Below are 72,089 nucleotides of genomic sequence, written 5' to 3'. Positions count from 1 at the left end.
ATTCTGTTCTTTGGGTTTCTCTCTGGGATCATCGACGTCAATACATCAGAAAAGAAACAGTAATTCATTAGACTGAAGCAAGAACTTGACAATCGTTATATGCAGAGCTTATTGAAGTATAAGTAGAAGACAGTGAAGAGCTCAACTCCCACAACATGCAATATAAAATTTAATCACCTTTGAATTTCATCCTCGTCTTCATCCTCAGCCTGGTTATATGTTTTCAAGTACAGGTGTCAGCTTTATGTGATTCTTTTTTATAATCCTAGTGTAGAAGATATAATAGCTGTCATGAGAAGCTGTGTTGGTTGCCACGTCTATTGTATTCCCCTACCACGCGTAGCTCTGCATGCCAAAGCAAGCTCCTTATCATGGCAGCTTAAAACCCTCCATGGAGCCTTAATCTCTCTAAACCAGTTACTAAGCAACCACAAATCGATGTCAAATCATGCGCAAGTTCCAGGCGAGCCCACTGAAACCACCACTTCCCTCGTCGAGACCGCCACCGGTGCCATCCAAGGCTTCCGCCCCATCAAACAAATCCATGAACATCTCTGCGCGTGCGTATTAATCTTCCTTCCCTATTCCGTTTCAATGTTTTTTTTAAAGTTAAATCATTTGTTGTTGTAGATTTCATTTCTACGGCTACGACATGACCCGTCAAGTCGAAGCGCACCATTTCTGCGCACATCAAAACGAAGAAATGCGACAATGTCTCATATATGACACCCCCGAAGCCGATGCAAAGCTCATCGGGTTGGAGTACATGATATCGGAGAATTTGTTTTTGACGTTGCCGGACGAAGAGAAGCCGCTTTGGCATTCGCATTTGTACGAAGTGAAGAGCGGGGTGTTGTTTATGCCGCGAGTTCCGGGGCCGATCGAGAGGCATGGTCTGGACAAAGTTTGCAAGACTTATGGGAAGACCATCCATTTTTGGCAAGTCGATAAAGGTGATAATCTCCCTCTTGGGTTACCTCAATTGATGATGGCTCTCACTAGAGATGGTCAGCTCGATGAAGAACTCGGTCGAGGTAATAATCGAAGTGTGTTTTTTTTTTTTTTATGATTTGGATTTGGGGTATCTGAATGAATAAATGAATGGCAGATGTGGAGAAGCGATTTGGGGTATCATTTGAGAAAGAAAGGGCGAAGAGAGCTGAGTTGACGGGTCCAACACATGGGATTCATCCATTGGCAAATGGTGGTGGGAAAGGGCTGATCCCTAAACTCAGGGAGGTGGATTGTAAGCCTGCTGATTCAGTTCCCCGGGTCTTCGTTTGAATCATCGTATCTTTTGAGTATACCTTTCTTAACAGCAATTACGAGGTGAAACTGATGTGATCAAAGAACAGAATCTACCATTGTCCCTCATGTTTATGTTGTTGTAATTTTGATATTTGTGTGATGTACTGGATATAAATAACATATTTGTTTTTTCTTAATTATTTGTGTATTTTCGATATATATATTTAATATCAAATCTAATTTGATATATCTGATATTTATTCTACCACATGTTGATATACATCAATAAGTTGAAAATGGTTGAAATAAATGTAACTAGACTTCTTCTAAACACTTAATTAAAGTTAACGGAAAGATATTATCTCTTTTGAATAATTTTGTGTTGAGATTTTAATTTGGATTTAATTTTTATGGGATGAAAATACTAACATAAATAAAATGATATCCTGATTTCTTACAAATATCCTTTCCCATAGATGAAGACTTTGTTATTAAATTTAATATTTTAATATAGTTTATTGGTATTTCATTTGAAATTTAGGATATAATTATTTTATATTCTAAATGTCCATTGTTTTTGCCACTTATCAGAAATTTTACGTAATAATGAGGGTTAAAGAGCTTAAAAGAGAATGATCAAATACGTAATAATGAGGGTTAAAGAGCTTAAAAGAGAATGATCAAAATCTCAAAAGTTATAAATATTAAGAGCGAATTTGACATTACACCTTTGTTATTTTATAAATTACCAACTGAATTGAAATCTTATTGATTGATGGATGATATCAATTTAATCATTTAAGATATATATATTAATAATTAGGTTTAAATAAAATAAAATATATTTAATATTAACCATTTAAGATTTTATTTTCTTATTGAATATTCATTTCATTTAAAAAAAAAGTAGAAATAAAACTGAACAAAAATCTCTTAAAGACAAAGAACAACAAAGTCCCATACCTAGTTACATTGAACAGAGAAAGTGATTGAGAACTTTAATCCCATACCAAACGAAGGTCGTGAGGCTAGTAAACTTAAATTTTATGAGGGAGAAAAGAACTTGTTTTCTTGAATTGGGTCTCGAACAAAAAAAAGACGTCAATACATTACCACGATCTTCTCAACTAATGAGATAGTCAATCATCAATTATGATGCAATGATTCTTTGCTCTCGTGGTAATGAAAAATATGTTTTACCTAAATAAACGATGCCTAGAAAAATTTGAGTTCAGTTGATGGGGGTTGGGGGTGTATATATAGATTATAGCTGTCAATAGAAGCGATGTTCATTGCCACGTCTATGGTATCCCTTTCCACGCGTAACTCTGCATGCACCAGCAACACTCTCAATCTTCGATCACGGCAGCTTAAAACCCTCCGCCGATCCTTAAATCCCAAACCGCTAATTAGCCAACCAAAAAATTAAACCATGTATCACCCTCAAGTTCCAGGCGAGCCCACCCAAACCACCACTTCCCTCGTCGAGACCGCCACCGGCGCCATCCAAAGCTTCCGCCCTATCAAACAAATCCATCAACACCTCTGCGCGTAATTCCCCCTTCTAATCTTCATTTCCTGTTATGTTTCAATGTTTGTTTAAGTTGATATCACTTTTTTATCGTTACAGCAAAATCTGCATTTAATTACGCTTTTGCGATGTTACATTACGATTTAAAATGTAGCTAAAAGAAAAGAACAGCGTTTTAGCGACGTTGATGCATAAAAAAACGTTGCTAATTCCGGCTAGTTAGCACCAATGTTTGTTTAAACTCCACCAGATCCGTTGGTCGGTCTGACTGACTGATCTGAGTACTAGTCCAGAAAGAAATAGTTAAAATTCTAAATTTTGTTGTAGATTTCATTTCTATGGCTACGACATGACCCGTCAAGTGCAAGCGCACCATTTCTGCGCACATCAAAACGAAGAAATGCGACAATGTCTCATATACGACAACCCCGAAGCCGATGCAAAGCTCATCGGATTGGAGTACATCATATCGGAGAATTTGTTTTTGACGTTGCCGGACGAAGAGAAGCCGCTTTGGCATTCACATTTGTACGAAGTGAAGAGTGGGGTGTTGTTTATGCCGCGAGTTCCGGGGCCGATCGAGAGGCAAGATCTGGAAAAAGTTTGCAAGACTTATGGGAAGACCATCCATTTTTGGCAAATCGATAAAGGTGATAATCTCCCTCTTGGGTTACCTCAATTGATGATGACTCTCACTAGAGATGGTCAGCTTGATGATGAACTTGCTCGAGGTAAGTACACCGAACCCATCAGTCTAGCTCCGGACCTCCGGTTAAATACAAACAATTGAAATGGAAATAATAATGATGCAGCTGTAGAGAAGCGATTTGGGGTATCATTTGAGAAAGAAAGGGCGAAGCGAGCTGACATGGCGGGTCCGACACATGGCATTCATCCATTGGCCAATGGTGGTGGGAAAGGGCTGATCACCAAACTCAGGGAGCTCCATTGCAACCGTACTGATCCTTCATTTGCATCATCACAGCTTTAATATAGTAATCTTTTTAGCAGTAATGCACCTTTCGTTCTCTACAACAGTGACAAGCCAAGCACTACTGTAATAAAACTACACAATCTACTTTTGTATCTTATGTTATATATGATGCTTTTTTTTCAAGTATTTGTCTTTAATCTTCATATTATATATATGTTTATTAAATCGATGTAGTATAATCAACAAACCTTACTTGTAAGTAAGGCGCAGGTGTTGGGTGCAAGTATGACGGACATTTTTGGACTATTTTTAAACTCCAAGCAAAACAATAAAATGAGCTTTTTTAAGAAAATACCTTTTAGGTCCTTTAAAAATTAAATTTTTTTTGGGCAAAGGTTAAATTTTTTTTGAACCCACTAAAAATTATAAAACAATATTTTAAACATTTTTTAGTCTGGGTCCTGAGCGGTACGATCTGGATGTTTACTCTATTAATTGATTAATTATTAATTATTGCTATAAAATTTAAAATAATTACATTTTAGATTAATTATCAAGTGAAGCCGGTGAGTGCCCATAGTTCGTTTGCTTTTCCCGGACCCATCTGTATTAAGTTTGAATTCATTCGTATCATGAGGTTTCCAAGAGACCGGAGTTAAGGTAGGAAAAGGAACACGATGAATTACAGAAGAATAAGAAACAAATTTCCCTTTTCTTTGGTTCCAGTTAACCAAAATTCCTAAATAGCAAATGCGAACACTGCATACCAAAGGAGAAAAGTTCATTCCTTAGACTTAGAGAACAGGTTAACAGTAAGCCAATTTGTTCAACAGGGCTAAGGTCTCAATTTATAATGAATTGAATTAGACAACACAATATTGAAGAATGTGGGAGATCTTTTCAAGGACTATAAAGTACCACAGACAAAGTTCCTCCAACAAAAAAATGTCTACTTCTAAGAAAGGTCCTCGTTGGAAGAGTGCAATGCCCACATTTAAAAATTATAATAATCGGGGGGAGTTTGGCTTTCCATATTGACTTCCAAAGGACATTAGGATTCAGGGTTCTAGTATCAATACCAACAACAAGATCATAAGCACTAGCCAAAGAAAAGTTCCCATCACTAGTGCACCCCAACATAAGGGATCAGACTATTGGGCAAAGGGGGGTACTTGATAATACCAATCAAAACTCGGGGTAAATTCAAAGAGGGACATGAAGGCCTTTAATCTTCCCACTTATCCCACACTTGTTTAAAAATCATGAGTTCCTCTTCCCTTAAGAATGGTCCCTGGAGCAATTCTCTCAAAGGTCCCATGCCCGACCAGTTATCCATCCAAAAGTTCACAGAATGACCATCCTTTATCACACATCTGAATCCAAAAGCTAGGAGTGAACTAATACTCCGGAGGGATTTTCAGGTCAGTGAAACATTTGAAGCTGATAAAGAATTCCTAGGATCCTGGACATATTTTGCCATGAGCAACTTAACCCAAATACTATCCTTCTCGTATATGAGTATCCATCTCAATTTCATAATAAGAGCTTGATTTTTAAATTTGGCAACCGAAATGCTTAAAACACCCAGGGCTTTGGGACAAGATATACCCTTCCAATTAACGAAATAGATTTTTCTTACCCTTATTGACTACCCCACAAAAATACTCTGTTAAGTTTATCTAGTAGTTTGAAAATGCTCGTTGGGAGTATCCTGATTTGTATAAAGTAGTTAGGAATAAAAGCCATAGTAGATTGCAGAAGAACCAACCTACCAACTAGGGAAAGGAGGTTTGCCTTCTAGGCTTTCAATTTGTTTTGGATCTTATCCATAGTGAAGTTAAAATCTCTTCAAGAAGACCGCCCAAGAAGGATTGAAAATCCCAGATATTTTCCAATGTCCGAGGATTCTTGGATCCCTAAGAAATTAACTATCAGAGCCTTTATTCATGGCAAACAATTGGAAAGAAAACTATTTTAGATTTTTGAAATTTAATACACTAACCAGATTCCCTCATAAATAGATTCAAGGTCCGCCTTATAGACTCTATCATTCTTGAATAAGTTTCCCCAAAGAGGATGATGTCGTCATCGAATAAAAGACGGGAGAAGCTTTGGCCGCTCCTCGACGCTCATATCAGTTGCCATTCTTTTTGATCAATTGCATGAAGAAATTGGAGATGAAGAAATTCCATGCACAAGATAAACAAGTAGGGAGAGAGATGATCTCCTTGTCTAATTCCACGAGAAGGATTGATCGTTAAAAAAATGAAATTCAAAGTTGGGTATCTTTTTGGAAATTATACGTAGATTATTTATCCAAATTTTATTCTAATAGAAGTTTTGATTTAGAATATAGGATTGAATATAGGTTTTTAAGCTAACCCGATTCCAAATTTCATGGGTCAGACAATTCAATTTGAATATAGGTTTTTGACTTGACCCCATTCATTATTTAAAATTTTAAAAAATACATAAAAATAATTTTGCATTAATATTTATATATTTTATAATTAAATTTAAATAAAATATTTATTTTTTATTTTTTAAAACTGTGATATCGGCTTATTTGGCGAGCTGAGCTAACTAAGCCTAGACTTGGAATTTCTTTTTGGAATCGAATTTAAGCTGGACCAGTTCTGTAACACCCCTAACCCGAATCCATCACCGGAACAGGGTCATGGAGCATTACCAAAGTTTACAAATTAATTATCAGGCATTTCATTTCATCTAGCATTCATATTAGAAACCAATCAAAATCATACATATTGTTCCTTAAATGAACCCTCAAGGCCCAAATTAAGCATTAGAAACAAATAGGGACTAAGTCGAAAACTCAGAAAAATTTTCAGAAATATTTAAAATTTTCAACACTGCAGGGGTCACATGGCCGTGTAGCCAGGCCATATGACTCACATGGTTTGGAGACACGCTCGTGTCTCAAGCCGTGTGGGCATTCGAAATAAGGACACATGGTTGTGTCTCGGCCTGTGTCCGTGCTCATGTGAGTATACTGACTTGGGTCACACGACCAAGTCATACACCCGTGTGCTAGGCCGTGTGAGCATTCTGTTTTGTGCAAATTTTTGATACAGGGGACACGGCCGTGTGCCACACACGGTTGAGACATACGTCCGTGTTTCTGCCCATGTGGACGAAAATAGGCCATTTTACAAGCCATAATTAGACATTCAAAACAAGTCAAAATAAGTGGCTAAACTCAACAAATTACATATAGGCCATCATTAAACAAAATACCTATACATGCCATTATAACTAAAATCAAAACATTCAAAAGTACCGATAGAACCGATGGATAGTGTGATACAACTTCTACAAGCTTCCAACCCAATCGAATTCCGATAATCTGAAAAGTAAAGGAAAACAAATACATAAGCTATGAATGCTTAGTAAGCTCGTATAAACTTTAATCATAATACTTCTTTTCAAATATGAAATTTATACATATAAAAAATAATCCAATATTGATACCACAATACTCATGAAGTTATATTTAACAACTCACTAAGCGAATATGTAACACCCCTTACCCGTATTCAACACTGGAATAGGGTAAGAGGCATTACTAGAACGCATACACTTGTAAACGTATTTAACCGAGTTATAAAACTTCATCTAAATTAAAACTTTCAAATTATTAACATGCTTTTAAAATTCTTCATAATATATCCTCAAAATATTATATTCATAATAAATAGGACCTACAAGACACGATACATATTCATGCGGTTTACAAGTCTTAATAATTCAATGCTTCATTTCCATTTCATTCAATTCACAAATTTCTCATGTTTACAATTCAAATCATTAAGTTTAATTTTAATACGTATTTACCATTTAACTCAACCTTTATCGATTGTACCATTCATATACACATTTATGAAATTCTCAATTTTGCAATGAAAATATCAATTTAGCTTAAATAACAACATCAATTCAACTCATCATCCTAGTATAAATTCACTACCACTATCCATTTACTATAATTCTTTTGGGCCCATTTGTCACTTACCATCCTTAATCAAAGTAGGGAACGGTTACGGAAAATTGAGTACTTCACTTCCACTTTGCCATAGTATAACTATGGTCTTGCGTATGATCACTTAGCATTTTCCGAAGCCATAGCCCTGCCATGGTCTTACACGGATCACATTTATCACTTGTCACTGATCAGATAAGTGTAGCTAAAGCTACCACTTATCACTTGTAACCGATCAGATAAGTGTAGCTAAACTACCACTTATCACTTGTCACTGATCAGAAGTACTCAAATCCGACGTTCCGCTCAATTTGATCATTTATTCGGTTTTCGCATTGTTATTTTATTCTCAATTCATCAACAAATATATCTCATCATACAATATATAATTCATGAAATTAACATGTAATCATTAAATTTCAACCATATAAACTTAATATTTTATTACCTTTCTACACTCGTTTCCTATGCATATCACACAAGATATAAACATATCATTCGACCATAGTCGCAGGCTAGTGTATTTAAACATAACTCTTTTTGGAACTAATCACATGATAAACCATTTCACTAGAGATTACATAATTTAAACCTTAATACCTTTTTTTTTATGATCACAAGCATATTTCCAATTAGGCAGTTACCATTTCAATGCATAACTTATAAATTTAACGTGGCATAATTCAACCACTACTTGGCCAAAGTCTAAGCATGTACACCAAATATGTTGGCCAAATACACATATAGCATAAGCATTATAAGCATGGATGAGCACAACATTTATTCATGTATCACGCTTATCAACATGTGTTAATTCATAAACCATTCATGACATTACTTCATGTCAAATCATATACCGAATATACCATACATACATACTATGAAACTTTATTTTCACACATGAGCTTAAACCATGACCAGTAATGCACAAATATAAGCATCATTTCTATTTCATCGTTTATCAATTATAATCAAGCATATGACCAATTATACACAAATCATTCATATATTTTCCCAAGTTTCCTCCTTCTCCTCTCCATTTCACATCCTTAATGTGTATAACACATTTAAACAACATTTTCCATACTATCACTATTTTCCTGTATGTAAATTCAAGTTGTCTATCTGAGTCAAAATCACTAATTTATTTATATCTCAAGATACAGAGCTCCAAATTAAGATCTGTTAATTTTCCCTAAAACTAGATTCACATATTTTCTTACCATAAAATTTTTAGAATTTTGGTTTATCCAAATAGTACAGTTTATTCTTTAAAGTTTCCCTATTTCACTGCTCGACAGTTCTGACCTCTCTTCACTAAAAATTAATTACCTTATTGTACAAATTTTGGATATTGTTTCCGTTTGTTTCTCTTGAAAATAGATTCACTGAGGATTCTAAAAATGTAAAATTTATCCCATAATTATTTTTTTACAATTTTGACAATTTTCCAAAGTTAGAATAGGGGATTCCAAACTCATTCTGACTCTATCTAACTAAACTTCAAATATCTCAAAATATATAACTCTTTTGCTTTCTCTGTTTCTTTTATGTGAAAATAGACTCATTCAGCTTCAATTTCATATATTATTAAGCCTCTAATTAAATTTCCACCATTTTTGGTGAATTTTCAAAGTCACACAGCTGTTGCTATCTAAACTATTTTATTGCTAAATGTACTCTTTCATAATTTCACTTTTTCTCACTTTTCTTTTTATCGATCAAGGTCAATTTCTCGTCTTTCTTGATTTATAAAAATACATTTAAATTATTTAACACTCGCATTATTCAATTTAGTTCAAAAATCACTATTTGGAAAAATTATATTTTTGCCCCTAAACTTTTCATTAATTCCTATTTTGTCCCTAGGCTCGAAAAATGAAATTCATGGAATTCAATCCCCTTTTCAAGCCTAAATGAAATTCATATGTATTTATAACAGTTCATAGATTTCACAAAAATTAGAATTTTCCTTTGAATTTTACAAGTTTACCATTTAGTCCCTAAATCTCAATTTCACTCAAAATCACTTTGTAAAAGTTGTTTATTTACTAACAACCTTTCATTTTCTACCATAAATTTTCAATTTTCAGCATGTTCATCCATGACACAATTTCCATACCTTGATAATTTTTCAAATAAATCCTCAAAATAAAGAGAACATGTTATCTCGATCTCAAAAATATAAAAATTATTAAAACAAGACATGATTACTTACCAATTTATGCCAAGAAAGTCTCTTCTCTCTCTCCTAGGGTTTCCATGTAAATTTTGGGGAAGAAGATGATAGAAAAGATGATATGTCCATGTAATTAATTATCATCTTTTAATTTCCCCAAATTCAATTGAGTCCTTTTCTTTTTCTCAAATTCCATGGATGATTCATCTATAAAAATCTACCATCTTTTGATTGATAGTCTATTTACCATATAAGGACCTCTAGTTTTGAATTTCATAACTATTTAACCCTTCTAGCTTCTAGAATTCAATTTCTACATTTTATACAAATAGGTCCTTTCCTTAATTAATCACTAAATCGATAAAATTTTCATATCAGTATTTTCATGCAACCTTCCTATCATAATGCAACCCATGTCATAATTTTAAAATAATTTTTTTCCTCGTCAGATTTGTGGTCCCAAAACCACTGTTCTGACTAGACCCAAAATCGGGCTGTTACAGAATAAATCTACAGTTTCACCTATACATATTATTCCAAGCATAGTAGGATTTTAAACAACTTTAACTCTTCCAAAATTTCTTTATTTTCATTTCTGTTTCTTTATTTTCCACACTCATTCCATATACATAACACACCAGTCATAAGCATATCATTCAACTATAGCTACTAGCTAGTGCATTTAAACATAGACCTTTTTTCGAATTAATCACATGATAACTCATTTCATAAGAAATTGCATAACTTAAACATTACCACTCTTTCATGAGCACAAGCATATTTCCATTTGAGCACTTACCATTTCAATACATCTTATAATTAAACATATTACCATTCAACCAATAGTTTGACACTTGCCTAAGCATCAAACAATAACACTTGTTAGTGTACTTGAACATATTTCGTATAATTTCAACATCAATAATGTAACAGCCCGATTTTGACCCAAATCGGAACAGTGGTTTCGGGACCACAAATCATAATTAAAAAATATTTTAATATTATTTTCTGTGTTTATTATGTGTGAATTTGATTGTGTGAAATTTCTGTGTTTTAATTTCATCGTTTAAGTGTCCGATTTAATAAAAGGGTTTAATCGCGTAAAATAAAAATTTAAGGGTTAAATCTAAAAGTACCTAAATGTTATTGTCTTTTTAAATGGGAGGATTTATGATGCTATAAGACCAAAAGTTAGATAGTGGGTGGCATTTGACAAGAGTAACCTTAATATATATGTTAGACAAAATTATTAGTAAAAGGTTAATATAGTAATAAGGTAAATATTAACTTTATAATAAAATTAAGTTATGAAAAGATGAATGTGTTCATCTTTTGTTAGCCGAATATTGAAAAGGAAAGAAACATACATGGCTTTTTAAGTTTCGGCACCTCTTTAGCTTGGGTAAGGTATGTTTTCATTTCGATTTTTGATGATTTTTACGTTTTTGTAATCGTTGCTTCGTGTTCTATTTAGCCCATGCTTTAATTTTAGAATTTGAAGGTGATTTTGAGATAAGCCATTGATGAATACTTGAGCTTTATGATAGTTAATGATGAAATATGAAAGATATGTGATAGATTATAATGTTTGTTTTTGAATTTTTGATGAATTTGATTATTTTGGGTTAATTTGTAAGAAAATATTAAATTGAGGGACTAGAATGTGAAATAAATGACATGCAAGGGCCTATTTGAGTCTAGGGAATATTCGGCCAAATTACATTGTGATTAATTTGGAATATTTTGTGTTTTGTGCAATTTGGACTAAATTGTAAAAATGTTAAATATCAGGGGCAAAATGGTAAATTACCCATTTATGTGTTTTTGGACGGAATTGAATGAAATTATGTTTGAATGAGTTAAATTTGAATGTGTATAGATCAAGAATTAAAGAAATCGGACTTGGATCGGGGGAAAAATAAAGTCGTCGATTAATTGTTTCGTTCCGGTTTATCGCTGTTCGAGGTAAGTTTATAAGAAATTAGATGTTAAAATTTCTGAATGAATGTTAATTACATATATGCTGAAATGAAATATGCAATTATATATATATATAGCTAAATGCGTTTTAGTTCGGAAAGTAAAAATAGACGTGAATGCGATTTATCGATATTTGGCACTAAGTGTGCGACTATGGAATAGCTATGGCTATATGAACGGCACTAAGTGTGCGAAATTAAAATAATGATGTTGGATAATGGGCACTAAGTGTGCGAAATTAAAATGGTGATGTTGTATAACAGGCACTAAGTGTGCGATACCGAGAGCAACTTGGTTAGATGAGAAAGAGCACTAATTGTGCAACTTCATTATGGCCTTGATCAATTATTTAGTACATGATAGTACAAGTATACAATGGATGAATAATACTTGATATCAAGGTAATTAGGTTATTTCAATTGTGAAGAGAAAAATTTGTACGAGGTAAATGAGAGTATATGATTATATGAAAGTTTATATTCGGCCAAATGGTAACTATATAGGATTTTATAATTATGTTTTATATACATTTGTTTATGAATGAGTACATTTGGTAAAGATAGGGTATATGAATTGAATATGAGAATAACTATGTTATTGTTTAAAGACCTATTCGGCCAAGCTGAAATTAGTTCATGGTTTCATATTTGATATTTAAGTTTTGCAAGCTCGAATATGTATATATACTGAATATGATTGCATTATTTGATTTTATTATTGAATTGTTAATGTCATTGAATTGTTTAATTTCTTATAACTTACTAAGCTAAGTTAGCTTACAATGTGTTGGATAATTGTTTTGATGTATAGATTTTGGTGATCGCTACGTGTTCGGGATCGTCATTAAGCTCATCACACTATCGATATCTTTTGGTATTTTGCTAAATTTTTGAATTTGGTCGTATGGCATGTATAGACTAGTTGTGGATTTTAGCTTAATTTGATAGTGTGGGTGTATTAAAGCCATGCGAAAATGGCTTAATATCCTGTTTTGTTTGTTTTGGATTGGATTATGAATCATACATGACTTGATAAAAGTTTAGTATTTTATGAGTAATATTTCACATGTGAATATTATGTGTGGTTTATTTGGTTGGTATCAAAGTGAATATATTATATGATCTATAATAAATGTAATTTTAAAAGAAAATATAAAAAATGTTAATGTCTATGTACATGTTTGTGGTTGTTTATTTTGTTTGATAGGTTAAAGAGATTACCAAGAATTATAAAAGTGATATTTGTTTTGTATCTTGGATTAATAAAGTAATGAAATAGAATATGGAATTAGGAAGTGAATTATGTTGAGTATTTGTGAATATGCATGAAAATAGTTATTTCGTTTATATGCCGTTAAAATGGTATATGGTTTGATGTTTAAACATTGGCTTTTGTTTCATAATTTGATTAGTAAAAATAGGTTGTTTTGACGCTTAATGTAATAAAAATAAATCATATACTTATAATAAGACATGAATTTTGGTTGTATAATTAGAACATGTATATTTGTTTTACATTTGGGAATGAATTGATTTGCTTACAGGAGAAGCTAATTACGAATACACGTTAAATTATTTTGGACATTTTTTAAAGAGATGTATGTATAAAATACTTTTATTGTATAATTTAATTTTGGTAAATAATACTTGGCTAATCATAAATTCAGATTATATGGAATTTTATTTGGCTATTATGTGCTTGTATATTCTTTTCGAATGGGTGAATTGACAAATTTAGTAACTCTGTGACTTGATTATTATAACGTAATTAGTTACTCTATTTTATTTAAATAGGCTTGGTCATAATAATATAAAATGCTATTGATTAAATATTTTATGTGAAATGATTGAGTTTGTTTATTTATTTATTATATCTTTTATTATTAATGCTGATTATTAAATTATGATTGAATAAAAATATCAAATCGTGCTATGTTCGGTAATGCCTTATAACCCTAATCTGACGACGAATACGGGTTAGGGGTGTTACAAATAACCTTATTATCTCAACATGTCACACTTGAATTTATTACTCGTCTCAACTTACATAATTTTCATGTATTAACATATCAAGATATTGATATATATACATTTCATGATGCATATCATTCTTTTACTGTTTCTTCATATACATATATCATCTAAGACAACTCCCGATAACTTACCATTCGAAGAATAACTTACGAATAAGAGTATACCATTTTTAGAAGCCCGAAGGTTGCACAAAGACACATAAGTGCTAAACAGAAACCTGTAAGGGTTGAACGAAAGCTTACAAGAGCTGAACGGAAACCCATAAGGGTTAAACAAAAACTCATATGAGTTAAACAGAAGCTCGTGAGAGCTAAACGGAAAGTAAACACGAAAGTTCGCAACAAATGCTGAACCTCGATTTACTTGGGTAATTTGCCGTCAATTCATTATTTGCCTCAGAACGATTGTACTCTGTAACACCCTTAACCCGTATCCATCGCCGGAATAAGTTTTCGAGGCATTACATTTGCACACTTAATATACCTAAATTATGTCTATAACTTTGATTTAACCATATAATCAAATTACATTCATAAAATCATATAAAATTTTACTATTTAACTTTATGCATTTTTCTTTCCAGGTTTATTACCCAAGCTTACCAAATTTGTCATACCATTTTATTAAACTTAGTACCAAAACACCAAATATCATTCATTACAACCAAAATTATATAACATTTTAAAGTGACCATTACAACTCCTATGTACATGCCACTTTCATTTAAGGAAGAAAACATCACCAAATTTTTTTGTGCTAGAGTTGGGATCGTTCGGATGCTGGACTGGGATTTTGGACTCCTATTGACCTGCGCATGGAAACAACCATACGCTGAGTACTTCATACTCAGTTGTATTACCATAATTCAAATAATAATAATAATAATAATAATAATAATAATAATAATAATAATAGAATATAATTATCAAGCATATAACTATCCAATTTTTTCAAATATCAATTCATTCTTAAACTTTCATTAATTAACAATAACAATTTTTTTTAACTATTCTTCAATTTCATTCACATATCATATGTCTCAATTTCAATCACTACATGAACATTAAGTTAATGTCTTTCATTTCCAATCTCAATTTCAATCCACAGTTCAACTTCTTCGCATTTTCAATAGTACAATCAATCAAATTCATTTAATCTTTCCCCATTTCGGTTATTCATACTATTAACAAACCCAAACTTTGACGAATACCCGGATTCCAACCCAAACACACCAGTACAGCATATTGTGCCTAAAATGGTACATAGTACCTGATCAGTATATGAAACATAAGTGCCTGTGTAACACCCCTTACCCGAGACCGTCACCGGAATCTAGTACGAGATGTTATCCAATTTAACTTACCAATTCGGAGCATAAAAAAAATTGCTTTTAAAATTAAATTTACTGTTCATAACAAAACTGTCTACCTGCGTGACTTTCACTAATTTAATTATAACTCGAGTTACAGAACTCAAAATTTAAATCCGTAAATTTTCCCTGAAACTAGACTCATATTAATACTTACCATAAAATTTTCAGATTTTTTTACTTGGCCAATTAGTACAGTTTATTCATTAAAGTATCCCCTGTTTCACAGCTCGACAGATCTGACCTCTCGGCACTAAAAATCAATTATCTCTTTGTACAGAATACATATAAGGTTATCGTTTTTTCTTTTGAAAATAGACTCACTAAGAAATCTACACATATAAATTATGACCCATAATTCTTTCTGTACAATTTATAATGATTTTCTAAAGTCAGAACAGGGACTTCAAAACCATTCTGACCCTGTCTCACTAAAATTCAAATATCTCAAAATACAGAATTCCTTTTCCTACATCGTTTCTTTCATATAAAAATAGACTTGATAAGCTTTAATTCCATATATAATTCACTCTCTAATTCCATTTCTACTATTTATGGTGAATTTTACATTCACGTCACTGCTGCTGTCAAAGAAACTGCTTCTTTGAATTAGTTACCATTTACACATACATAATACCAAAACATAATCTTTACTAACCATTTCAATAGCTAATCTTAGCCATATCATTTGAACATGCTCAAAATGATTAAGACTCTATACATGCCATAGTTCAAACATTTTGAAAAGCACATAATACCGAGATGGCTATGATAGTGTGATACGAGCTCGACGGTCCACTATTCGATCAAGTTCAAATCACTATAAAACAAAGGAAAGAAAGAGATGTGTAAGCTATAAATAGCTTAGTAAGTTACATGTAAACAATAATTACTCATTTAATAATTAACACTTTTAACATATAACTAATCAAAACATTTCTTAGCAATTTCAATCACTTACACATGCACAATCTTACCAATTCACTTGCATATACATTTTCACACTTAACATTTCATATTCACTTTAATTCATTATTAATCCCGTTGAACAGTTTGGAATATACACGGATACGTAGAGATTTAGCACATAAGTGCCACAATCGATATGTAGCCGGCTACCACGATATGTAGCCGGCTACCACTGAAATGTAGCCAAGCTACCACCGATCAATAACACTGAAATGTCCACGGGCCCGCTCACACAAGCCGTCAGTGTCGCAACACATGCTAGATCACCCAACACCGGGACTCAACTGTAACACTTGTAACACTGTAACATCGGTCTCTAGTGACATGTCACTTGTATCCAATTCTATTCCTAAGTTCAACCGAATTTACACTTAACACTTTATTACTTGAATAATTCATGAACAATTTTCCTTCCACATTCAATATTAATTCACATATCAAATATAATTCACAATTTATACAAATATAACTATTATTTACATATAACTTACCTCGGATGCAAAATGACTATTTTTTGTAATTTAGTCGATAACTTTCTCTTTTCCCGATCACTTCCACTATTTCTTCTTTCTTGATCTATATTAACACAATTTAATACATTTTATCAACATTTCATTCAAATACAATTCATACACAACATTTTGGCAAATTTACATTTTTCCCAAACTTTTCAAAATTCCACTTTTGTCCCTAAGCTCGTAAAAATAAAATTCACTAAATTTTTAAATTTCAAACTTCACTAAATCATATTTCATGCTCATAACAGCCCTCAATTTCACAAAATCACAACTTTATGGACACTTTACCATCTTTCACAATTTAGCCCTTTTCAACATTTTCATCAAAATTCATCTAGTAAAACTTGTAATTAACACTTCAAACATTCATTATCTAACATCACTAATCAATTTACAATTATATCATGAATGGGTAAATTTTCAAACTTTAGTTTCATTTAAATTAAATAGTAGAAACATGAAATTCAAGCTTCAATAAGCATAAAAATACGAAAATAATTAAAAACGGGGCAAGAAATCACTTACAATTGAGCTTAGGAAGTTCAAGAACCCTAGCTATGGTGACATGAATTTTTTTGGCAGCAAACGTCTGATTTTAAGAAGATGAACACTTGTTTTCATCTTTATTTTGTCTTTTATTCAATTTGGACAAAAATTCCCTTGACCCATTACTTAGATATTTTTCTAGAAATACCCTTTTGTGTCCATAACACTAATTTATGGTCTAATTGCCACATAAACACTTCCAATTTCATGCAATAATTCAATTAAGTCATTTAATCACTAATTAGACACACTTTGCATTTTTTTCAATTTAGTCCTAAAAATTCAATTAAGCACTAAAGCATTAAAATTTCCTATCCATATTTTCACACAATATTTCAATCAATCAGTAACTAATAAAAATTTATAAAATTAAACTATTTCACTTCGGATTTGTGGTTACGAAACCACTATTCCGATTAGGCCCTATTTCAGGCTATCACAGCCTGAAACGACACACGAGGTGCCTAAAATACAACACATAAAGTGTCTGATATACGACACATAAAGTGCCTGATCGGCAAAGCTGATAAATCCCGTACTCTTCCAAATCCTATGGCATACCAACTATGTCCGACTCAGCCCAACTAGTTAATAGGGTATTCAATATATATATTTCTCAATTCAATTTCAATTAATGTCATTTCAATCACAATATTTCATATTTTCCATTTGATTCAATTTCACATTTCAATCGATATTTAATTCAATTTCGATAAGCAAATTCACTTCCAACATCAGTATCACATATCAATTTCCACTTTCTCAATTCAATTCCAACAAAATCTATATCAATCACCAATTTCAATATTCCAGTTCAATACCACAATAGTTCAATAATTCAAATTAAAGCATTTCAATTTCTATTCAATAATCACATATAATCACAATTCAATCTAATTTTATTCAATTCAATATCAATACTCAATTTCAATAATCATATTCACTTGAAATCAACTCCATTCAAAACAATATTATCATACCAAATTTCTTACCTTATTTATTTACCATGCATTTCAATTAAAACACAATAATTAATAATAATTAGATTTGAATTATAGTAATACAAACCTGAATTTACTCGATTACTCCTCGACAACTTTTCCCTTTCCTTTCGATGCCAATGTTTCGGGTTATTTGCTAGCTACGAAAATTAAAATAATTATACCGTTAATTACAGCACTAATTATAACAAATAATTGAATTTCTATTCAATTTACACCTTATTTTCAATTAGGTCCTAATTAACTCATTCACTTTACTAAATTAATTCATACTTCATTCTTATTCAAATTCCTATCAAATTCAACCTAACTATCAAGTGTTCATAATAAAACCCTAATTTAAAATTTCTTTCAATTTAATCCCTCAATTACAGAACTTATAACTTCTTTTACAATTTAATCCATTTATCAATCCCAACTTGAAATTCATTCAATTAAATCCCTAATTCAACAATTTATCCAACATGAATCATGCTTAAAACCTATTAACTTCCAAGACTTCAACTTAATTTCAACAAAACTTTGTTTTAAAGCTTCTAAAACATCAAAATTAAATAAAATAGACTTAATTGACTTACCTATTAAAGCTTTAAACCTTCAAACCTAGTTTTTCCTTTTATTTTATTTTCTCCTTTCTCCTGCTCTGTTTCGAAATGCTCTCTGCTTCTTTCTCCTTTCTTTTCTTTTCTTTTGTTTTATTTATTTTCTTTATATTATAATAATATAATTTATAATAATTATTTAATTAATAAATATCTTTTAATTATAATACAAGTGTATATACATATTTTACTACATTTGTACAACTTTATCACCCTACATTTGGCACCATTTGATTTATTTATTTTATATTTAATTAATTAATATTTATAAATATCTTTATACTTAAATTTTAAGTAATTATATTTTTATTTTACAATTGTATAAATATATGAATGACACATGTATAATTTTACACCCTACATTTATCTTTTCTTAATTTATTCCATAATACAATAATAAAAATAATAATATAAACAATAATAGTAATTAATAATTATAACAATAAATATATATTTAATAACAAATATATGTATTACAAATGTAAACATATGTATTTTACATTTGTACATTATCATCACCATCCACTTGTCATAATTTCAATTTATTTATCATATAAAAATCTTATAATATAATTATTTTAAATTAATTTAACATAATTTATATCTAAATAATTAATTATATAATTAAAATATAACATAAAAATATAGATTTTATTACATATATGCCGCCTCATTTCTTATTAATGGCTTAATTCTTTTTATTATCTATTAATCTATAATTCAACTTTTACCCCTTATTCAATTTAGTCTTTTTTACTATTTTCTCTAAATTGAGCTAATTTCACTTAATTAAAGCCTAATTAAACATACTACTAGACTCACAAATATTCCTAATAATTATTTACGAACCCACTTTGCTAAGACGGAGGCCCGATAATGTACTTTTTCGATGCCCGTGAATTTTGGGTCATTACATACTCAATCTCGCGTTCCACTAATTTTGAACATTTAATTCAATTTCATAATTTAACCATAATTTTATTTCCAACAATAGATATGAATGAATGCATAATAACATTCATCAAGTTAATAAATAAACATTAAAGTTTCCGTACGAACTTACCTAAATTGAATTGTAATAGTTGTGGGAGTTCAGAGACTATTCTCGCTATTTTTCTTTTTCACGAATATCTATGGAATCTTGATCTAACATATAAAATTACTCAGTCATTAGCATATATTTCAGTTTTAATTCATTTCACAATTTATACCCTTTAATTTTTTGAATTTACACAATTACTCTAGCTTTTACAACTTTTATAATTTAGTCCCTTAACAAGTTAATCTATCAAATAAACTATTTTTTCTCAATTAATAATTTATCCAAATATTCTAGGCTATCATAAAACCCTTAATAAAATAGAAATTTAATACCAAACTCTAATATTTTAACTATTTTATAATTTGATACTAACATCAATATTTAACAAAATCATTTTATAATATTATCATACAACAAAATTAATGCACTAAACCCTCTTGATATTAATAATTTCTTTCAATATATTAATTTAGACAATAAAAAAACTCATTTCATGCAATTTGGTCATTTTGATATTTTTACAAAATTACCCTTAAAATTTTACTTTTATTCAATTTAGTCCCTGAGCCTAAAACATGCAAATTAGTCATTTTAATGTAAAATCATTTCACATCCATAATGTATATAGCATGCTTATATGTAACATTATCTATAATTCCATTATTTACTTATATGTTCATATCAAAGTTGTGCACTTAAGTTATAGTCACTAAATTATTTATATCTTGAGCTACAAAATTATAAGTTAAGATCCGCTTGATTTTTTGAAACTAGACTCAAATATCTTTCTACCATAAAAATTTTAGAATTTATAATTTAGCCAATAAGTATAGTAAAATCTTCAAATTTATCCCTGTTCTACCGTTTGACAGTTCTGATCTTTCTTTATTAAAAATTAATTATCTCTTAGCATGGGGTTTGGATGATGTTTCAGTTTATTTCTCTTGAAAATAGACTCGTTAAGAATTTAAATATATAAATTTAAACCCCTAATTGTTTTTTTACAATTTTTGATGATTTCCCAAAGTCAAAACAGGGGAACCAGAAATCAATCTGACCTTGTCTCACAAAAATTCATATATCTCATAATATGAAATTCTTTTGCTTACAATGTTTTTTCTATGTAAAACTAGACTCAATAGGATTTAATTTAATACTTTAATTAACCTCTAATTCAATTTCTACAATTTTGGGTGAATTTTAAAAGTCAGACTACTGTTGTTGTCCAAAACTGTTTTGGTGTAAAATGTTGATAATCAAGTTTATAACACCCTCCTTTCCTTTCTCTGCAATATTTCCCATCACTTCCTCTTATTTCCCTTCACTAACATATCAAGAACATAGAACCTTATATAAGAAAACTCTACTTTAACATCATTTTCATGCATTTTCAATGATATCAAACTTAAAAATATATTGAAATCTTGATGTTCTTACCTTGTCCTATTGATTTCAATCTTCAACTTGATTTTCTCTCTCCTCCAGCTTCTATTCCTTGAATCTAACTTGATATTCTAGCTCCCCATAGTCTCCTTGTTATTTTTCTCTTTTGGTAGCTATGAAATTTTTTTTGATTTCTAAGTGAAAATATTAATTTTTTGGTAAAATGACCAAATTGTAAAGAAAAGAAAATTTCTCTTTCTTTTCTCTTCTCACGTTGGCAGCATGGAAAGATGAAGAGAATTCATCATCTTTCTAATAAAATATAATTAAAATCAAATCAAAATATTAATAAACTAATATTTATTTATTTATTTAATCTAAAATATCACCAACATCATCATTACTCTTCAAAATTATCTTCCCTTGCTAAATGATCATTTTGCCCCTATGATTCTTCAAAATTCCTCTATTGACTCATCACTTATTTTGGTAAAATTATGATTTAACCCCTCATACTATTTTCCACTTATTCAATTTGGTCCTAATTCATCCATTTTCCTTAGTTTCTAGATCATTCCATCATTAAAATATTTGCACTATTGGTCCTTCAACTTTTTCATATTTACACTTTAACCCCTCAAATTTTGAGTTTTTACTCTTGGGCTACAAAATTTTTCTCAATTTTGCGATTTAGTCCTTTCTTGAATTAATATATCATAATATACTTCCCAATGTTGACATAACTCAAAATTTCACTTTTTATCATTTTATTTCCTTATTTTACTATATCAAGGATAATATTTTACTTTCTTACTGTAGTAATTTTCGGGGTATTACAAGCTTGACACACGAATAACTCTAAATTCTATGATTTGTTCAATAAAATAATCTCCATATATAGAGGTCCTATTTATGTTTATTTTAATATAAGTTTACATGTACTGGCTGAATGAGCTTTAGCTCGATTAATATTGTTTCTATTGCAACAGTAACAAGGATGTAGTTTGAGCACGCTTAATCACGTTTTAACTCCAATTTAATAGTTTATGGGTAAAAGTTAACATTGTAAAAAATGGTTCACATGTCTTTAGTCCATGTATTTTTATTTCTAGGAATTTAATTTTCTACTTTTTAAATTTCAAAATTAAAATAAAAGCTATTAACACTATTAAAATTATATTGTTAAATTTAGGTTCATTACAATGTCCTTTTTAGTTAAATGAGTACCAAGTGAGTATTTTTATTATTTCAAATTGTTACACCAACAATTTCAAAAAAAATTAACAATATTAACAATTGAACCTAAAATATGAAATATGAAAATTAAAGGGACTAAATTTCAAATTTGTGAAGAATCTGAGAGACTTATGGCACATTTTAACCTATTTATATAAATAATTTAAAAGAAAAATTATTTGGTATGCTACTAGTGTGCTTTTAAACTCTACAAGTAAGCTCAGGGGGTTGACAAATGCTTTATAGATACACATGTCAATTTTATAGAAATACTTGTGAAAAAAAAAATTATCAGTATACTAAATACTCACACATAAGTTAATAATAAATCTCAAAAAGATTTTAATAACAGCTTTTATTTAATTGTTTCAACTAAAAATATTAAGTTTTACTAAGCATGATCAAATTACAAATTTATTAATAATTAAGTGATCAAATTATAAAATTATTAATAATTAAATGACTAAATTGTAAATTTACTCATCCCCCGTCTAAACTTTGTTAGGAATTTATAATTTTTTGAATTGGAGGAAAATTTATAATTTTTAATCAATTTATAATTTTTTTTAATTGAAGGAATTAAAGTGTAAACTTAGTAAATAGTTTAGCGAAAAAAAGAAAAACCTCACATCACCCAAGCGCAAAAATACCCCTAAAAATCTTCGTCGGCGCTTCCTCGGCTGTATCCGCTTTTGCTACGGCGGCGCCGTTCGGTAGAATCTCCTCCGAAAAACAAACAACGACAACGAAAGCTACGGTCCTTTTTTCCTTTGGAAACCGCTCCAAAAGCCTAAGCTTTGCTCTTATTTTGCCAAAGGTATGTATAAATTCCAACTCTTTTTTTTTTTTTTTTCCTTTTATCCATTTTATTTATCTTTTATTTGAATTAGGTTTTGTTCAGCTGAGCTTAAGCTGTATTTCAATGGTGAAAGTTAAAGTACTTAGCTCAGTGCTGTTTGAATGTGTAATTAATTTTTGAATAAAGTTATTTTATTAGGCTAGGGATTTAAGGTCTTTCATCCGGCACCTTTTCTGCAAAACCTGTATATGTGTGTGTGTGTGTGTATACACACTACTAACCCTTGATTTGCTGCCAACTTTTCAGCTGATTAACGAAGATGCCGCGGAAACCAGCTAGGCATCATAGATTGTTACCAGTTCGGCCTTTAACTTTCTCACCATTTGCTCGTTGTGTTGCTCGAGTTGCTACTCCTTACCTGGTTAAACATCACATGCACGATGCCATGCAGCAATCTGCTGGTTTGTTTTTTTTTTTTCTTTATTTTGTGTGTGTGCTTAAAGTGATAAATAATTGCTTTTCTGTTGCTGTTATCTGCTTGACTTTTACTGGTATTTTCGATTTTCGCATTCTTATTATTTTCTGGCCTAAACTGTAGGTGATGAATTTAAGGAGAAGTTAAAAAACGTAGACAGACAATCCGAGTCATCTGAGGATGAAGAATTTGATGTAAGTACTTAATTACAGGTATCGTTGATTATAGTATGAAATATATCTAAAGGTTTTTAGTTAATTTGTCCCTTTTCTTTCTCCTTCTATCTTTAAAAGGGAGTTGTCCAAGCAGATTTTGCATTCTTTGACCCAAAACCAGATGATTTTCATGGTGTGAAAACATTGCTGCAATCCTACCTTGATAACAAGCAATGGGATTTGAGCGGTTTTGTAGACTTGATACTGGGACAAGCCACCGTTGGAACTGTTGTTAAATTAGAGGATGATGAAGACAATGGAGTTTTTTCTATAATTACTGCCCTTAACTTGGGGAGATACAAGGTAAGAAAGTTATTCTTTTGATCTGAATGGCTGTTAACTGTTCTTTGTTGAACTGTTTCCTATTTGCAAGATTAATTTACTGACCCTAACTTGAAATTGATATACTAGAAGGTAATCCATACTGTTGATCTGCTAAATATTGCACCATCCTGGTTTTGCTATTGTTGGAATAGATTAAATAGTTACCTTGTACTTGATTGTATAGAATCTTAGTTAAAATCCCATAGAGAGAATAATGGACTAAGTTAAATGACCAATATCATTCGATGTGATAGATCAGGTAGTAGACAACTATGTTGGGTCTTTCTTTTCATTTTTCATGAAGTGACTGCATCTGAGGCATATTTGGATATAGGTACAAGAATATGATCTTCTAAGTTCCTTTCAAATACATGGAAATCTTGAAAAAAATTTGAACATACCCATTTTTTACCCTTGTCGTAATCCAACACTCACAGCTGAGTCTAGGTAACACAAACAAACAGAACTTTTAAATGAATCTTTCTTGTTGTACTGGTGGTTGATGCTTACCTAAAGGCTAAATATCTTTTATTCCTTCTTGAACTGTGGGTTCTTCAATAAAGTTTATCTGTTGAGGTGCTATTTCTTGTGTCAACATGCGAAACCCTTATATACCAAATGGTGTGGCTAAAATGTTGTGAATGTTGTTGTTTGCTAGGATCACAAATGTATTACAGAGCTCAAGGAGTTCCTTCTTAACATATGCCATGAGAAAGATAAAATAGGAAACTTGAGATCACTTTTGGGAGATGAAGCACAGAAAGTGGGTCTCCTGGTTTCCCAATGTGTCGTGAACCTTCCTCCTGAACTCTTGCCGCCTCTTTATGATGCACTCTTTGATGAAATTTCATGGGCTACCGAAGATGAGGTTAGATTTTGAGTAATGTGTTATACTTAATAAAAAGTATTATCTTCTTTATCTACCAAAAGCACTTATCATTGGTAGTAAACTTATATATATATATATGTTCTTGTTTCACTTTTTGAAGCCCACAGAGGAGTTGCGTAATTGCTTCCGGTTCAAATTTTACGTAGTAGTAAGCAAATTTTACAAGGTATAAGATCTTTCTTGTGCTGCTTTTACTTTTCATGTGAGCATATTTTGATTATTCTTTCCCTGACTTTCGAGCTGAATCTACAGCACAAGAATGCAAATCAGAAAAGGTCTTCAAGCACTGACAAAGATGAGGCTTTCGTATATATTAAGCCTGAAGATGAGATTTTGCATAAGGTATTGATTCTTTGATCCATGTAATATGTAATGCCATATGTTTTACGTGTCTATTGGTTTGTTTTCGTTTTTACATTTTAATGATTTCCTTTTAAAACACATTTCAGCTGAGCATGTGGTCCTTCCTTTTTCCATTGCAAACTCAACAGGTTGCAACTCATGAGGTTAGTAGAACTCAACATCAATTTTATCATCATCGATCCGTTTTAGTTCATCTCTAAATTCTGTTTTTGAGATCTAAAATTTTGATAGTTCATTAACTTGTCTTTACCGTTCTTTTTCAGACCAATGGGGTATAATTACCTTTGTATTCTTGTTTTTGATTAATAACTATAATTATCTTCCAACGGTCGGATCTTTTTTGCAGCTAAAAAATTACCAGCTAACAGGGATTGTTATGGCTGTCAGAGCAGAAGACATTTCCTCATTCCGACAACAATTGCATGCTTTGATAAATGAATCTTGAATCTCGTTGAAAGAATGCAAAATTTTTGACACCTCAAGTACTGTATTTCTAACTTAAACGATTTTGCACGAGTTTGCTGTTCCGATAAATGTTGAAGATGCAACCCGATAATGGAGGAGTTGCAGGAAGGTAAGAATCAAGACTCCAATTTGCAAGCATAGCGAACACTCGGATCTGATTTAGGTGACATTTTTGTTGGAATGAATTTTGTTGTGATATAAAAGCTTCTTCTTCTTTTTTTATTTATTTATTTAACTTTAAATACTTATGTTTGTGACTTAAGGTCCTTCAAGGACCCTTTAAATATCTTAGGGCTGGGCACGGTGGATTTCCTTAAATTCGATCTTGATTCAACTTGAACTCGATTTTTCAAAAAAGAAAAAAAATCCGATTCTAATGGATTGGGTCGGATGTTGGATTTGGGTTTTCTTTTTTGTCATCCCTACTTATAACCCGGTTGAGCATTATTAATAACATGTAAAATTATGAATTATATAGTTTCCAAATGAAATGAGTCACTCCTATGGATTGGCGTTATTAGTAACATGTAATTTCCAAATGAAATGAGACTCGTAAACTAACATATGCCGTTTTATATTTTCTATATAAGGTTAGTTTTAAAAAGTGAACATTCTCATAATATTTATTTTCATAACAGTTTCATTTGTGTTAAGATATTTGTTATGAAGAGATGATTGTTATATACTGATAATAACATGTTATTATAAAGAGATAATTGTTGTAGGCTTACCAAAAAAAGTAAGAATCAAATCAATAAAATTAAAAGGCGTATAACATGAGCATGTATTATTGTATGTATATTTTATTTTACATTTTTCACATGATTAATTATAATATTCATAAATTTAATAATATCAATTAATCAATATGAGTTCATTTATAAGTTTATTATATATTATTAACACATTAAATATAAATTTTATTTTATTTAAAATGAAAAAATAAAGAATTAAACAAGAAAAGAAAAGTAGTTAAAGGGTTTTAGCATTCCAATACCAAAGTTGGCAGTGAGTTAAGAAAAGTAATTAAAAAGCCAAATAAAGAGGAATCCCCCAAAGTTAAATGTATTATTTGTAGCAATAATCATTGGTGAAAGTCGGTGAACATTGAACCCAGAAATAGATCATCATAATACTATGCTTAACGTGTTCACATTTTTAATCCAAAACACTATTAAATTTAAAATATGAAAAAAAAAACAATCTTTAAAGAAATTCAATGTAATGGAGAAATCAAGAGATTCATTTGCCTTAAGAGGATTATTCGTAAAAGAATTGCATTATATTGTATACCTAATTGTGTTGAATTTAAAAGGATTGAAGGTTCACATTGATTTTAGAGGAAAACTTGTTCATTAATTTATGTACTTAATTTGTTCATAGGGTTCATGCAAATTTATTGTTTTTTAGTTTGTAATTAAATTTTCAAGGAAAATGTCTTAATAAGAAGAGAATGATCTAGATTCTGTGAAAAAATAAAATTATAATTTGATGAATAATTTAAAACTAAATAATATATTATATTGATAACAAATTACTCTTTGGAGGAAACCCAAACTATATACTTTCACATCCATCTTATTTTTGCTCTTAATATATATAGGAGGCAGTGTAAATAGTAACTATATATTCTTAATTGAACTTATAATGACAGTGATAGAGTATAACCAAGTTCATTGTTTCTTTAGGACGTGGGGCTTTTCTTTAATATATATAGTAGGGTGCTCGTGAGCGCAGTTGGGTCTAAATATAATATTAATATATTTTATGTTTGCTTAAATTTGATCCGGCTTAAAATTTTGTTCAAATTCGTCCATATTTACAAAAGATTATACCAAGTTAATTTTGGTCCCGTTTATATTATTTTTTGATTTTTTTTAAAAATATTTTTTTTATATTATTTTTATATTTAGTAATTTTATACAATTTTTATTTATAGAAATTTTTTATATAGTCATCTTAACATTATTCTAATGTTTACATTAGGTTTAATTTTTTGATATGTTCTAAATTACGTAATATATAAAAAATAACATAAAATAAAATATTATAAATTTAAAACGTGTCGGGTTAGGTTCGGGCCTTAAATGTTCAAGCCCGAACCCAACCCATATTTTAAACGAACTTAGTTTTTTTGCATAAGCTCAGTTTTCGGACCTAATATTTTTATCTAGACCCTCTCAAATTTCGGACGAACTTTCAAACCTCAACAGATAATCTCAACCATATATACACACAAATATACTGGTGAAGATACAATGGTAAAGTTATAATGAGACAATTTACCCAAATGCATTAGCATTAAAATTATATTTTAACGCAATAAAAACATAAACAATTATATATAATACCATATTGCAAGGCATTTGATAATTTGTTACTAAATATGACTTATAAACAATTATTATTTTCCTTTTATGAATTATCTATGGTTTAAATTAATCACTTTTATTGGTGGGTCGGATTAAATTAAATTAATATTAATATGTTTACAATATGTACAATCACATTACCTGATATTGTGCAATTCATCTTTTCTTTTCTTCAATCATTTTCATGTGTCCAAAAATTAAAAGGTTCATGAATGTTAGGAATTAATTATAAATAAAAAAGTATTTAATTGTGGACTGAACTCTCTTGATTTGACCTATAATTAAGCTATTAATTTATAAAAAAAAGTAACAATTAGTGGGTTTAAATTTGAGTCACAAAATACACAAATTAAAATAAATAAATAAATTCTAAAGTGGGGGCTAAGCTATTATGAGTTTCCAATTTGAAGGGTGAGATACGATTTCCCAACTCAACTTGCCCACGCCTAGAGAGAGATGACAGCGGATCGGAGCAGTGGGGTTTTGCCTGCCCCATTCCCATTCCATATTTCCTTAAATATTAATTTATTAGCTTCGAATTTCATAAAAAAAAAATTCAAGACTTTGGTCTCACTTGATATGTCATAGTTTATATATATATATATATATATATATATATATATACTTTTATTAATATAAATAATGTTTTTTTATTTTGTAATGATATTATTAATTATTTTTAAATATAATTATGCTAAGGTAAATTTTATTATATATTTTAAATTAAAATATAAAGGGTATTTTGATAATAATCCCGACATAAGGCGGTGGATTTTTAAAACTTATTTGAAATTGATTAGATTAAGTTGAATTTCTTTTACCATCCAACATATATGTATAATGAGTATAATTATATTGATAAATACAACCCGTATTATTACTAAAACATTAAAGTTACAAAAAAATTAAAATTAATTTTACATATTCATCTAATTTTGTATTATTTACATTTGCTTAATTCCATTGTATATTATGTTGTACAGCATTCATGATGAAATATTACATTATACCAAAATTTAAAGATGCTTTAAGTTTTCCACTATATATTTAAAGTAAAATTATGGAAATAAAAGGATCTCTCTCCTTCCATTGACTTAATTTATTCATAAAAATAGGTGATATTGAATTATAATGATTTAATTTTAAAAATTATAATCAAGTTGTGATGGTATATATAAATTAAGATGAAAGACACATTTGTCTATCATTGCTTGTTCTTCAGTTCACTCTCCATCTCATTTCTCTTTTAAATTTCTTTCATTGTTTCCTTTTTCCTTTTGCATTTCTAAGCTCCAACACATTCTTTCCACTCAATTCTACTACAAAGCAAAACCTTTGCTTTTTCCAGAAAAAAAAAATTCCTGGGTTTTGTTTCTTGATAGAAAAGAAACTTTCTTATTTTTCCTACATTCTTCCTTTCGTTTTTTAATGGCTGAGGGACTACGAACAGCAGAACAACAGTGGAATTCGTATCCTTTTGGGATTGAAGTGCAAAGAAATGAACTGAATTCCGCATCAGAAAAAGTGGGGAATTGTTTTTTTAATCCAAATTGGGATAATTTAATGGTTCAAAGTGGTTCCTTTGACTCCTCATTGAGTTCCATGGTGTCGTCTTCTTCAGCAATATCAAATGCTGAAACTGTTCTTCCTGGTTATGAACACAATATGGTGATCAGAAAATTGATTGGAAGATTAGGAAACGATTATAATTATAGTAGTTTTACTTCATCACAGCCTTTGATCAAATCCAACAATGCTAACACTCCATTGAATATAATCCCAAAGCTCAATCTTCCATTTTCTTCCGACCCTGGATTTTCTGAAAGAGCTCCTAGATTTTCCAGCTTCAATGGTGAACTTGGATTTAATAGGAATGAATTTCAAGCTAATATTCCAGATTCCAAGCGAGGATCTTTATTAGTTTCTGAAAATATCCCACGCCAAAACAATGTCAATTCCCGGAAAAGGAAATCAATTCCGAGTGGAAAAGCAGAGGAAACCCCATCAATGGCAGCTGCTGATAGCAAGGTAATGTAAATTCAGTCACTGCAAATTACTGGGAATTGTTTAAAATTTTCAATTTCTTATATAGCCACAAAATTCCAGATTGTTGCTGGTGCAAAAAGAAGCAAGAAAGATAGAGCTGATGAAGAACACCATGGCAATGGTGAAAAACATAATAAGGTGAAATCAAAAGCAGCAATGGCACCAATGGAGTATGTCCATGTGAGGGCAAGAAGGGGTCAAGCTACTGATGGTCATAGCCTTGCTGAAAGAGTATGAAATCAAAACCTTAAAACAACAAAATCTAAATTGCCATTTTTGTGTTTCTTTTGCCTATTTTTCGTGTATTTTTCCAGGTTCGAAGAGAGAAAATAAGTGAAAGGATGAAACTTTTACAGGATCTTGTTCCAGGCTGCAACAAGGTAACATATGTGTTCGATACTATGTCCGAATTGGCATTCAACACGGGTTACTAAATTGAGATCAAAATTTGTTGCAGGTGACTGGTAAAGCACTTATGCTTGATGAAATTATTAACTACGTGCAGTCGTTGCAGCGTCAAGTCGAGGTAAACCGGAAATTCGGACCGTCTCCGATGTTGGTTTTCGGTTTTGGTTTACATAGTTATAAGATCATACTCAACCTATATATGTTTCTGCAGTTTCTATCTATGAAGTTCGCTACTTTGAATCCAAGAATGGATATTAACATGGAATCTATTGTACCAATGGATGTAAGTTAATGTTAATCTCCATTGTTCATTGTTTACGGTATCTCATCCGAACTTTCGAGTGAAGATCTTGAATCCGTTGTGCGTTGCAGATGTTTCGATGTTGCGGATCGTTGCCGAGTACCATGTTTTCGATCGATTCTTCTGCATCTGCATTTGGTTTTGGATATGAACACCAGCAAAGGGTGCCTATGCACAATGGTGAATACGATAATGCTGAGACTCGATTCTTCGAGAATTCCCCAAATTCGGGATTGCGAAAAACTAGGGACCCCATTGATGATCTTACTGATGCTAACTCTCGGGTAATCAATGGAATTAGTTGTTCAATTAGTTTCTTAATTCCCATTTCATATTTTTAAAGTTCACATTGTGTCTTTCAGGTTGGATTATTTTGGGATGATGATGATCTACATAGCATTGTTCAAATGGGATTTGGCCAAAATCAGCCACAAAGCTACCAAGGTATGGTCGGACATAGGTCCGATATGGGTATGCTAGATTTTTCTTTTCTTTTTTAAGGTTTTCCATGCGTTGGGTTCTTTAAAGGATTATATCTCAATACCCATATCTCAATATGCATCAAATACAGATTATGATTTCAAAACGAATTTTTTGATGCAATTTTTATCTGTAGGGAAAAATTAAGCTCTAATTATCATTAGACGAAATTTCAGAATCCTTTTATATATAGGGAATTATAAAAATGTTAGATTTGGGTATACAATGAGCACAAGTGCATTCAATGTTTAAAAGTTTTTTTAAATATTTGAAGATCATATTTACTTAACTATATATTAATATATCCATTTTCTATCATGTTTCTTGACAACCAAACAACACTATAATAAACTCAAGATGATACCCATTCCAATTGCTTTCATTTTCATGTGGAAATTCTAAACTCGATAATATTAGATGACATGAATATAACTTGAAAAAATAATTAAAATATAATATAAAATATGATACAACAAGAAAAAATATGAATATATCAATCGAATGTCTCAAAATTTAGATTATAACAAAATAAAGTACACTAACACAATATGAATCAACGAGACCTCTGACCGTGCCCCAGCATGCTTAGAAAACTGCAATTAGATTAGAAATTATGGGCAGTGTCTACAAGTGTACAAGTCAAATTGTAATATAGTTTATTATAACAAAATATCGAAAGTATTCCGAGGATCGTACCCAAAGAAGGTTTGCTTAAACTAAATTGAAAGTACAAATTAACACACTAAATAGGTCTAAATATTACTCACGCTAAAACCATAGTATGGCAGAATAAAATAACAGAAAAATATCTAAATCAAAATCAATTAAAAGCAAGCAGAAGGGTGAATCACTTGCATGTTCATGATTAACTTAATTTTAGGGTTTTTTTAACTAATTAGCTAACAATTAACCTAATTAATACCTTTAGGCCTATAATGAGATTAACCGATCGACTTAGTTTACTTATCTTTCCACCTGATAAACTAAAGCGAGTTAGAATAAGTTTATTCCAAGCAGACTATCATTTCGGTCTCATCTACCTAAGTGTCTTCCTAGAGTCATCAATTCTAAGGTTTATTCCACTTAATCTACTTCAACTAACTAGTTGCGAGACCCTTAACCTAAGCTAATTAATCCCACTTCAGACTGTCAGCCTTCCTAGGGTTTAGTTTCGAGCCATTCTAGATGAAAAATTTCCTATCCATTTATTAAACATTCAACAAGAAGTAAAAATAAAGAGAATAGAGAAAAGATGCTCCGAATCCTAAGATCTTGAATTGCGCTTAAATCTTGAAATCCTTGATTGATGTGTTGATTATTGATGAAGAAACGATAACAAAACAAAATAGAAAATAAAATAAACTAAACTAAATTGGTATTGCAATTGAAAGAAACATTTACAACTGAAAAAGAAATTGAAATCTAGACTAAACCATAATTAAGAACAGAAAAATAAAGTTTGAATCATGAACTGAGCTCCCCAATTAAGCTTTGAGAGCTAACATTTATAGTGTTTGAGTTAGATAACCAAATTAGGTCAATTACAAGCTGCTAAACATGTTAAATATGAATGTGCGGATGAAAAACACTTTTGGTTGTCAAATGGGCCCCATCGGATCGGTGTCGCGACACCCTATAGCTGGTGTTGCGACATTGAAGGTCGTATGTTCCCCCCTTTGGCTTGAAGCTTGATTGTCACTAAACTAACTATAATCACGACAAAGGCAAGAGCACCTATCGAACAATAGTATAGCTATGGTGAGAAGGGAATATCGTATCCACGAGGACTAAAAGTTGAAGGAATTGTTTAGCCGATAAATTGAACGAATTGTTTTAATCTAAATTTACTAATCTAAATTAACTAAGAATGCGGCAGAGAGTGAATTGGGAAAAATAAACGAAGATAACCAATGAGATAGATAATACCGAGGAAAGAATCCACCTAGACTTCACTTATTAATCTGAGTTTGAATTAAACGATTTATGCACTTACGCCTTGATCTGTAGAAATTCCTAAATTATGTTAATATCTCTTTCTAGAGCAAGAACAACTGACTCTAGGTTGATTAATTGAAATCTCTTTCTAATTAAAACTCCTATTGTCACATTAACTCGATCTATGGATTCCCCTATTAGATTTGACTCTAATCTGGTAGATTTATGTCATCATATTTTTAGGATTGCATGTAACTCCACTCAATTATGCTAGACCTACTCTTAAACATGGACTTTTGCTCCACTAAAATAAGCATATTAATCTTAAATCAATATATCAAAAATATTAAAACAAGAAATAAACATACATAATTGAGAATAAGAATCAAGTATTTATTATGTCATTCAGAAATCAAATAATAAGATCCATCATAGGTTTCATCTTCCCTAGGTATCTAGGGAATTTAGTTCATAATTTGGAATAAAACCATCTCAAAGTTAGGATAACAACAAGACATAAAGAAACCCAAAAAAATCTTGAAGGAGATCCGCTTCTGAGTTGAATCCAGTGGCTTTCTTCGAGTCTTTTCTTCGTTCTTCTTTGTGTGCTCCCTTAGGTCTTCTTCTAATTTATATTTATAGGATTTAGAATGCTCAGAAACCCTAAAAATTGGGTTTTTCTGTGTGTTTGGGAAATAGGGTGTGAAATCAACATGAGCTGGCACATAGGCGTGTGCCTAGCCCGTGTGGAAATGCCCAGGCCGTGTGGATACTAAAAATAGCTCTTTTTGTCTGATTTTTGCTTGTTTTTTACTTCTTTCGTTCCCCTATGCTCACCTAAGTATTGAAACATGAATTTAAAGGATTAGGAGCATCAAATTTACTAATTTACATGATAAATCATCCAAAAACACATCAAGAATGAGATTAAAAACATGTTACTTTTATGGTTTATCAAAGCTGAATGTTGCGACAGTGGCTTATGGACGTCGCAACATCGATTGCCTTAGCTCACCTCTTGGAGTTGTGCTTGAAATTCTTCTAAGTATTGAGGCTAGCTTTGTTGTTGCGACATCCGAGGCAATCCACTGACTCATCGACCTAAAATATCATCCCGCACGCTTAATCAATACGTTAGTTCCTCTTTAGGCTCGGATTGGCCTAACAGGTCATAAAGCAACACTAAAACTTCATTTTATTAAACTTAAATGCAAAACTAACTAAGTCTAAAAACGAACTAGAAATGTATAAAATAACTTGAATACAAGTTCATTAAGTGTTGAAAAAAGCTTAAGTTTCCACAACGAATTGTGGCAAATCAACCCTGTGATTAGAATGACTATCGTTTATGATCTTTTGGAGATGAAATATTTAGGTATTAGCCTCTTGGGTACATGTTTTAATGGTAAATTATATATTTAGTCACTTTTTAATGGTTTAATTACCAAATTTCAAAAAGGTTATGATATGGTCACTAACGTTATCAATTTGTTACATTTTGGTCACTAATCCATTAATTGCCCTTGGCATTATAACAGTTAGCTAATACGGCATGTTAAATCATCATTTCAGACAAAAATATTGTAACCATTACTACTTAAAAGGAAACTTTTGAAAAGTTTAATGACCATTTTGTAACTTTTTAAAGTTGAATAACCAAAATGTAAACTTAATAATAGTTTAATAACCTTAGGTATAGTTTATCCTTAAATAATTTTAATATATCTAATATGTTAAAAATAAGCACATAATAATATTATCATTCCTGTTACATCTCAACCCACGCTACTAAATAGGTATAGTTGAAAGTGACTATTAACCAGCCTTACTTCTCGCTTCTCCTTTCAATACATCTCACTACCTTAACTTGGGTTCTTTTTTTTTTATTTTTTTCTCTATATAAATCCAAAAACAATAATAATTTTATCATATTCTCTATATTAAGAAAAATATTTACAGAAACAACGAAACAAAATGGTGAAAAACAAATTGAAAAATTTGGCATTGTCGTTCTTGGCAATAACACTATTGCTGATTATATTCACACCGGTAAATGGATATAGGACGATTGTGGGAGGTAAAACGCCGGTGGAAGATGTGGAGAAGGACAAAGCAATGCAAGCTTTAGGGAGGTTTGCGGTGGAAGAGCACAACAAAAATCAAGAAAATGATGGAGACACATCGAATCAGATAGAGTTTTCTCAAGTGGTAGGGGCCGAGAAACAAATAGTTTCAGGGATCAAATACTTTCTAACGATTGAAGGGATGGAAAATGGGAAAAAGAAGACGTTTGATTCGGTAGTTTTGATTAAACCTTGGTCAAAATCTGAAGACAAAGAGTTGATTAGCTTCTCTCCTATTCAATAAGATTATTGAAATTTTATTATTGAATATATAAATATATATAATGATCTATGTAATAAATGAAGGAATAAGAAATGCTAATTAACTATTTACTTTTTGATATTCATTTTCCCTAAAGTATATATGATCTATATTCATATTTAACATATATTTAAAAAGGTTTTAAAAAAAAAAAGTTATTGTAACGACCCAATTTTTAGTGATATCAAAAATTACAATTTTGGGACCTCGTTTCCGTAAACCGAGTTCGTAATTATTAAAAAAGTATAATTATGAAGTTTTTATGTAGGTGAATTAAAATTTGGATGGTAAATTTAGCCGAAATTATGGTTAATGAGGGATCATGGACTAAATTGTAAAGTTTAATCGCTATAGATTTAAATAGCCATTTTAATGACTCAAGGACTAGATTATGGTAAATTAGGGCTCAGGAGAATTATAATGACTTGGGGACTTAAATAGAAATTATAAAAAGGATTAAAATGACAAATTAACCATTTTAAAATTGCTAATAGTGGATTGTAATGATGATTTGTGATTAAACTAATTAATTGTAGTTAAATTTATAAGAAAAGATTAATTAAAAGTTAATTACGATTAACTAAAGCTTAATTAAACATATATAAAGGAAATTAGTGGAAGGAGAGATGATAATTTGGTAAGCTATAAAAGTAACATGTTTTTAATCTCACTCTTGATGTGTTTTTGGATGATTTATTATGTAAATTAGTGAATTTGATGCTCCTAATCCTTTAAATTCATGTTTCTATACTTAGGTGAGTACAGGGGAGTGAAAGGAGCGAAAAACAAGCCAAAATCAGGCAAAAAGAGTTGTTTTCTGTATTCACACGGCCTAGACATTTCCACACGGGCTAGACACACGCCCATGTGCCAGCCCGTGTTGATATCCCACCTTGCTTCCCAAATACACAAAAAAACCCAATTTTTAGCCTTTCTGAGCATTTTAAAGTCTATAAATATCAATTAGAAGAAGACCTAAGGGAGCACTGAGAGAAGATTAAAGAAAAGACTCGAAGAACACCATCAGAGCCAACTCAGAAGCGGATCTCCTCCAAGATTGAAGATCTCCTTTTAACTTCTTTTGAAGTTTTGTTGAATTTATTTATGTCTTGTGGTTTTTCTGACTTTGAGATGTTTTCATTCAAGATTATAAAATCCTCTAGATACCTAGGGGAGATGAAATTTATGATAAATCCTATTATTTAATTTATGTTTTACGCGATAAATACTTGATTCTTGTTCTCAATTATGTATGCTCATTTCGTGTTTTAATATTTTCGAGATACTAATTCATGTTTAATGTGCTTATTTTAGTGGAGCAAAAGTTCTTGTTTAAGAGTAGGTCTAGCATAATTGAGTGGAGTTGCATGCAATCCTAAAAATAGGATGGCAAATATCTACCGGATTAGAGTCAAATCTAATAGGGGAATTCATAGATCGAGTTAATGCAACAATAGGGGTTTTAATTAGAAAGAGATTTCAATTAATCAACCTAGAGTCAGTTGTTCTTACTCTCGAAAGAGATATTAACATAATTTAGGAATTTCTACGGATCAAGACACAAGTGAATAAATCGTTTAATTCAGATTCATAATAATAGGTGAAGTCTAGGTGGATTCTTTCCTAGGTATTGTCTTTCTCTTTGGTTATCTTCGATTATTTTCCTATTTCATTCTCTGTTGCGTTCTTAGTTAAATTAGACTAGTAAATTAAGGTTAAAAACAATCACTCCAATTTATTGGCTAAGTAATAGAAAAACAGTAATTACTAGTACTTTTAGTCATCGTGGAGCGATATTCCCTACTCACCATAGTTATACTATTGTTTGATAGGTGCGCTTGCCTTTGTCGTAATTATACTTAGTTTAGTGATCATCATAATTCATCTCCTCCAACCGGCCATAGGTAGAAAAGAAGAAGAAAAAACATCGTTGCTAGGGTTTCAAGCTTTTGATCTTTAATTTAAGTAAGTCCCTAGTAATTTTTCTTTGATATTTATGGAAATTGAGTGGGAGATTAATTTAACTAGCCCATGTACTAATTTGTGAAATTGCTAAAGTTAGAAAGTTAACATTGTTGAGATTTTGATGAAATTGGTAAGAATTTGTGAGATATTAAGCTTAGATTAAGAAAATGACTAAATTGTAAAGCTTAGTTGGTAGTTTTGTACATTAGGGGTCAAATTGAACAAAATGCAAAACTGTTGTGAAATGATGGTAGGAATAGCAAGTAGAAGGTCTCTAATGAAAATATGTGAAATCGAATTTCAATCCAAAGATTTAGATTGAAAGTTATATTTGTTTTGGTTTAGAGACTAAATTCAATAAATTGTAAAATATGTTTGATATTGTAATTGATTTCAATTTGAAATGAATTTGATAGTATTGTATGTTTGTGATTTTATATAACTAATGTTGACATGGAATCATTGAGAGGGAAAGGAAAATTGAAACTCATCAACAAGTAGCTCGAAAATTCAATTTGTACTTTTATGACTTGGGACGTATTCAATTACTGCATATTCATGTTATTTTGCATCATATACTATTGTGGTGAGTTGGTATTGGATTTTGGAATTGAATTACTATAGTTGAGACTGGTTATAAAGACAGAGACTAAATTCAATAGAATAAAAATTTTATTATTTAATTGATATATATGATAATTGGTATGAAATTGAGTTGAAACATATTGTATTATAAGATGAATTGATGATTAATTGATATGATAAAGTATGATTTGAATTGTTTATAATGAATCGAAAATTTGGTTACCCTATTAGCTGTTTAGACCGAGTCGGATATAGTTGGCATGCCATAGAGTCAGATTATTGATTGAACACCATTGTTTGCAGGCAGCTCGGGGTGGTAGTATGTACATGTTAGCGTTATCGTTGCCGAGCAACCCAGGGTGACGGATCCGTGTATCGTTTTGAGTCTGTGACTGGTTAACAGGGTTATAAACATATAAATTTATTAAATGAAAAATGAAATGAAATTGAAATGTGATATGTGACAATGTGCGAAAGAATCGAAAACGAACCCTAGGGGCTGAATATGTATGAAAGAGCTGTTAGGCTCGAAAATGGTTGATAAGTATATATGAAATGGAGTTGAGTATGCAAAAAATAATGTTGGAAAAATGAATAAGATTAAGTACATAAAGATAACAATATGGGTTGATTTGGTAGCTTGTAAAATGAATGGTATTGGCAATTTGATATGCATATGTAGTGAGTTAGTGTAATTAAATTGATTTTATGTATGTTACATTGTATAGGAAATTGTTGGCATAATGTTTACGTGAATTGGTTATAATGTGAATTAGAATTGAATGTATGCATATACTTTAATTTTTTAATTGTTTTTGCTTGAATCATGGAAATATCACTGAGCATATTTGCTTAGCGTATAGTTTGTTTTCTCCATGCGTAGATATAGTAAATTCCCAATAGTTTGAGCAGTAGATCCAGAATTCAGCAAATCTTGTATAAGTTTCGTTTTGTTTTAAATATGGCATGTAACTAGGTTGAGTCAGTTTTGGTATAATACTAAGTTTATACACACTTTTGAAGTAGAACTTTGATGTATGAATTTGGCCAATTGAATACAATGTATATGAATTCAATAGATGGTTTGAATTGTGTTAAATGTTGCAATTGTCAATGGTTTAGGTGAATAGGTATGTATGTTAAAGATTCAAATGAATAACACTAGATAGTTGACTTATAGGTGATATGACATTAGTACATTGATGAATAAAGAATTGTAGTTCATGAATTGATGCTTGAAAATTTCAAATGTTCCCTGAATTTATGAGATAGATGTGTAGATTGGTTGATTTGAAATTGTAGGTCAATGTTTATAAAAATTTTGCAGAAATTGTTAGTCATGTTACAATGTTAAGTGTATGTCATCACAACGAGATCAAGCCATCATGCCATGACGCTACATCGAGCATGGGTCGGCATTACAACAAGAAACCCCCTGACATCGCGACATCAACCTAAAATTTTGTGAACATCACATTTTAGTCCTAATTCAATCTTGAATTAGCATTAGAGCTTTCATAAGCCTGTATAAGTCCCATAAATGAATATATAACACTTATATACTTAATTTGTTTAAAATGAATGTTTAATGATGTGAGTTAAATTATAATTTTTTCGTAGTTTCTCCGACAACGAATGTGACATCTTATAGTTCGAATCCGACAGTCAGATCGGGTATAGGGTGTTACAGTTATATTCCAACATACACTCAAATTCAAATAACATAAATAGGTATATTCAAATATATGATGTTGGGTTAGAAATTGAACAAGCATCCATATGCAAAAAACTGAAATCCAACAAGTAGTAGAAGACATTCATATTTTAATATCCTTGCTAAATATTTAGACACAAATTAGGTATCTTTTGAGTGAAATGTATCCACACCAAAGTAAACAACTTTGTAGATGAACAAATCAATCTTCTCCATAACCATATCTTGATATGCTTCAAGTATAGATTGCTATTTCGAGACGACATGTTTGATTTGATTTTATCTGATGTAGGTTCAATGCGGGTGAAAATTGATCTCTAATTATCATTAGACAAAACTTCAAAATCCCTCTATATATAGGGGAATTATAAAAAAAAATGTTAGATATGGGTATATGTTGGCACAAGTACATTCGATGTTTAAATTTTTTTTTAAATATTCTAAGATCATATTTCCATAATTATATATTAATATATTTATTTTCTATTACGTTTCTAGACAACCAAACAACACTATAATAAACTCAAAATGATACCCATTTTAATTGCTTTCATTTTCATTTGGAAATTCTAATGTAGGGTGCGTAGACTCAATAATATTAGACAAACATGAATATAACTTGAAAAATTAATTAAAAATGATATAAAATATGACACAACATGAAAAAATATGAATATATCCGGATGTCTCAAAATTTAGATTATAACACAATAAAGTACACTAACATGATATGGATCAACGGGACCCTTTTATTAGAATGACTATTTTTATGATCCTTTGGAGATGAAATATATAACTCTTGGCCTCTAGGGCACATGTTTTAATGGTAAATTATATTTTTGGTCACTTATGTATGGTTTAAATTACATTTTAATTACCAAATTTCAAAAAATTATGGTATGGTCACTAACGTTATTGATTTGTTACATTTTGTCATTGATCCATTAATTGCCATTGACATTATAACAACTAGCTGATATGGCATGTTAAATCATCATTTCGAAAAAAAAATTGTAACTATTAGTGACTTAAAAGAAAACTTTTGAAAAGTTTAGTGACCATTTTGTAACTTTTAAAGTTGAATAACAAAATGTAAACTTACTAATAGTTTAATAACTTTGGGTGTAGTTCACCCTTATATAGTTTTATATATCTAATAGGTTGAAAATTAACATATAATAATATTATCATTCCTGTTACAACTTGACCCAAGCTATTAAATAGGTATAGCTGAAAGTGGCTATTAACTAGCCTTGCTTATCGCTTCTCCTCTCAATACATTTCACCACATTAACTTCAATTCTTTTTCTCTATATAAATCCAAAAGAAAATAATAATTTTATCATTTTCTCTATATTATGCAAAATATTTATACAAACAACGAAACAAAATGGTGAAAAACAAATTGAAAATGTTGGCATTGTCGTTCTTGGAAATAACATTATTGCTGATTATATTCACACCGATTAATGGATACGGGATGGTAGTGGGAGGTAAAACACCAGTGGAAGATGTGGAGAAGGACAAAGCAATGCAAGCTTTAGGGAGGTTCGCGGTGGAAGAACACAACAAAAATAAAAAAAATGATGGAGACACATCGAATCCAATAAAGTTTTCTCAAGTGGTAAGGGCCGAGAAACAAATAGTTTCAGGGATCAAATACTTTCTAACGATTGAAGGGATGGAAAATGGGAAAAAGATGACATTTCATTCGATAGTTTTGATTAAACCTTGGTCAAAATCTAAAGACAAAAAGTTACTTAGCTTCTCTCCTATTCAATAAGATTATTGAAATTTTATTAATGAAGATATAAAATATATATAATGATCTATGTAATAAATGAAGGATTAAGAAATGCTAATTAACTGTTTTCTTTTTTATATTCATTTTCCATAAATTATATATGCTCGATATTCATATTTAACATATATTTAAAAGGTTTTTAAAAATTAGTTATTGTAACGATCGATTTCTACTAGTATCAAAAATTATGGTTTCGAATCTTGTTTCCATAAATCGAGTCCACAATTATTAAATAAGGATAATTATGAAGTTTTTATATTGGTGAATTAAAATTTGGATGATCAATTTAGCGAAATTGTGGTTAATTAGGGCCTGAGGACTAAATTGTAGAGTTTAATCGTTATAGATTTTAATTAGAAAATGAATTGGGGACTTAAATGAAATTACCCAAAGGATTTAAATGACAAATTAACCAATTTAAAATAGCTAATATTTTATTGTAATGATGATTTGTGATTAAACTAATTAATTGTAGTTAAAATTATAAGAAAAGATTAGTTAAAATTTAATTAATATTAACTAAAGCTTAATTAAACATATATAAAGGAAATTAGTGGAAGGAGAGATGATAATTCATCTCCTCCAACCGGCCATAGGTAGAAAAGAAGAAGAAAAAATGCCATTGCTAGGGTTTCAAGCATTTGGTCTTTAATTCAAGTAAGTCCCTAACCATTTTTCTTTAATTTTTATGGAAATTGAATCATGGGGGATTGATTTAGCTAGCCCATGTACTAATTTATGAAACTATTAAGGTTTTAGAAAGTTACCATTGTTGAGATTTGATGAAATTGGTATGAATTTGTGAGAAATCAAGCTTAGGTTAAGAAAATGACTAAATTGTAAAGCTTAGTTGTTAGTTTCGTACATCAGGGACTGAATTGAAGAAAATGAAAAAATATTGTGAAATGCTGGTAGGAATAGCAAGTAGAAGGACCCTAATGAAAATATGTGAAATCGAATTTCAATCAAAGTTTTAGATTGAAAGTTATGTTTGTCCTGGTTTAGGGACTAAATTAAATAAATTGTAAAATATGATTGATATTGTAATTGATTTCAATTTGAAATGAATTTGATAGTATTGTATGTTTGTGATTTTATATAGCTAATGTTGACACGGAATTGTTGAGAGGGAAAGGAAAATTGAAACTCGTCGACGAGTGGCTCGAAAATTTAGTTTGTATTTCTATGATTCGAGACCAATTTAATTACTGCATATTCATGTTATTCTACATTATATACTATTGTTGGTATTTGATTTTTGAATTGAATTACTATAGTCGAGATTGATTATCGAGACATGGACTAAATTGAATAGAATAAAAATTTCATTATTTAATTTATATATGATAATTGGTATGAAATTGAGTTGAAACATATTGTATTATAAGATGAATTGATGATTAGTTGATATGATAAAGTAAGGAATCAAAATTTTGGTTACCCTATTAGCTATTCAGACCGAGCGAATATAGTTGACATGCCATAGGGTCAGATTATTGATTGAAACCTATTGTTGCTAGGCAACCCTGGGTGGTAGTATGTACACGGTAGCACTATCGTTGCTGAGTAACCTGAGGAGATAGATTCGTGTGTCTATTTTGAGTCTATGTCTGGTTAATAGGGTTATAAACATATAAATTGATTAAATGATGAATAAAAAGAAATTCAAATGTGATATGTGACAATGTGCAAAAGAATCGAAAATGAAACCTAGGGGCCGAATATGTATGAAACAGCTGTTAGGCTCGAAACTGGTTGATACGTATACATGAAATTGAGTTGAGTATGCAAAAGTTAATGTTGGCAAAATAAATAAGATTAAGTACATAAAGATAACAATATGGATTGATTTGGTAGCTTGTAAAATGAATGGTATTGGCAATTTGATATGCATATGTAGTGAGTTAGTGTAATTAAATTGATTTTATGTATGTTATATTGTTTAGGAAATTGTTGGCATAATGTTTATGTGAATTAGTTATAATATGAATTAGAATTGAATGTATGCATATACTTTAATTTTTTAATTGTTTTTGCTTGAATCATGAAAATACCACTGAGCATATTTGCTTAGTGTATGGCTTGTTTTCTCCGTGCGTAGGTATAGTAAATTCCCAATAGTTTGAGCAGTAGATCTAGAATTCAGCAAACGATCCCTGACTCAGCAAAGTTTGTATAAGTTTTGTTTTGTTTTAAGTATGGCATGTAACTAGGTTGAGTCAGTTTTGGTATAATACTAAGTTTATACACACTTTTAAAGTAGAACTTTGATGTATGAATTTGGCCAATTGAATACAATATGTATATGAATACAATAGACTATTTGAATTGTGTTAAATGTTGCAATTGTCAATGGTTTAGGTAAATAGGTATGTTTGTTAAAGATTCGAATGAATTACACTAGATAGTTGACTTATATGTGATATGAAATTGGTACATTGTTGAATAAAGAATTGTATTTCATGAATTGATGCTTGAAAATTGCAAATGTTGCTTGGATTTATGAGATAGATGTGTGAATTGGTTGATTTGAAATTGCAGGTCGATGTTCATAAAAATTTTGCAGAAATAGTTTGTCATGTCACGACAAGATCAAGCCACCATGCCACGATGCGACGTCAAACATGGGCTGTTGAGATGATACCTAGACGGTATGTTGCATTGCGACGTCAACTTGGAATTTTGTAAACATTAAAGTTTAGTCCTAATTTGATCTCGGATTAGCATTAGAGTTTCGTAAACTTGTATAAGGCCCGGAAATGAATATATAACACTTATATGCTTAATTTGCTTACAAATGAATGTTTAATAATGTGAATTAAATTATGATTTGTTCTTAGTTGCTCTGACAATGAATATAACACCTTATAATTTGGATCCGTCGATCGGATCAGGTATTATGTGTTACAGTTAGAAATTGAATAAGGACCCATATGCAAAAAGTGAAGTCCAGCAAGTAGTAGAAGACATTCATATTTTAATATCCTTGCTAAATATTGAGACACATATTAAGTATCTTTTGAGTGAAATGTATGCACACCACAGTAAACAACTTTGTAAATGAATAAATCAATCTTTTCCATAACCATATCCCGATATGCATCAAATACAGATTCTGATTTCAAAACAAAATGTTTGATTTGATTTTATCTTATGTAGGTTCAATGCAGGTGAAAATTGAACTCTAATTATCATTGGACGAAACTTCAGAATCCCTTTATATATGAGGGAATTATAAAATTGTTAGATATGGGTATACAATGGGCACAAGTACATTTGATGTTTAAAAGGTTTTTTTAAAATATTCTAAGATCATATTTTCATAATTATATATTAATATATTTATTTTCTATTACATTTCGGACAACCAAACAACACTATAATAAACTCAAAATGATACCTATTCTAATTGCTTTCATTTTCATTTGGAAATTCTAATGTAAGGTGGGTAGACTCAATATTAACATACGACATAAATATAACTTGAAAAATTAATTAAAAATGATATAAAACATGAAAAATATGAATATATCAGCCAAATGTCTCAAAATTTAGATTATAACATAGTAAAGTACACTAACACAATATGGATTAACGATACCCCATTATTAGAATGACTATTGTTTGTGATCCTTTGGAGATGAAATATTTAATTCTTTGCCTCTCGGGCACATGTTTTAATGGTAAATTATATTTTGGTCACTTATGTATGGTTTAAATTATATTTTAATTACTAAATTTCAAAAAGTTATGATATGGTCACTAGTGTTATCAAGTTGTTATATTTTGGTCATCGATCCATTAATTGTCCTTGACATTCTAACACTAGCTAATATGGCATATTAAATCATCATTTCGCACAATGATATTGTAACTATTACAGACTTAAAAAGAAAACATTTAAAAGTTCAATGACCATTTTGTAATTTTTAAAGTTAAATAACCAAAATGTAAACTTAATAATAATTTAATAACCTTAGGTATAGTTTACCCTTATATAATTTTTATAAATCTAATAGATTAAAAATAAATATATAATAATATTATCGTTCATGCTATAAGTCAACCCAAACTACTAAATAGGTATAGTTGAAAGTGGCTATTAACTAGCCTTACTTATCGCTTCTCCTCTCAATACATTTCACCACCTTAACTTGGGTTCTTTTTTTCAATCTCCTTTTCTCTATATAAAGCCAAAAACAATAGTCATTTTATCATATTCTCTGTATTAAGCAAAATATTTATAGAAAAAACAAAACAAAATGGTGAAAAACAAATTGAAAAAGTTGGCATTGTCGTTTTTGGCAATAACACTATTGTTGATTATATTTACGCCGGTTAACGGATACGGGACAATAGTGGGAGGTAAAACGCCAGTGGAAGATGTGGAGCAGGACAAAGCAATGCAAGCTCTAGGGAGATTCGCAGTTGAAGAACACAACAAAAATAAAAAAAATAATGGAAACATATCAAACCAGATAGAGTTTTCTAAAGTGGTAAGGGCCGAGAAACAAATAGTTTCAGGGATCAAGTACATTCTAACGATCGAAGGGATGGAAAACGGGGAAAAGAGGACGTTTAATTCGGTAGTTTTGATTAAACCTTGGTCCAAATCTGGAGACAAAGAGTTACTTAGCTTCTCTCCTACTCAATAAGATTATTAAATTTTTATTATTGAATATATATATATATATATATATATATATATATATATATATGATCTATGTAATAAATGAAGGAATAAGAAATGCTAATTAGATATTTTCCTTTTAACACAAGTAGTTATATGAGATAATCATTTTCTTTACTCAAATTCAGATAACATAAATAGGTATATTTGGGTTAGAAATTGAACAAGCATGCATATGCAAAAATAATTGAAATCCAGCAAGATATTTTAATATCCTTGCTAAATATTTTGGTATCTTTTGAGTGGAATGTATCCACAATTTCGATTTAATGCTTTTATTTTGTCTTTTGATCCAAAGATTCTTTAGAAAAGCTTATGAAAATGTTCAGTGGTAGGCAGGCTCAAGGCATTCGCTAGCTGGTATGAGTATCAATATGTGTTAACTAGAAAGAAAAAGCCAACAGTCCGAATATTATTACTTGTCCCTTCCTTTCTTTTGTTTTGATTTTTTAAGTTATATTTGGAGATGTTTAGTAGGGCAGATTTAATAAGACTTCTATCAGCCTAACTTAGAGTACTCCATTTAGGCGTATTCAGACCAAATTTGAAGTATAAAGACAGTATATATATATATATATATGTTTATTAGAAGCATTACATCATCTTATGATTTTATCATCGTATCCCAACCTTACACAATTTTTAATAGCATTGACAAAGAAGCAGAAAAAGGATGGATAAGTGATAATAGAGGATTGCAGTGACAATTTCATATTGTTATGCCTTGCTGTCAATGGCCATGGGTGCTGCTTCTTGTTTTCCTGCCAACTTGTTCATTTTTGCGAATATGTTGCTGTAAAATTGCGCATCCCTCTTGTTGTACTCCTTGATTTTCTCTTTTAAGACTCGGTACTCCAATTTCACATCCCTGGTGATCATCACCAAAATTTCTATCTCTAATTACCACAGCTGACATAAATCGCACTATTTTCAGATATAGCCAAAAGTTTGCTGCAAACAAGTACCTGTTATCAGGGTCGATCTCCAAGGCTTTTTTGATATCAGCCTCCGCCAAATCCAAGTCAACAAGTTGAATATATGCTTGAGCTCTCCTGTAGAGTGCTTTCACATTCCCGCTATCAAGCTCCAATACCTATAAGATCATACATTCCAGAACCGTTAGCCCGAGTGGGTTAACACTTGCATATAATCAAGACTTCTAAAAACCACTTTGATTACAACCTTAGTACACAGTTTTGCGGCCTGCTTGTAATCTTTGAGCTTCAATTTGGAAGCTGCATTGTTAAGGTTACAATTTACTTTTAGCAACTTTGCTTGTTTCTTCTCCTCATCGTTGAAAGAAGAGTCATACTCTATGAAGCTAACAGCCTACATGAAGGAATTATGTCAAGTAGTTAGTTCGAGTAAAGACAGCCTCGCGAATTGAATGAACAATAATCTGCAGAGTCCATAATGATACCTTTTCATATCGTTTTGATGCTCTCTCAAATTTACCAGCCTTGAATAGTGCGTTCCCTTCTTCTTTCTTCTTCCCAGCAGCTTCGATCTTTTGCGGTGTATCCATTTCCCATGATTCTTTCTCCTGCAATCATGAACTTGTTTAGACAGTAGTCGCCACAAACAGCCATTGCAACAGGAAAAATGTACTTCTGGACATACAGACTAACCTTCACAAACGAGACCATCTCAACCTCATAATAAACAGTTGAATTTGCAGGAACTACAGCCAACTCTTGATGCGATTCGGATGAACCGAAAGCATATTCTGGTTGAATGGTGATAAGTGCGTTTTCTCCTTTCTTCATGGTCTTTACAGCTTTATCAAGACCATCAATTACTTGTTCTGACACAGATAGAATCCATATTAGAAATGTACTTGAACTCGATGACCAATGTGCCAATGCCCAAAGGCCTTATAACAAGTCCTGAAAGAACCAAACTATTATTACCTTCATCAATCTTGAACTCAAACGGCTCCTCATCGTAACCCTTCTTTATGAAGATCGTCCCATCCGGTAGCTTTCCTATTAATTTCACTGGCGAAGTACAAAAAACAAATATGAATACATTGAAAGAGGAAGTAAAACCATTATAGACTAAGGAAAGTAAAATTCAAACCCATCTTACCTTGAACCACTGTTCCATCATTTGGTCGTTCGTAACCCTCTCCCTCCTTCACAATCTTTTTCAAGACCTTTTTGTCTTTCGTGATATCAGAAACACTCTTCCAAGAAACCAACTCGAGAGTTATATGGAGGGTAGCATTTGGAGGAACAGCACATTCACCGCCTGTAGCAGGCCTGCCATCCTCACCAAATCCATCTATATATGCAATCAAAAAGTCAGTAAAGTTTCACATTGTCCAGTAACCAATACAAGAATAAAGGAATTTTATCTTACATTGTGGCTTCACAGTCAACAGGACTTTCTCCCCTTTCTTCATTGTTTTCACTGCCTTCGCAAGGGCCGGGCAGAAATAGCCTGCACAGCAGAAATTTACAAATTTCAGCGTCAAGCTGAAAGTGTGGGGTTTTCTTTGAAACAAGTAGGAATAGAGGAATGAAACTAACCATCTCCGACAGTGAACTCAACGCCATCCGATTTTGAAATCAGTGTACCATCTTCTAAACAAGCTTCGTATTTAACTGCCATAAATACAAGAACACCATCGTAAATACAGAGCATCATAAAACTCTAATAATTCAAGCAGTAAGGGCAAATGGATCTATAACATACCAAACACTTCATCCAAATCTTTTGGATTCTCCCATTTCTCCCCTTCAACAAGTATTTTCTTGAAGATTCCTCCATCTTTGCATATGTCCTTAACGCTCGTCCAAGAAAGCAACTCCACATCGAATTGAAGGGTTGCATTAGGAGGAATAGTTGGAGGTGACCCAGATTCCCCATACGCCAACTCAGCAGGTATGGTGAAAATTGCATTTTCACCTTTCTTCATTGTCTTGATACCCTCATCCCAGCCCTTGATAACTTGTCCTGCAAGTTAAAAGAGAAAAACAAATAAGCCTATCTAGCTTATGTCATTGCACCATGCTGAGCTTCCCATTTTTGTTTATATTTTAAATTTTTTACCATATTAAATTACATTATTACCTTAATATATTCATAATTCAAGCTCGAGCTTAACAGAACTCAAAAATGAAAAAAATGATAAACAAGCTAAATCAAGCTTGAGCTCCAGTAACTAGAGCTGAGCTTAAACTTCAAAATAAATTTCTGATCAAGCTCAAACCAAGTATCGAGATCATAATATCAAGTCAAGCTTGAGATCTCCAGCCTCTGAGCTTGGCTCAATTTTCCGATATCGGCCAGCATATAACATTTCAATCTCAAACCGATACAAAAACTATTAAGTTCCATTCTAGTCAAAATCTGTTACGATCAGTACCGATCCATAGCGGCAGAACAAAATTAATATTTTAGACCAATTTTTAATTTATCTTTAAATATTTTATCGATCCACCCCTAGATTTGTAATTTGATTCATTTACTTTCTGAAGGTTAAAAGATATTAACTTTCAGCCAAAAGTCCAAAATCAACATTCAATAGGAAATGAGGCCAAACATTGCAAACTAAAAGATCAGTAAGATTAAATACCTTGGCCAAGCTTGAACTTGAATGGAGTCCCTCTATCACGGCTTGAATCAAATTTGGTTCCATCAAGCAAAGTTCCAGTATAATGCACTGTAAATAATTAAAAAAACATGGAACCCCATTAAATCAAAATCCAAGAAACAAAGAAATCAATGAATTAACAAAAAATAAAAAAAAATAAAGGAAAAAGACCCATTACCTTCAACTTCATCACCACTGCTAGGATTCTCCCAACCTTCACCTTCCTTAACCAGTTTCTTCTTCAACCCATTTTTCCCAATCTCTTTTTCTTCACCAACTTTTAGGATTGGGCTAACTGGGTCATCTTCTGGAATGTCCATCTCGTCTTCCTCCATGTTGCTGGCTGTTGGGAACTCGAAATCGTCTTCCATGGAGTTTTCGAACAATTAGGCCGAGAAAACAAAGAAAATATTCGAAATTTGAAGATTTCTTAGAAGGCAAATAGACAATGCGTGAAGGATTGTGTTGGGTTTTGTTAATTGACTCGATCGTTGGGGGACGAATTGAGGCCATGCGATTTTATAAGGTGAAATTGAAGACTGAGAGAGTCTAGAGAGTTCTAAATGCTAACAGCCCGAAGAGAGTTCCAGAATTCTCCACTTTTTTTGAGTCTTCCCTTGACACTGTCTTTGAAATCTTCGCGCTTAGATTCGGGCTCTTCATAATAATTAATATAATTTGGTTATTTGCATCTTATACCTCTAGATTATGACTCGAATTTTATATTGGTCTGGAAGTTTTTAAATGATTTAATTGAATCCTTACATTATTAATGTTGTATTAATTAGATCCTTCTGTTAGTCCGACTGTCACCGTAAATGTTAAAGATCAATTTATATATGTTCAAATTTTTACCCCATAAAAATTAATAAATCAAAATTTATATGTGAATATACCAATATCTATATAATATAAACTATTCATATAAAAATTGAAGTAAATAAATAAAATATCTTAAATACAATTGAAATATAATAAAATATACAAATACGATACTATAGAAGAATTGCAAGGTATATTTTGAATTTATTTAGTTTAAACCTATCCATTTGTGTTTGTGTTTTTCTATCATCTTAATTTCTAATAATTTACTATATACATACACATTTTACTATTATGTATCAAATGTATTTTAATTCAAACGCATTTTACACATTAATTTTAATCACAATATTATCATAATAGTTAATTTAAACATCATCTTAATTTTTAACATTTAATTATGAATTAACTTTGTTAATACACAAACTTTGTTAGAAACAAGGTAACGTTAAGAATAAAGAACAAGAAAAAAAAGTCTGCTACCCTAGCACGTCTCTATCTGCTTCTCTAGCAAGTATATTGGTTTTCTTGAGTTTTTCTTGTTTCGACGGCTATTTGCTTCATAGACTTGAAGAGTTTTCTTTATCTGGGTTTTCTTGTCGTGCGTCTATGGAATCAGAATTTGTTGGTTTATCCCTTGATGAAGAAGAAGAAGAAATCCTGCAAGCACAAGGTGATACAGATTCGGTAAGCGATGAAGAAATTCTTAGTCTGGTTGGATGTTTTCTTACAGCCAGCATCATGTATTACCCAGCAATGAAAAGCACTATAGCTAATTTATGGCATCCGGTCAGGGGTGTTCAAATTAGAGATCTGGGGAAAAAAAGGTATTTATTTAAATTTTTTCATATTATAAGTATGGAAAGAGTTATTAAAGGGGCTCATTGGACATTCAATAATCATCTGCTGATTTTGCACAAGTTGTAAGGGGGGAAGATCCACTAAGAGTTCCATTAATCTCATCACCGTTCTGGGTACAAGTTCATGATGTGCCCATTGGGTTTTATTCTAATAATTTGGCTATGGAATTAGGGAATTTTATTGGAATTTTCCAAGAATATGATGGCTCTAGTTTGGGGAAAGAAAATATAAATTTTATGCGAATAAGAGTTCAAGTTGATATTCGGCGCCCTCTCAAAAGGAAAAAACAAGTTATGTTTAAGAACAAGTGTTCTTATGTTAGATTTAAGTACGAAAGACTAACTCTCTTTTGCTTCTATTGTGGCTGTCTAGGCCACAATTACTCCTTTTGTGAAGCAAAGATGGAGGCAGGGGTCGAAGTTGATGCGATGGGCTGGGATTTGTCTTTACGTGCACAGTCAAGAAGAGCCCAAGCAATGAGTAGTGTCTAGTTAAGGGAGAAAGGAGGATCTGGAGGAAGAATGAGTAGAAGGGGTGAATTCAGGGGAAATAGTGAATGGGGAAGTGTAGAAAAATTTGAGGGAATTGTTGATCCTATTTTAGGATTTAACCCGGAAGGTAAAAGGCTCTCCTCACGACTAGAAAGGGTTAGAACTTTAATTGATAATAGTCAAATGGCTATGGATCATGATTTGGAGAATGAGGTGGTTATAAGGGAGGAGGGGAAAAAGAGAGTGAGAGAGGATATTGAAGAAAAGAGTGATATGGAAGGGAGAAACAGGAGATTCCCTGAAATCAACCATTTTTTTATAGGCGGCTGCCAAGAGGCAAGCCGACCGGTCGTAATGAAAATCTTAAGTTGGAACGTCCAAGGTTTAGGGAATCCTCAGACAATTCGTCGGCTTCGACTTCGCTGAAGTTACACTAACCCCAAGTGATCTTCTTAATGGAGACAAAAATAAACAAAAAACGAATGGAAAAAATTCAAAGAAGTTATGGTTTTCAGTTTGGGATTGATGTTGATTCGATTGGATCTAGAGGAGGACTTAGTCTAGCATGGCAAGGGAATGTTAGTATAGTTCTACAAAGCTTTTCAAATCGACATATTGATGTGATTATTGGGGAAGGAGGAGATGGAGAAAAGTGGAGATTTACAAGTTTCTATGGTTCTCCTTACTCATATGATAGGGATGAATCATGGAACTTGTTGCGACAATTACAAAATCAGGGGGATTACCCATGGCTGGTTTGTGGGGATTTTAATGAAATCTTATATGGTTTTGAGAAGAAAGATGGATTGCCTAGAGAGGAAAGAAGGATGGAAGCTTTTCGCAAGGTTTTAGAAGATTACAGTCTGGTGGATTTGGGTTATTTAGGTAAGTGGTTCACGTGGGAGAGGGGCCATTTGCCAGAAACAAATATTCAGGAAAGATTAGACAGAAGAGTGGCAACGAAACAATGGAGCGCTTTATTCCTAAATTCTCTAATTTAGCACCTCCCACATTCATTTTTCGACCATTGTCCACTTCTTATTGATACGGATTACAGAGTTAGATGGACAGTAGAAAAGAATTTCAAGTTTGAAGCGTGGTGGGTTTTAGAAGAGACATTCTTTGATAAAACTAAACGTATTTGGGAAAACTCCACAGGAGAATTTGTGCACAAGCTGGAAAACTTAAAAAGAGGTTTAGAGAAGTGGGGAGTCCTGATCCAACAGAATAAAAGGATGAAAATAGAGGTTTTAACTTCAAAACTGGCAATATTACTTGAATCTGATAGAAGTAATAAGAACCTGGCGGAGATTATTGACACAAAAATCCATCTGAACTTTGAGATTGAAAAGGATGAAAGCTATTGGGAGCAGAGGGCCCGAATTAATTGGTTGAAACTTGGAGACAGAAATACAGCTTTCTTTCACAAACAAGCATTACAAAGAAGGAAGCAAAATAGAATCCACAGGCTGCAGTTTGAATATGGAAGGGAGACAGAGGAGTGTAAGGAGATGGAGGAAATTGCTAGATCGTATTTTCCAAAGTTATTTTCAACAGGAGGGCAAAATAGCTTTGAGAAAATTTTGACAAGAATTGAAAGGTGTGTCTTTGAGGAAGATAACATTAAACTGAAGGCAAGGTACACGAAGGAAGAGATACGGGAAGCTCTTTTAGAAATGGGACCTACAAAAGCACCAGGAGAGGATGGTTTCCCAGCCTTACTTTATCAGAAATGTTGCTCAATTATTGGAGATGACATCTCCATTTTTTGTCTCCAAAGATTAAATGAAGGTATGGAATTACGTTCAATTAATAAAACAAATATTATACTTATCCCAAAAACCCAGAATCCCTCAAGCATTACTCAATTTAGACCTATTAGTTTATGTAATGTGATTTACAAACTGATTGCTAAAGTCATTGCGAATAGACTTCGAGGGGTGATTCATAAATGTATTGATTTAGCACAGAGTGCTTTTGTTCCAGGAAGGTTGATTTCTGATAATATGCTACTTGCTTATGAAATTCAACACACCTTAAAACTCAAGAGGTTAGGGAAAAATTCATGGCTATCAAACTGGACATGAGTAAGGTATATGATAGGGTTGAATGGGGTTTTGTGGAAGGGGTGATGAAAAAAATGGGTTTTGATCCAAGATAGGTTGATTTAGTTTTGAATTGCGTCTCTTCAGTCTCATACTCTGTGATTTTTAATGGAAACATTGGAAAAACATTTCTTCCATCTAGAGGTCTTAGACAAGGGGATCCTCTAAGCCCATTTTTATTTCTACCTTGTGGAGAAGGATTTTCAAGTCTAATGAGGCTAGCAAAAGGAGATAACATTCTTAAAGGTGTTAAAGCAAGTCGAAGGGGGCCAGCTATCTCTCATTTACTCTTTGCAGATGATTGTATCTTATTTGCAGAAGCTACTGAAAGGGGAGTACATTCATTAAAACAGATACTGCAAGAATATGAGTCGAGCTCCGGACAATGTGTGAATTTTGAAAAATCGACTGTTTTCTTCAGTACAAATACAAAAGAGAGTGAAAGGGGTGTTGTTTCACAGATCCTTGGAGTCAGAAGAGCAAATGATTTAGAGCGATATCTTGGGCTTCCTAGTATGGTAGGGAAAAGAAAAAGATCATCTTTTCAAATTTTGAAGGACAGACTTAAGCAAAAAATTGACAACTAGAGTATTAGGTATCTCTCCCAATAAGGAAAGGAAGTGTTTATTAAAGCAGTTCTCCAAGCTATCCCAACTTACTCGATGGCTTATTTTCTACTCCCTAAGACTCTTTGTATAGATCTGGATAAAATATAGCCAATTTCTGGTGGCAAAAGAGACATAATAAAAAAAGCATCCATTGGTGTGCTTGGAAGGATTTATGTTTATTAAAAGAAGATGGTGGCCTCAGTTTTTGCAATTTTGTGAAGTTTAATGTTGCGTTATTAGCGAAGCAGGGATGGCGTCTTATTAATTATCCGAATTCATTATTGGCCCGCGTTTTGAAACCAAAATATTTTCCTAATTCAGATTTCTACAAAGCTCGGTTGGAGAATTTACCTTCATTTATCTAGAAAAGTATATGGGCTGCGAGAGGGCTTCTTGAAAAAGGACGTTGCTGGAAGGTGAGGAGAGGCGATCAAATTTCCATTTGGGATGATTTGTGGATACCAGGGAACGAAGCAGACAGAATATCGATCCAAGAAGTTAATGAAAATATTAAATTAGTCTCGGATTTAATTGAGCCAAATAGCAGGAGTTGGAAAACAGAGCTGGTAAGAGATACCTTCCAACCGGATGTAGCGGCGAAAATTTTACAGATCCCACTTGCGGAGACAGCACAAGAAGATCTTCAAGTATGGAGAGGAGAACCGACAGGGGAGTTCTCCGTGATGAGTGCCTATAAACTATTACATGAGTCTAACCGAGATCCTAATGGTTTATTGTTACATACCGAGACAAAAAATTTCTACAGCAAATTATGAAAATTACATATTATAACACCCCAAACCCGGTCTAAATGTTATGACCAAATCTGGCGATGTCACATTGTAACACCCCTTACCCGTATTCGACGCCGGAATAGGGTACGAGGTATTACTAGAAGACATACATTTGCATACGCATTAAATCGAGTTACAAAATTTCATCCGAATTAAAACTTTCAAATTTTTAACGTGTTTTTATAATTCTTTACAACATATCCTCGAAATATTATATTCATAACAAATAGGGCCTACGAGACCCGATATTTACTCATGTAATTCAAAGCTTCATTTCCATTTCATTCAATTCACAATTTCTCATGTTCACAATTCAAATCAATTTCTCAATCCAATATATATATATATATATATATATATATATATATATATATATATATATATATATATATATATATATTTCAATCATCTAATAATATAAATCAAGTTACACGAACTTACCAAGCTAAATTGCGAATACCAAAATTTAGGGACATTTTGGTAATTTTCTATTTTCCTTGAATTTCCACCCAATCTTGATATAAATTAATACTTCACTCAATTTATTAGTTTAAATAATAAAACAATTCATTTCATGCAATTTGGTCACTTTTTGACATTTTTAAAAATTACCCTTAAAATTGTACTTTTATTCAATTTAGTCCCTAAACTTAAAAATGTAAATTAGCTATTTTAAAATAAACTCATATTATCTGAATATTCACATATGTTTTTCCTCCTCCTCCACTTCATTCTACATCCTTGATATATACATAATACCACTATTAACTTGTTTACTCATAACAAGCTGTTCACTTGAGTCATAGTCACTAAATTAATTATATCTTAAGCTACAGAACTTCAAATTGAGATATGCAAATTTTCTCTGAAACGACACTCACATATATTCTTATCATAAAATTTTCATAATTTTTGGTCCAGCCAATAAGTACAGTTTATTCTTTAAAGTTTCCCCTGTTTCACTGTTTGACAGTTCCGCCCCCTCTTCACTAAAAATTAATTATATCTTTGTATAGAATTTGGATGATGTTCCCATTTGTTTCTATTGAAAATATACTCATTAAGGATTTTAAAAATATAAATTATAACCCATAATTATTTTTTTACAATTTTTAATGATTTTTCCAAGTCAAAACAGCGGAACCCGAATTCATTTTGACATTCTCTCACAAAATTTATTATATATCATGATTTACAATTCCATTACTTACACCGTTCCTTCTATCAGAAACTAGACTCAATAAGATTTATTTCCATATTTTATTCATACTCTAATTATATTTCCACAATTTATGGTGATTTTTCAAAGTTAACCTACTGCCGCTGTCCAAAACTGTTTTAGTGCAAAATGTTGATTACTAGGTGTATAACTCCCTTATTCCCTTTCTCTATAATATTTCCCATCACTTTCACTTATTTCTCTTCACTAATATATCAAGAACATAAGACCTTATATAAGAAAACTCTACTATAACATTATTTCCATGCTTTTTCAATAATATCAAACTTAAAAATATATTGAAATCTTGATGTTCTTACCTTGTGCTATTGATTTCAACCTTTAACTTAATTTTCTCTCTCCTCCAGCTTCTATTTCTTGAATCTAACTTGATATTCTAGCTCTCCATTGTCTCATTGTTATTCTTCTCTCTTGGAAGTTATGGAAATTCTTTTGATTTCTAGGTGAAAATGGTAAATTTTTTGTGGAAGAACCAAATTGTAAAGAAAGCAAAACTTTCTTTCTTCTTCTCTCTTCTCACGTTAGTTGCATGGAAATATGGTGGAATGGATGATTCTTCATCTTCATTTTCTTATATATACTAAATAAAATACTAATAAAATAATAAAATATCATTTAAAAATCAAATTAAAATATTAATAAACTAATATTTAATTAATTAATATAAAATATTTCCAACATCATCATTATCTTCTAGATTTCTCTCTCTTCTAATTGACCATTTTTCCCTTTATTTAAAAATTCCATCCTTGAGCCATCACTTAATTTGGTAAAATTGTGATTTAGTCCCTCAAAATTCTTCACCTTTTCAATTTGGTCCTAATTCATCCATTTTCCTTAGTTTCTAGATTATTCCACCCTTATACACTATTGGTCCTTCAACTTTTCCGTATTTACACTTTAATCCCTCAAATTTTGAGTAATTACTCTTGGGCAACAAAACTTTTCTCACTTTTGCGATTTAATCCTTTCTTGAATTAATATGTTATAATATGATCCCCAATGTTGCCATAACTCAAAATTTCCCTTTTTGTCACTTTATTTCCTTATTTTACTATGAAGGATATCTACTTTCTTACTGTAGTAATTTTCGGGGAATTACACATATCCCCTCAAAGATTCAAATGACAATATGGAGGATTTCTTGGAATTTTATCCCATCCTTTATCAACCTCAAAATAAAGAGGGTCATAATGTATACTCAATATCCCAGATGCGGTGGTGATGAAGAAAATAGCTGCCATATTTTTCAACAGTGTCCTACATCGATCGAAATTTGGAATCAGTTAAATCTTTTATGGATACTGAATCAGAATAATGACAATATGTGGGGATGGCTTGCCTGGGTCTTTGCTTAAGGGAATGATGAGCAGCTTCGACTTTTCTGCTATAGCCTCTGGTTCATCCAGTTCAGCAGAAACCAACTCGTATATGAAAGAAGAAACATGTCAGAAACTAAAATCGCAAGGAAAATCAGAGACTATATTACTGAACTTGCAGCAACAAAAGAGGGAAAACTTACTCTTCATTCTTCTGATAATATTCAACAGGTACTCAAAATGGGAAGGGCCATAGTTCATTTTGATGCAGCCTTTGATCGTCAGGGTTTCAGATTGGCTTCGGGGCTAATAGTATGGAACGAGGAAGGGGAAATTCTTGCAACACAAGCAGTTATTCACTCAAACATTGCAAATCCATTCACAGTAGAGGCATATGCAGGATTAAAGGCAATAAAACTAGGGATTAGATTGGGAGTCAACAAAATAGAAGTTTTGGGAGACTCGAAAATTATCATCAAGAAATGTCAAAGCTCTAATACGGATAAATCGGTCATTGGAGCAATAATCAGAGATATTCAAAACCAAATAAACAGATTCCAGGAGATTGAGTTTACTTTCGTCCCAAAAGCAAAAAATATCTACGCTCATACTATAGCAATGGATGCTCTTAGAAGAAGAGAAAGTTTTTACCTGGAGAAGGGAGCCCTAGAAATGGTTCGGAGTGCGCTAGAAAACCTCTGGCCAAAACCTCCAGATTGAAGAAAGTGAAGAGTTTTCTGCAATAAAAGGTAGCAGAGACAACGCATTAAATTGGAAACCTGCTATCATTATGGCTGGACAGTTGAATTGAAAAGACGAGATCAGTGGTATCCAGCTATTTAGATTCGACTGGGATAGGATAGGATTAGTTTTATTTTTTTAAATCTAGTTTAATTTAAACTAGGTAGGCTAGTTAGGCCCGATTTGCTTTCTATTTCAAGTCTTTTCTTGTAGTGGCCCTCAGCCCAATTTTCTTATGTTTTCCTTATTATATGAAATAAATCCAGTCAAATTATTCAAAAAAAACTAATTATGAATTTCATCCATCTATACAAATCAAATAATTAGTCTATTTAATTAAATTTGTCTGAATTTAATCTTTATACTCTACGAAAATTAAGAAGTTAATCAATTTGTTGATATAAAGATCGAGGTTTCATAGTGTCAGTCAACTATACTAGGATCAATTTCTGACAAATTATAATGAAAGGATTAATTTATCAATTTTCATGAAGTAGAGGGTCAAATTTATAATTACACCCAATTTTAATCTAATTGGGCATATTTCAACTTCAAGCCTTCAATGCAAGGCCCGTTTAACTCATCGGAGAAAACCTACATCGTGTTTGGTTTGATGGAATTGCTATTCCATTCTGTCCCTATTTTGTGCGCTACATCTACACACATGTTTGGTTCACCGTTTAAGTGATTCCGCAAAATTGTTATTCCATCCCTATTCCCTCAACTCTTGTAATAGGAATTAGGGGTTGGGGGTCTAAATTGCTATTCAAAACCACCCCTAATAGCATTTTCCCTTTTTTGGACCAAAATAGCCTGCCTCCTTCATGTTTATTCCCTCAGATTTCTTCAACTCTTTCCAGCAGATTTCTTCAACTTTTTCACTTCAGCAGATTTCTTCCTCAACATTTATCCCCAAAGTGAACCCTAGAAATTAGCTTCAAATCTCCTCATTTCCTCTCCTACTCTTTCTTCTTTCTCTTCAGGTATGTTTGTGTCTTTATTTTCCTTTTTTCTTTAACATTTATTGCCATTTTTTCTGTTAACTCTTTTCTTCCTACTGGTGTCTTCTACTCCCACATAACATCACAAATCATTGCTTTTTCCATCAAATCTTTCCCATTTTCTTGGTTTTTACTCCAAATATTGATCCAGGTATTTTTGTTTTTATGATTTTAGCCCGTAAATTTGCTTCTTTAGTTCTTGCTGTTAAAATTGGAAGGCTTTGATTTTTGATACCTTTGTTTTTGGAAAAAAATCAAAATGTAAGTGGAATATATTCAGAGTGATGAATATTATAGTTAGGACTCTATGTAGAAACGGGACTTTAAGTGAGCTTATTGAACTCGGGAATATATGTTTCTTTGTACAGATTTCCTTCATTTTATCTATCTCTTGTGAGAAGTGGGATGACAGTATGCTTTGTTTCTGTGATTTGGATTGTAAATTTGGCTATTTAGGAGTTAGGTGGAGGTATACCTTTCTTAATTAGAAAGTTTTTATCGTCTACATCTTTTTGGTTTTTAGGAATCCAATTTGGGGTTTTATTTTTTTATGAGAAAATAATGTAAAAAGGAAGTAACTTGCAGAGCTTTTTGTCACTAAGTATTGGATCTCCCCTTTGGTTGATTTTGTTTGAAATGTTGATTTGGGAGATTTTTTTTATAAAACTTTTATAAAGAAGTTTATGATTTGTGTGTGTATGTTCTCTTTTTGGTTTGATTCTGTTAGTCCCCAAGAAATTGTGCAATAGGACAAGGCAAGAAAATGCCTTCAATATTTCTTACTTTACTGAGTGTCCTGGCTCTCTGCTTGCTCTGTCAGATCTTTGTTTTTGCTTGATTCATGCCAAACCAAGATGATTGTTTACGCTCTGGGATATGGTGAATAGTTGGCTAGTTCGTGAACTTTGTTTTCCTCTCTATTCCTATTGCCTAGGACTCTTTCAGGTTGTGCTTAATAAGAATTTGAAATATGAAATATGCTATTGCTTTACTTTTATTATTATAGTAACTATGCCGTTTTGTTTGATTTCACTAAGCCATGACATTTTTTTCCTTTCCAGTTAGTTGTCTCAGAACTTAGTACTAGTTATCTTTTCTTGAATAACTGCAGCTTTTTTCTTGAGATTTTATATTTTCTTGCCTTTCTGCCAGTTTTTATTAACTAAATTAAATAAGAGATTGAGGGTGCGTTCGGTTCGCTGTATTGGATTAGAGGTGTATTGGATTAGAGGTGTTATAGCAAATCAACTGTTTGGTTGAATGTAATGGAATAGAGGCGTAATAGTAATCTTGTGTTTGGTTGAATGGAATAGAGGTGTAATAGCATAATGGGAAAAACTAAAAATGACTAGAATACCCTTAGCATAAATTTGTTTTGGTAAATGATTATTGTTATTGTTATTTAAATTTTAATAAGATTATTATTATCAATAATAAATATTTTAATCATATTTAAACATAATTATTATTAAATATATTTTAATTAAAATATATAATTTAATAAAATTATTAATAATTAGCGAAATTTGTTTTGGTAAATTATTATTGTTATTGTTATTTAAATTTTAATAAGATTATTAATATCAGTAATAAATAATTTAATCATATTTAAACATAATTATTATTAAATATATTATAATTAAAATATATAATTTAATAAAATTCTTACTAATTAATATTCTTATATGAATTTACTCAAATCATAATATATGATACTGTAAAATATAAATTAACATAATTATTATTAAATATATTATAATTAAAATATATAATTTAATAAAATTCTTAATAATTAATATTCTTATATGAATTTACTCAAATCATAATATATGATACTGTAAAATATAAATTAACATAATTATTATTAAATATATTATAATTAAAATATATAATTTAATAAAATTCTTAATAATTAATATTCTTATATGAATTTACTCAAATCATAATATATGATACTATAAATGAAAATTTGAAATAATTAATATTAAATATATTTTAATTAAAATATATGATTTAATAAAATTTAAAATAATTTAAAATAATAAATTATATTTTATGAATTTGTATAATTTAAAATAATAATTATTACATACAATTTAATAATTAATATTAAATTTCATAAAATTCTTGATAATAAATTTTCTTATATGAATTTATACAATTTAAAATAATTAATATTAAATATAATTTAATAGTGATATATAATTTCATAAAATTCTTAATAATAAAATGTTCTTATATGAATTTACTAAAATCAATATATAACTTGAGAATTATATTCGCATAAACATAATTAACTTATATTAAGAAAAGTTTAGATGAAAATGAAATTGTACATCATAATCCATATGTTATATAGTTTTACAACATCAAAAGTTTGAACATTGATATTTAATGGTGAGAAAGAAATCTTCCGACCCATTCCAATCGGACAAATGAAGGTAAACTAAAGAAAACGATCATCCGAGTTGGATGATCGGAATTTTACTCAAAGCATCATACCGCGATCGTCGGTTAAACCTTCAATTGACCATAAGGTGAATATAAATTTGAAGCTTTCTTCCATCTTTTGATGTTCTTCGACTTCATTGAACTACCACCTCGGAGGCAATACTCCTCTCGATTTGATCGCCAACGGCTGGATTTTTTCCCCCAACAAAGTGGCAGCCTCATCAAATGAAGAATACACATTATCACGAGCATCAGATTTCTTCTTTCTCTTGTTTGAAAATGAGGAACCCCCTTGGTCTCTATCTCCTCGCGGTCCGTACCAGAAACATCCATGTCGTCTAAAGAGACGTCAGCTTCGCAGTCATAGAATGTGTTTCTCTCTTCATTCATATATGTAGTACGTTCATCCTCAGCATGTATTTCTTCAAGAACATCAGCAGCTGTTTGAGCGTCTTTCCCAGTCGCCCGATCTCTTGCGTATATGGCAGTAAGCTGGTTGTAGTAAGGGAAAGAACGATGTCTGAACTAAGAGGCTTCTTTGTGACTCTAAAAAAAATGAGGAAATCATATTAGTTATAAGTTTTGTAAAAAAACAAATAAATACTTGAAATACATTTTACCTTTACATAGGATTCCCAAACTGCATCTTCAGCAACAACGAGCTGCCTATACTCGTCCCAACCAAAACCGCTATTGTTTTGGCCATTAAGCATGTCGTAGACGACTGACCATTCCCTTTTTAGGCACCTAATCCGAGATTCAATATTTGGCTTAGCCTTCAACATTGCTCTTGGTAAAGCCTTTTCTAGCATTTTTTCTAGCTCGTTCAAATAACCGGCCTTGAACCAGGTATCAGCATTAAATGTTCCTACATTGTGCAAATCCACCATGCAAGAAACTAAGGCTGCATCTTTTTCTGGAATCCATTTTCTTTTGCTTCCTCGAGAAGCTTGAGAAGAAGCATGTGATTGTGGAACATCTGACATAATTATCTTAAGAAAAAAAACAAATTAACATTATTTACTGTTTTTAATATCATGAATCAAAAGGTGAACAGTTTAGAATATTATATCGTTAGTTCAATATCATGAATCAAAAGCTCAATACTAAATTTAATGAAATAACACATTCTGAATGAAAAGATAATTAAATTATAATTCAACAAAGTTTAGTACAATACAGAATTTTAATCAAACACCACCAAAGTTTCATAAACTAGATACATAAAAATAACATCAACAAATTAATTGTAACTCAATTTGTCCCTAAACCTAACTAATTTCTAGATGCTTGTCATTCATCGAACATTTGGTTGGCTAGTTCCATCCTCCAAGTAGCCCAAGCATTCGATGGATGAATATTTGTGATATTCGGTTCATCGTCATCCACCACATTAGTAGGTAATCCTTCTCCCACCTCCGCTTCAATGGGATCAATACTCATATGGGTTCGAATAAAATTATTGAGCAAAAAACATGCAATAATAATTCTATTGTGCACCCTTACAGGATAAAACAATGGACTCCTAAGTATTCCCCATCTAAGTTTTAATAAGCCAAAGCATCTTTCAATGACATTACGTGCTGAGGCATGTTTCATATTAAAAAACTCTTGCGGAGAACTTGGCTGATAACCCTGACGTCACTCGTTCAGATGATATCGCTGTCCTCTAAATGGTGCAAGAAATCCCTCACAATTTGTGTATCCAGCATCAACTAGATAATAACAACCTATAAAATAATTTTTTTAATAAATGATTAATTCAGCACACAAAGTTTGATCTTAATGAATAATTCAAATTCCTTTAACTATACACTTTACCATGAGGAACTTTTAGTCCATGTCTTCTAGTAATGGCATCTCGAAGCACCCGTCCATTGGCAACTGAACCTTCCCAACCAGGAAGAACATAAACAAATTGCATCTCAGGTGTACAAACACCTAGCATATTTGTTGCTATGTCACCTTTTCGGGTTCGATATCTAGGTTTATCAACTGTTGGCACCCTAATCTTGATATGGGTTCCATCAAGAGCACCTAAGCAATTCTATATCACATGATATAAAACCTTGAGTTAGAATACTAATTTAAATCTAAGTCAACTAAATGTTGTACAAGCTATATATAAAACTCAGTCTAATACCTTAAACCATTTCCACCTTGTGTCAGAAGAATCGGCTGTAATTGGCTCCGGCTTCTTAAATAAGACATCTTGTAAGCGTATGACAGCATTTAAAACACTATGAAATGCTCTGCTAACAGTTTCCTCGGACCTTCTAAAGTGATGCTTGATAACTCGATTTTTCAGGTGATGGGAGATGATATGTAAAAACATTACTACTTGCTCATCAACAAGCATGAACCTTGACGACTTTAATCCCCCTATCGATTCTAACATCTCACATAGTTTAAAAAAGACAGTTCTATTCATCCTAACTTGTTCAATACAAGTCTCGTCACTAGCATATACAAGCCTTTTCACATAATCCCGTTTTGCATAAAAATCTAAGGTATAGGACCTAATCCTTGGTCTATAAGTCTGTAGGCTAAGGCTGGCACCCATTCTAAATAAGAACCAAATCGCAATTCTACAGATTTCCAACTTTATTGTCACAGTGATACCAATTCTTTTACGCCTCACAGTTTGTGCAATTAAAGGCAGACGAGCCATTACTGGGACATATTTAAATTGGAATACACTATCAATGAATTGAAGTTGCAATTACACATTATCAAATAAAAAAAACAATACAAATTTAGAACACACGAAGCAAAAAAGTATCTACTAAATGATATCATTGCAACTTTAATTTCATTTCTTTATCAATCACCCAAACAATAAAGAAATTATAAAGCATGTATAATTGACCTAAAATTAATTGTTGGTGTATGTATAATTGACCTAAAATTAATTGTTGGTGTATGTATAATTGTTGGTGTATGTATAATTGACCTAAAATTAATTGTTGGTATATATATACTTCAAGTTTTAAAACTTGAATAACATTTAATCTCGTATAAATATTAACAGTTAGTTCATTAAAGCATGTTCAAATTCCTCACATTGATTAGTTTAATAAAGCATGTTCAAAGTTTGAACATTGATTAGTTTATTTATTTATGATTAGTTTAATTAAGGTTTTTCTAATTTTAAAACAAATAAAATAAAGAATGAGGATTTGATTTAATAATAAAATATTAAAGTCCTTATTTTAAATATTGATTAAAATAATTAAGGTTTATAATTATTGAAGGAATTGCTATTTTATGATTTCACATTATTGACCACTTTGAAAACAAATTTATATATAATTTTATACGAAAATAGTAAAATGGGTTCAATAAATATGAATTTGGAGACCCAAGTTTAATTAGATTTTCTTCACATGGTAGGTTCAAATGTGAAAATATTTTCTAAGCATCATTATTTTTTTGACTTTCATTCATTTAGGTCTTATTTTAATTTAGTTTTATTATATATGATTTATAGATGACATGAAAAAGAAAAAGAATAGACACGTGGTGCATTCTGACCGATCGAATGAAGTATTTATTTTTAAACTCGTTAAATTCTTTGACTAAAAATAATAATCGAAAAATAATTTAAATACCAATATAAAAAAATTAGAGACAAAAGTAAAAGAAACGAATATGGTTTGAGAGCTAGTGACGTAAACCATAATAAAAAGAGAGCAATTAATCACATTCAATTAGCTTACTTTGGTCGGTGAAATGTCATATAAAGAAAAATATAATGATAAGTTAGCATTAGAAATAGATTACAAACTCTTTCACCCTAAAACATCATGAAGGGCATGAAAATTAATTAAAGGAAAGGTATTTTAATGAAATTAATTACTTGCTTTTACAAGTTTTACCGAATGCTTTTACAATTTTTTTTAAAGCCAATTTGAATGCTTATTTTGAATGCTTTTTGATGAAATTAATTACTTGCTTATTTTAATGGCTGACTTTTTCCTTTGTATTATCATGGCCTATGTTCAAAACACATGCTCTTCAAATCCTATGCTCGTCCCAATCTATATGCCTGTTACAGCAAGGTTTTAAATTTCTCATTTTATACATTATCACTCAATCACAACTTGGTTGACATTTAATAAAATTAAATAATTATAAACAGAGTGGTCCTGCAAGTAACTCCCAAACAGCATTTGATTTCCATATTCATATTCTACTGACTAACAAATCAAGAACAAATAAAGTTCCAGTTTCATATTCTACTGACTAACAAATCAAGATCAATTTCCAGCAGACAATCAAAACAACTGCCAGAACAGTTTCATCTTCTACTCACTAACAAACTAAAATAACATTTTCCAGCAGACTATCAAAACAATGTCCAGAACAAACCAACAAAATCTTTATCGCCTATAAACTCTTCAAACATGAATTTGTAATGTACAAGTACTTTAACTTGCCTACAAGATTGAAATCATAAGGTCTTTGATATCTATGTAACTGACCATGTGTATGTATAATTATTTTAGAAAAAATGGAATACTTGAAAGACATTGAAGTACCAGTATCAGTATCTTCACACATATATCCAAAGCCAGACTACACACAGATCTAACAGCTTCTAGTTTCTATGATTTGCACTCAGCATGAAATTCAATATTCTTAACATTATCAATTCTTTTGAACATTCGTTATCATCTAACATTTTCATCTTACCTATTTTTGCTACTTTCAGAGGACCAAATTAAAAAACGACTCAGTTCAGGCATTTAAACAAACAAACAAAAGAAGAAATCTCATTCGGTTTTGGAGATCAAAAAAGGACTCAAAAATTACAACAGAACAAACAAAAATCGAAGATTAGCAAAGAAGAGAGAACAACTTCGAACGCTGGGAACCACTTCAAAGTTATCGAAATTCGATCAAACAAACTTCATAATTCGGCTATAAAACAACCATCCATCATAAAAAAAAAATCAAAAGCGAAGGTTAGCAGAGAAGAGAGAACAATTTCAAAGGATCATCTGTTAAGCCTAATCCGACTATTGTTTTTAAAGGATTGTCGGTCCTATGCTGATGAAAAGACATACATGCATAATTTTCCCTACAATATCCATAATAACAATAATAGAAAATCAACAGTATGCATTTCTTAAGCCTAACCAACAACAGAAAACCCATTTCAATCGCACATGCAATACAAACAAAATAACTATGGAAAACTAGCCTGTTAATGAGCAAATCGGGGCACAATGAAGAAAAACCTGAAAAAAGCAAAAGGGGAAACCGATTAGATAAAAACAATAGAAAAGGTTTACCTCCAAAGTATATTGAACATATCTACAAAAGAAAAGGATATTATTCTTTCAGGAAACATAGACTAACCGATGACGCAAATCGGCAGAAACTGTGAGCAAATCAGCCGAAAAAGAAAAGAAAAGAAACGGGGGGAGCAAATCGGCAGAAAAGAAAAGAAAATAAACTGGGAGCAAATCGGCAGAAAAGAAAAGCAAAGAAACAAGGAAGCAAATCGGATGAAGGTAGAAGGAACAGAAGAGAAACAAAGGGGATCGGGTGAGGGTAAAACAGGGAGGCTTTGTTGAAGCGTCACCTAATCTGGGGAAAAGAGGGGGAATAGAAATCGGTGGTTTTCACCGATTAGGAAAGTGACGGATTAGAGGAGGATTAGCAATACATTGAACCAAACGGCGAATTAGAGGGGGATTAGGTGGGGCCCACCAATTAGGGGTGTATTGGCATAGCCAATACACCAAACCAAACATGGCGTGAAGGTTTCAAAGCTATTGTACGCCGACTCTTCATTTCCCTTGAAGTACCAATGTCCAACACCCTATCTGACACATATTCGAACATGGCTATGGGGAAATGATTCTTCAAATATATGGAACAACTTAAAAAAAGATTGAGCTTACCCATATTGGACTAATACCTCTGAGTTCGTGTAACATAGCTTCATACCTTAGTTCTTTGTTTGATTGTTGGTTACCTTTTGAAGCTATTGCCTTCCTGGTAATTAACATTTTTGAGTCATAAGATTTCTGGCATATATTGATTTAGGCAGGTCTTATGTATCTAATTAGGGTTGTAGGTAGCCATGCTAAAATGTAAAATAAACCTATCTAATGCTAATATTTGGAGTTTGTCACTGTCTTGATTGATTTGTTCAAGGGCACAATTTATATTGTGATTTACTTGTTTTGTTTGATAGATAAATTTATCTTTGATGCCTTACCTTTTGATTTAAAATTATGCAATAGTCTCATGTAAATCAAATCCTACACTACTAAGTTAACACAAGCATGAATCTGACTCATGCTTTGTGCTTTTTCAATTCTTGCTTTGCACAAGCATGAATCTTAGTCCATCATAATCATTTGATAGTCAATTGTTTGCATGATCTGACTCTGAGATTGCAGCTAATGTGGGCTGGTTTTTTTAATCATTGCTGATTTGTATTGATAACATTTGCATGAGGATGGACCATCTTACCATATTGACTTCAAATATATATTATGCATATATTTGTGCTCAAATCATTAGTGATTGCTTACCGCAGTGAGTCAATGATATTATATTTAATTTAAATCTAATTTGATCTAGTATGCTTCGTTCATTTATAATTTCAAAGTTTTAATTTTTTTAGTATCGAATTGGCACAATGAATCTCGAATATTTAATATTTAAGTTTGTAGTTGTAACTTTCTACTTGTTTTCTTTGTTATTAGTCTGTCCCTACATTTTGAAGGTAACTTTCTAATTTGATTGATTCAAAAGTTGCAGATTTTATCCGGCATTTACATGGTTGCTAAGGACATTTTCATGTTTTCCATTCATTTTGCATTTGGTTTTTTGTTAAGTTTATTTTTATTTGGAATTTTTAGTTGGAACCATTATGTGTTAAATGTGTATCCTCTTGAAATAATGGAATGGTTTGTGTTTTAGCTAACTGGTTGAAAGTAGCAACAAGAAGGGGAAAAATATCACTCAAGGGTGTGCTAAGGTAGCAACAAGACAATATATACATGTTAAACTACATTTACAATTAGGATTTGATCTTTTACTTTAAACAAGAACATTTTGGTTTTATTAAATTTTCGATATGTTTTTATTTTGATATGTTTCATTTAAAATTATTTTAATCTTTTAATATATTTTTAAACTATTTTTATTTTTGGTATCTTTAATTTATATTATATTTAATTTTGGTCTTCGACAATGTTTTATATTACTTATATTGTTTGATTAAAATTTATAATTAACACTACAAAATTATCTCAACAAACGAAACAAAAAAAAAAAAAAAAAGAAAGTGAAATGCTACAAACAAATCATGTTATGGTAAGAATGTGAGGATGAATACAAACTTGCAAAGATAGTTAAGACACTATATACCTATAATCGAATTGCAAAGAATATGGAGTTTTAGATTTTATGGAGATAATCGAATATTTTAAAATACATAATTTTACAACATTATATACCTATAAACGAATTGAGTTAATACAAAATAAAAGTAGATTATATATTATTTTATTGTATTATATTTTATGATTTTTAATTCATATAATAATTATATTAAGAATTTTATTAAATTATATATTATTTTATTAAATTATATTTAATAATAATTATGTTAAAATATGGTTAAATTATTTATTATTTTTATTAAATTATTTTAATAATAATCTTATTAAAATTTAATAACAATAACAATAATCATTTACCTAAAAAATTCTGCTAAGGGTATTCTAGTCATTTTAGTTTTTTCCTTATGATATTACAACATCATTCTATTCAACCAAACACCAGAATATTATTACGGTTCTATTCCATTCCATTAACCAAACAATTGAATTACTAATTACAGTTTTATTCCATTACAGCTCTATTCAATTACAGCTATATTCTATTACACTGAACCAAACATGTCCCTAACTTTTTATGATAAGCTATTGCCATAATTAACTTAGGGCCGAATTGATTTATTAATTTTGTATATAAACAAAATATTACCATATAACTAAGGATACAAAATTTAACTAAAATATAATATAATAAAAAACACGACATGATAATGTTAAACTGTTACATGCAACAATTTCAAAGCGAATGTGATATTAAAAGTTTATTATGTGAGTCTATTAATATACCTTTATACAATGGCTTAGATTCAAATATTTGAATCTATTTTGAGTTTCTAGTGATTACAACACTTGGAAGATTGATATTTTGATACTTCCTTTTGTTGATTGCTTTAGGACATTAATTTTGAATCACATAGTTGCAAAAAATTCCTTAATATGCGTTTGGTTCTTGAGAAATGTATTAACTTGAGGGTCGAGGAAGTTGTTAATGATTGTGAAATCATGAATAGCTTCATGCCATACCTTGATTAGGCCATGAGAAGTATGTTCAAATGTTAAACGATCTCGAGTTTTTTATATAAGTGCCAACAACAATGTATAACAAAACTTATAAAGACTACATTATTTATTAATTTTTAACTAAAAAAAAGTATTTTAGAAATGTCGTCTGACAATAATTTTATGTCTTGCTTCTTTTTTTATAGAGGGAATAAAGAGATTCCCATTTAACATCGAGTATAGAAAGTATGGGAGTTTATTTAAGGGTGGAGTATATGACATACTTGATGGGTGATAACTATGCCATTGCTCTAATGTTTATGCGACCGAGGGGGTAGTTGGCTAAATATGTGTAATTAGACAAGAGGGTGGTGCTTTCATTATTGCAACATCTTCCATAAATTGGGGGCAATTTATCTCATTACAAAGTTGAAAAGATGACGATGAGAGATGTGCTAAAAATGGGTGATGAATGATATCTAAAGTTATGGCATCATATTTGTTTATTCACATAATGGATATTATGTCACTAACAACGACGAGGAAGATTTGTTTGTTTGAAGTTGGATGCATCAATTTTAAATTTAAATAACTTATGCTACTCAAGAGTGATATTAAACTTGATTGAATTAGGCATATAGTTTAACTAGATAATTAGTTTATCATGACGATTTTAAATTATGGGATGATATTCCTACTTGTATTTAAGTTAGAGATGACAATAAAATGAGGTAAGAACACCGCTTCATAATTAACACATTTTACTTTATTATTTATCTCGTTTTACTATAGATATATAATCTTAAAATTATTATCACCTTTATAAATTTTGGATTCGGGCATTAATCTTGCAAGATTTAGATTTTACCCATCATAATACAAGTTGTATGATTAATAAGATAGATCTATGTT

The 72,089-nt window shown here is 31.0% G+C and overlaps 5 protein-coding genes across 7 annotated transcripts; 4 read left to right on the top strand and 1 right to left on the bottom strand.

Moving 5' to 3' along the window:
* Positions 1 to 276: 276 nt before the first annotated feature.
* LOC105800402 (oil body-associated protein 1A) lies at positions 277 to 1,445 on the top strand. The gene is made up of 3 exons (XM_012631518.1): positions 277 to 560; positions 631 to 1,034; positions 1,109 to 1,445. The coding sequence occupies exons 1-3, from the start codon at positions 292 to 294 to the stop codon at positions 1,282 to 1,284; spliced, it is 849 nt and encodes a 282-aa protein (XP_012486972.1). The 5' UTR covers positions 277 to 291; the 3' UTR covers positions 1,285 to 1,445.
* A 1,194-nt stretch (positions 1,446 to 2,639) lies between these two features.
* Positions 2,640 to 3,896, top strand: LOC105800403 (oil body-associated protein 1A). Its single transcript, XM_012631520.2, has 3 exons — positions 2,640 to 2,799; positions 3,107 to 3,510; positions 3,592 to 3,896. The coding sequence occupies exons 1-3, from the start codon at positions 2,681 to 2,683 to the stop codon at positions 3,768 to 3,770; spliced, it is 702 nt and encodes a 233-aa protein (XP_012486974.1). The 5' UTR covers positions 2,640 to 2,680; the 3' UTR covers positions 3,771 to 3,896.
* A 19,265-nt stretch (positions 3,897 to 23,161) lies between these two features.
* Positions 23,162 to 26,416, top strand: LOC105800401 (protein BCCIP homolog). The gene is made up of 9 exons (XM_012631514.2): positions 23,162 to 23,385; positions 23,674 to 23,828; positions 23,966 to 24,036; positions 24,136 to 24,360; positions 25,040 to 25,249; positions 25,371 to 25,436; positions 25,523 to 25,612; positions 25,720 to 25,776; positions 25,980 to 26,416. Exons 2-9 carry the CDS (start codon positions 23,687 to 23,689, stop codon positions 26,076 to 26,078), a joined length of 960 nt encoding a protein of 319 aa, XP_012486968.1. The 5' UTR covers positions 23,162 to 23,385; positions 23,674 to 23,686; the 3' UTR covers positions 26,079 to 26,416.
* Positions 26,417 to 29,699: 3,283 nt separating this feature from the next.
* Positions 29,700 to 39,140, top strand: LOC105800400 (transcription factor bHLH77). Of its 3 annotated transcripts, none has more exons than XM_052621413.1 (8): positions 29,700 to 30,498; positions 30,577 to 30,747; positions 30,831 to 30,896; positions 30,974 to 31,042; positions 31,136 to 31,207; positions 31,297 to 31,509; positions 31,588 to 31,669; positions 38,879 to 39,140. In XM_052621413.1, the coding sequence occupies exons 1-8, from the start codon at positions 29,899 to 29,901 to the stop codon at positions 38,893 to 38,895; spliced, it is 1,290 nt and encodes a 429-aa protein (XP_052477373.1). In that variant the 5' UTR covers positions 29,700 to 29,898; the 3' UTR covers positions 38,896 to 39,140. The 3 variants fall into 3 exon arrangements, with proteins under 3 accessions (XP_052477373.1, XP_052477371.1, XP_052477372.1); XM_052621411.1 differs by lacking the exon at positions 38,879 to 39,140 and adding an exon at positions 36,781 to 37,073; XM_052621412.1 differs by lacking the exon at positions 38,879 to 39,140 and adding an exon at positions 35,704 to 36,097.
* Positions 39,141 to 47,326: 8,186 nt separating this feature from the next.
* LOC105800399 (peptidyl-prolyl cis-trans isomerase FKBP62) lies at positions 47,327 to 51,000 on the bottom strand. The gene is made up of 12 exons (XM_012631512.2): positions 50,560 to 51,000; positions 50,364 to 50,450; positions 49,481 to 49,741; positions 49,315 to 49,389; positions 49,145 to 49,225; positions 48,872 to 49,066; positions 48,694 to 48,780; positions 48,412 to 48,587; positions 48,204 to 48,326; positions 47,966 to 48,112; positions 47,749 to 47,876; positions 47,327 to 47,651 (listed from the first exon to the last, which is right to left on the bottom strand). The coding sequence occupies exons 1-12, from the start codon at positions 50,750 to 50,752 to the stop codon at positions 47,501 to 47,503; spliced, it is 1,704 nt and encodes a 567-aa protein (XP_012486966.1). The 5' UTR covers positions 50,753 to 51,000; the 3' UTR covers positions 47,327 to 47,500.
* Between the last annotated feature and the right edge of the window lie 21,089 nt (positions 51,001 to 72,089).

Source organism: Gossypium raimondii, chromosome 9 (assembly GCF_025698545.1).
Source record: "Gossypium raimondii isolate GPD5lz chromosome 9, ASM2569854v1, whole genome shotgun sequence".
Classification (NCBI taxonomy): domain Eukaryota; kingdom Viridiplantae; phylum Streptophyta; class Magnoliopsida; order Malvales; family Malvaceae; genus Gossypium; species Gossypium raimondii.
Note: the sequence above shows the minus strand (reverse complement) of the source record. Positions and strands in the feature narration are given on the sequence as shown.

Excerpts from the sequence above, each read along its gene's own strand:
- LOC105800402 (XM_012631518.1), top strand. The coding sequence starts at position 292 with ATGAGAAGCTGTGTTGGTTGCCACGTCTATTGTATTCCCCTACCACGC. Across the intron at positions 561-630 it reads ATCCATGAACATCTCTGCGC|ATTTCATTTCTACGGCTACG; the intron begins GTGCGTATTAAT and ends TTGTTGTTGTAG. Across the intron at positions 1,035-1,108 it reads CGATGAAGAACTCGGTCGAG|ATGTGGAGAAGCGATTTGGG; the intron begins GTAATAATCGAA and ends AATGAATGGCAG.
- LOC105800403 (XM_012631520.2), top strand. The coding sequence starts at position 2,681 with ATGTATCACCCTCAAGTTCCAGGCGAGCCCACCCAAACCACCACTTCC. Across the intron at positions 2,800-3,106 it reads ATCCATCAACACCTCTGCGC|ATTTCATTTCTATGGCTACG; the intron begins GTAATTCCCCCT and ends ATTTTGTTGTAG. Across the intron at positions 3,511-3,591 it reads TGATGATGAACTTGCTCGAG|CTGTAGAGAAGCGATTTGGG; the intron begins GTAAGTACACCG and ends ATAATGATGCAG.
- LOC105800401 (XM_012631514.2), top strand. The coding sequence starts at position 23,687 with ATGCCGCGGAAACCAGCTAGGCATCATAGATTGTTACCAGTTCGGCCT. Across the intron at positions 24,037-24,135 it reads CTGAGGATGAAGAATTTGAT|GGAGTTGTCCAAGCAGATTT; the intron begins GTAAGTACTTAA and ends TATCTTTAAAAG. Across the intron at positions 25,777-25,979 it reads AACAGGTTGCAACTCATGAG|CTAAAAAATTACCAGCTAAC; the intron begins GTTAGTAGAACT and ends TCTTTTTTGCAG.
- LOC105800400 (XM_052621411.1), top strand. The coding sequence starts at position 29,899 with ATGGCTGAGGGACTACGAACAGCAGAACAACAGTGGAATTCGTATCCT. Across the intron at positions 30,897-30,973 it reads TTGTTCCAGGCTGCAACAAG|GTGACTGGTAAAGCACTTAT; the intron begins GTAACATATGTG and ends AATTTGTTGCAG. Across the intron at positions 31,670-36,780 it reads TCAGCCACAAAGCTACCAAG|GTGAGTACAGGGGAGTGAAA; the intron begins GTATGGTCGGAC and ends TTCTATACTTAG.
- LOC105800399 (XM_012631512.2), bottom strand. The coding sequence starts at position 50,752 with ATGGAAGACGATTTCGAGTTCCCAACAGCCAGCAACATGGAGGAAGAC. Across the intron at positions 49,742-50,363 it reads CAAGTTCAAGCTTGGCCAAG|GACAAGTTATCAAGGGCTGG; the intron begins GTATTTAATCTT and ends TTTAACTTGCAG. Across the intron at positions 49,226-49,314 it reads TGAGTTCACTGTCGGAGATG|GCTATTTCTGCCCGGCCCTT; the intron begins GTTAGTTTCATT and ends TCTGCTGTGCAG.